Genomic DNA, 72,089 nt, shown 5'->3' on the forward strand with positions numbered 1-72,089 from the left:
AATTATGCTATTTTATAATCAGTAAAATTTAAAACAATAGATTCATTTTCGGACGGTCATCCATTGTTGATAATAATTATATACGAGTATTTTATAATATGAGTTTATAGGCTTTTCCACATTTTTGCAAATAAAAAGTAAGCAAAGAAATCGGTTGGTTGTTGAAAATAATATGCATTGCGTATGTATTATTGAAAAAATCCTCATGGATTATGGACTTGGTGAGAAAAAAACAATCTTATGATTCTCATTGAATAAATTTTACCTATAATATTTATAAAATTGTATTAAAAAATATAAAAATATATTACTAGTTAATAACTATTAAGTTTTTTTTAATTTTATTTTTAAAATGATGAAAAAAAGAAATAAGTCATTCACTGTATGACGTATAGGTTGTTTTGTAAAATGTATTTATACGGCTTAATAAAAAAAAGGCCGTTTAAACTCTAATTTAAGGGATAGGGGGCGTGAGATTTTGAAAATTACATGGGGAGCGTAAAATAAAAAAAGGTTAGGAACCACCGTATTATGTCATGGATAACTATAACTCTTGATCCACTTTAAAACTTTGATTGACCCACAATGAAAATAATTCCTATATAGAATTGGTTATCCCTGCTACTGGTTCTATATATATATATATACTGTATAGTGAACAGATTACTGGTGTAGCCAGGATTTCGTTTTATTTTATTGTGGAGGAGAAGCTGAAAAATTATAATATAGGAATTAGGTAACTTATAAGTTTGGTATAATGATGCCATACATATATAGTTTTAGATTTTTATAGCAACCATATACCTATTTATTGTTTATAATATATTATCCTAGATACTTTCATACAAAATAAAAAGTGTTCTTAAGAATTAAAAATTTTGCCTACAATTTTAGGGAAACCCTCACAGCTCCCATGACTTAACCACTGTGCAATGTGTATAGGTAAACTTTAAATAGATAGAAGTATTTGAGGATGTTATTTAAAATTGTTATAGACTATGTAAAATTATTATTTAGATGGTATAATGTGTTTTTCCTCGTTCAATGTTCATACCTATATAACCTACAGGAAATATTACGCAACGAATAATATTATGCATCATATACATATTATTCAAGCATATATATATATACAATGAATATTATAAAATTAGGTTATCGAAGTATTGTTATGTATTATACCTATGTCCGGGTATAAGCTTAATATATAATACGACGTTGCACAACTAAAAAATCTGAAATAAAACAATATTCTCTTAAAGAATGTATTATTTACGAACATTTTTTTAAATATAATTGAATATATATTTTTTTTTATCGTTAGTCGTTAACAACACGTTATATGCATGCACTTATATAATATTTTATACATAAACAATTTTTAAATGATTTTCAATCGATATAAACGAAAATAGGTTTTTTATACCTACATAATAAAATATAACAATAATTGCATTAAACAGATGTCCTCGTTATTGTGGCCTTTGGGTATACCATAGATATAATAATATAATATTATTTAATATGATTTAGTACTAATACGCATCATTACACTATTATATTATACACAATACACACATAAATAATTATGATATCAAGTAAATAAGTCGGCAGTTTTATTTATAGAGTGAGATATTTAATGCGATATTCTATAATTGAATGTTGTATAAACACTGAACATTAGGTACCTTTACTGTATAGTGTATAGGAATATATATATATATTAACTAGGTATTATTGTAAATATTTACACTGTATACCTACGTGGATCTTCTATAAGCTGGCATGTATCTATCGTATTATGTATATTTTATTTCATCACCAAAACGGCTGTGGTATAAGTACAACTATACGTTTATTACATTATAATAATATTATATAGTAGTCTATCTCTACGGATTTACGCCTTTACCACTAAATTTTCCAATATGGTATATATATATATATATATATATATATATATATAAGTACACCTAGGTATAAAAACATTATGAAAATCGATTAAACTAAAATAAATTGCTCTCTATTTCTAACCCACAATTATATTATTATATTATGTATATTGTATACGTGTCTTTGAGTTTTTATTATTTTATATTTCATGACGGGCAAATTGCAATTATATATCAATATATCAAGTACGCACTCTAATATACTACCCATACTCATAGGTGGCGTTTTTTAAACTTAACAGGGAGAGTAAAAATTAAATGTTTTAAAAATAAGAACGCAAATTTAAAAAAGGTGGTATCAATAAAATAAAATTGCATTGGATTAACCTTAGGACTCTTGCCACATCACACCCTGTTTTATAATATTCAAAGAGAAAAACAGTATTGTTTCGTCCCTCGAATACCAGGGAGGTAATTGTATCCCAGGTGCTTTCCCAGGTATTCAAATGTTGCTTAAGATCCTACCCTAATATATATATATATATAGTTAATTGTTAATATAATATATATGTGTGGGGGTTATTCGTCACAGCCAAATTCGTCTGAATACAACAATAATTTATAATAATATATGTATGTGGTATGTGTAATGTATTATGCAGATCGACTCGAAAATCTACTTAGTCAGGTTCACGGCGCTCAGCACCAGTTCCTGGTGATGCTGGTCGGCTGAGTCGGTGCTGGGCGTGGAAGACGTGTTGTTCAGCTCCTCGAACGATTTAACCATCATTTTGGTGGCCACATTCAACGAGTCCTCAAATGTCAAAGTTGACTTGAGGTTGGAAAGATTTTTATTCGAGCTCACCTCGTCTTTCGTGTACAAATGGTCGTCCTGTTCAATCAGATGTTCCATGCTGCTGTCCAAACTAGCTTCTGGAGTAGCCTTGGGCATCCTTTTCGTCTACAACAGTATAGTGAAATCAATTATTACGCATTATGCAATGTGTTACAAAGATGTTTTAAAAGTTGACACCGTTGCAATAATATAGTAATGTATTTTAGGGATATAATATATTACAAAAAAGATATTTTTCTCAAACCAAAACAATTATTCTCAAAAGGCATGATACGTACAATTAAATATTGACTTATGAGTTCAGACTTATTTGAATTATTCAATTTTTATGATAAGATGTTTTACACACAACCAACCGAATTTATTTATTGAATCACATTTTCTTATTACTATAAGAATCAAGGATTATCATAATTTTTAAAGAAAAAAAGGAAAAAAAAATGTTTGGGGAAATAGTATTGTACTCGAGACGAATGTATAATTGGAATGTAAAAATGGCACGTAAAATCGCGAAGTATTCTACATTTTTTTATCGGATATTCTTTGGTTCAAATATTATTAATTATCTTCCTATTGAATTAACATAATTTCAAAATAATATGATAGGTAAATGATAAATTATTGACTTTTGTTGCTTTAATAAATTATGCTAGGGGTATAATGGAGCTAGTGATGAATGGACAAATCTTCCACAAATAATAAAATCATCATTACATATAAAACATCAAATCGACCATGATTTTTTCCAATGACACAATTTTGTTTGTATTCTATGGTTTTTAACTAAATAATAGTTGGCACAATGGTACACAGTAAATAATTGTATGATATAATTTTACGACCCATCATTTCGAATTTCACTAATATCTATAAATAAAAAATTGAATTTTAAAATTGTGGTGATTAATTATTTTATTAATAAATTATAATTTTAAACCACAATGAATAATATTAAATTGCTAATAATATTAGCACAAAACAGTTCCAAATTCATAATTTGTTTATAACTTAAATGTTTTATTATACGATCTATAAAAATACAAAATAATTATTTACAAGTGTAACTTTGTGTAAGCGTTATTGTTGCTGTATGATATAGGCGTTGGATTGATTGTGAGTTAGGTGAATAGAACTTTAGATCTTTGGTGTGGGTTTAAGTACGTTATTTAAATTTAATCATGTTCATTTTATATTAATTATGGTCCAGAAAAAGTGTAATACCCCAACAGATTTTGAATTATCTATATACTAGTCAGTACCTATGTGAAGAGATATTATAGTATAAATCTGTGAAAGTATTCTATGTAGCTCGTTACAAATTTAAATATTTAACGTAAAATATGGAAATTTTACAATTTTATATCAACTCAATAGTTATACTAACGTGTACCTACCATTAAGAAAGAGCATACACTGATCAAATTAAATAACTATAATTTGTATATTATTTTTATCAAAGTATAATGTATACCTAATCTGTGATTTTAATCTTAAAAAAATAAGAAAAACAATATAATTTTTCGATAAAGGTAATTGTGATTACTAGTATTTTTATATTTGTTGCAAGATAATTGTTGACTAAAGTAGCTGTCGAAAAAAAAAGGTTGAGTTCCACTATACGGTATAATGACAAATCAATTGAACTTTTAAAGAACCGTTATCTGTATATATTAGACTAAATACTATGGTAATGGCACCGTTAAAAATTTGATGTACTGGATATTTTATGACTAGGGTATAACATTTATAAAATATTCTGTGTATATAATAACTCACTTTTAGTACACACTACACACCCAATTCTTTCCGTCATAAAATTGTTAGACTTATAGTCGTAAGGCATAAATAAATAATAAATTAAAATTTATATTGTATAAAATAATGATTTATTTTTATCTATAGAATATAATAGCTTATTAACGCATTTTAATATCGAAAAAACCGTCATTATATGCAGAACAAAATACGATGATTTCTTCCGGAACAAGGGAGCATCCGGGTACGAGAACCGCACCTTGTAGTCATATACTATGGGATATATCTTGAGAATTAAATATGCGCTTGTTAAAACCTATACATTATATTAAGAAAATAACCTTATCGCGTGAAATTAAAAACGGTGTAATTTTTATAATTTATTTGACTTGTGTTGACTTTGCATGAGGTCTACCACTAAATCTAGTGTGAGGTTCTGGCGGAGGATGACTAGAACTTGATTTATTTCTCTTAATATGTGATTAGTGCAACTATATTGAAGTAACAAAATATAATAAAAATTTTAAAACTTGTTAAGAATATAACATATGCGAGACCAGTTTTTGACAAGTGGATGAAAATAATTTTTTTATTCCAAGTTACTAACCCCTCTCCCCTGGAGTCTTGTAAAAACTGCTAAAACTGATGGCCTTAAAATTTTAATTTATTTATGAATATTTTTAATATTATCACACTACTGACCGCGTATAACCTAAAGAAGTAAGATTATATACATTAAATATAGGTATATTATAACTTAATTTTTTTTCTTGCTTCATCTTTACTATCAAAACTATATCTTCAAATTTCTCTTCACTATATATGCTATATTTTTCCATCTGTACTGGCTTCTTAGGCTACTGCATTCCATAACTCATTTAAGTTGTCTATCCATCTTCTTCGTGGTCTTCCTCTTTGTCTTCTCCTCGCTAACGTCCAAGTTATTATTTATTTTATTAAGCATCGCCATGCATTCCAGTTCATTACAATCTTATACCTTTAATAAATTGTACAATACCTTATTTTTTGTACACGTTTTCCAGCTGTGCATTCGTTCTTTATTTTCATTATTGTATTTCAGTATTAAATATTAAACAATGTATTTTTCTTAGCTTCTCTTCGTTAGCTTTGGATGTGGATCATGTGAAACATGCATCAGTTAGTACTGGTCTTATGTAGCTCACATAACTATTTTTTTAACATTGTTTTATTTCGTTTTTAATTTAAAAAGGTTCTCTATTGTAAAATAACATCAATTTGCTGAATTTATTTACTTTACATTAATTTCCTCGTGCATAATATTTTTCTTGTTTAGAATTACTCCAGGGTACTTAAATTCTTTCACTTGTTCAAATTCTTTATTTTTTACACTGGGATTGGAGATATCCTTTAATCTTTTTATTACTACCACATATTTATCTTCTTTGCACTTATTGCTAGATCCACATTTTTATTTGCCATCACTAATTTTTTCAGATTCATTTGAAATTCAGTTTAAGTAGTTCCAGTGATTATGATATCACTTGTGTATGCAAGTAGTAGTCCTGTGCTAGTGACCTGGTTTCCCTATTTGACATTTCTCGGGACATAATTTCCAAATACTATACGTTAAAAAGTATGGGTAACATGACATTCCCCTGTCGTATAACACTTTGATTCCATTTCCAAGATTTACTTTACTGTACAATGCACTGTTGCATAGTTTCATAATTTTGATAATTTTCATAGAGATGATAAATGTTCACCTCCCACAGTCTTTCCCTGTCTACACTATTATAAGCCTACTTATAACCCACCAACATAATATGTACATCCTTTGTGTATTCATAATTCATAGTGCTTTTCCGTTTATTGTCTGACTACAAAAAAATGGTCTGTAGTTGATTTTTTTCTAAAGCCACTTTGGAATTATCTTACGATTTATTTAGCGTATGTATCTAATATTTCTAATACTATTAATAATATAATTTTGTATCCTGTATTCAATAAAGTTAATAATTTAAGGCATATTATAATAATATATAATAATAATAAGTATTGTCATAATATAAAAGTATAATCGAACAAAAACCCACTATTTCTAAATATGCCGTCTAAGTATTGATGGATATTACCTATTAATCATTATTTTTGTTGTATGCGGTAGATAAAATAAGATTATACATGATATAATGCAAATTAGTAAATTGAAATAAATAACAATATTTTGGCCCTATCGAACAATTAAAAAACTTAAGTTAGATGAGTTTTATTTCGAAATATATGTTTAATCAATAATTCTTTACTGGACATGTTATTTTTAGATTTTTAAGATTTATGTTGACGAAACGTAATGGATTGTAAATAGTTACATATTGTAACTATAATAATAATAATAATCGAATGGTCTAATCGATTACGGTTAGAATTTCAAACCATCGCCGTGAGACTTGCATATATTATTGTACTTTAATAATTACGCGTTGTAGACTTCATGTATTATTTCATTCATCTCGTATAGCAATGATGTTCCTACATATGTAACAGTCAGTTTTTTGATACGTTTTACGACGCAAATGTTAATTTATTAACGACAAACATTGAAACACACTATACATAGACATACAAGGTTGATCTAAAGGTTAAAATTAATTTTGAGTGACAAGTTTATAATATGTAGACTGCGATTTTTATTCCGACCAGACATATTTTTGTTTTGTTTTGAAAAAAATAATTTCACTGGATACTGAACAGCTTATATTTATTGTGTATAAATAAATTTTTGTTTTAAAAATAGTTTAAGTACCTACCTACTTGTACGCCAATACGAGGATCGATCGTATTATGGTTTCGGTTGAACGAACAATACAAATAATAATGAACGTTTCTCTTTTGTATACATGTTTTTAAGTATAAAAATATAAAAAAAAATGGTGCTGTTCTTCCCACGTCTAATATAAACTTCCGCACTAAGTAAATTTCTTATTGACATTTTAGATTTTATAAAAGTCTAACACGGGCGAGGAAGTTCCAGTTAATTAGTTTTTACATGTTTCCTTCAAATAAATGTATTGAAGTAAATATAAATTTGAAAAAACACAATTAATACAGTTTCTTTTTTATATTATGTTATAGGTATATAAACAGTAACAACGTGGCGTATAGTGAAACATCTTAATTGAGGTGGGGAGGTTTTAAATTTATTTATAGGTTATATATATACAATAATGATATGTATAGGACTAAAGGACTCAGAGCCGGATAGCCAAGGTATCGCCCAAACTGAGTTTTATGATTTTTAATATTTGATTACAGCTACTGTACGGTTTAATAATTTCGTTCAATTATATATATTCTATGTGAATATTTGTTCCAATTAATCGCGATCATAAAAAAATTAAATAACGACTAAACACTCATAACTGGTCCATAATTTGAGCGGCTCACCGAAAGTTTCTCGATAGCTCGCCGAACAAATCAAAGTCTGATAGGATTGGAATTTTAACGTATTGTTTATATTTATATAACATATATATATATATATATATATATGTTAATGTTCGTTTTGTTATATAAATCCGATTTCTGTATCTGTGACTTTAATTTGAAATTATTATTTCCTCAACGCTTCCCCAGATACATTTTAAAGGATTAAAAAAAAAACCGCACTGTATGACATAAAATAGTTTATTTTTTCGGGGTGGCCGGAGAGCGTGGAGCTAAAATCCAAACGTGATATCGTTGGGCTTGGCAACGCACCCACGTACAACTTCGTACCCTCTCACCACTACGTCATGTATCACCATCTAATCCGTATGCTAGACATACCTACGTAATAGCGCGCGTACAAAACATAGTGCATATTAGAAGATAAAAAAATGAAAACGAAACGGGAGACTTACTTGTTGATAGACGATATGCGGTTGCTGATCGGCGGCCATGGACACGCGTTTCAGCGCCGGTTTCAGAACAGTCATCGGTACGGTTTCGACCGCGACACCGGTGAGCGGTTCGGCGGCGGCAACGGTGGCGTTGGCGTTACCGCCCATCGGATGATTTCGAAACGGCATGTACTTGTAGAACTCGGCCATCTTGTCGGAAGCACCGCCACCGCCCTTGTGACGGCGGCGCTTGAAGCAGAACGTCGGCGGACAGAAGCACAACATGATGCGTACAACGCAACAGCACACGCCGATGGCGATCATGCCGGGCCCGATGAACCTGAGCTGGACTGTCTTGAAACCCTTCTCACCGGTGCCCACGAACGCTATGATCAGGCCCAGCGCCACCGAGCAAAGTCCCACGTACAGCAGCGTGTTGGCCGCCGCGCCCTGCTGCAGCTCGTACAGCCGCCGGTCGGCGCCGTCACCTCCACCGAACGACAGGGCATCGTGGATCTGTTTGGAGGCATGCGGAACACAAAACAAACGGGTCACACGATTGTTTGAATATTTTTATTTACTCGTTAATATTGCGTTTAGTCCCGGACGTGAGCGATTTTGGTACGATACATTGTGATATTGACGTCTGGAGGGTTAAAATATAATGCAGTGGCGGATCCGGGGTTGATTTTTTTTTTTTTTTTTTGATGGGGAAAGGCTTCTAGAGAAAAATACGTAACCAGTCTGCCGAGTAAAAAAAAAACTAAATAAACCTAATTAAAAAAGTAAACACGTGACATTTTTTTCAAGCATCTCGGGTATAAATTCCACTACAAGAACATTTTGGTACCATATTTCACTTATGTGAATAATTCCTCTTAAAATATATTGTGAATATTACACTTATGTTAATTGCTCTAAAAGAGTTAGTAGATATGATTTAAATTGCATTCATGCCTATTTATTCATATTTTATATTTTAAAAGATTCATAATATACTCGAACACTGCAGTTATTTAATCGTAAATAAATAATAATTATCAAATGATTACACAAAAAAAAAAAAATAATAATAAATAAATACTTTTCATTATATAAAAATAGTTTTACATTATAACAATAATAAAAATAATTTTAATTAAATTATAATGATGGTAAAAAAGATTTTTTTTAAATATAAAATACGAATAAAAAAATATTAGTGTAATTAAAAATACAAATATTTTTGGAGGATAACTAGAATCGTTTCTAATTAATGCCCTCTGGGTAATGCTAAATAGTTTTAATTTTTTTAAGATAGTAAAATGTTTTTAGAAGAATCATTATAAGTGTTAATTTTTTAGGGATATTTTTACCTGTGCCCGTACTACATAGTACACTTACTACTTACTATATAGTATATACGACACGTTATTCTGTTTAGCATTATATAATATTATAATTAATATTGACGCCCGTAGGTCATAGAATATGGTCTGTGGTGTGATAGGGAGCCCCTATCCCCCTAGATCCGCCACTGGTAAAGGTTTCAAGAAATAATTTCGAAACTGTTTGCTGTTCCTTTATATCACATTTGCCACACGATAACACGAAACCATAATAAACTGATAATATTATTTTGTTTATTTTGTGTATATTTGGAAATAAATATTTAATTGACTTAATGTTTATAAATGATAATATGTCATGTTTATGTATATTATAGATACTATATAATAAGGAATAAAGATACTCTTTTTATTCCATTCGCACAATTAAAATACTGTTTTTCTAAGTAAATAAAATACAAATTTATAAAATAATTTTCAATCGCCCACAATAATCAAAGTTTGTGGTAAGAAAAAGTTCACAAAAATATATTTAAGTTCTTTTGGTCATGAGTTTTTCTTGAAATATTAATTATTATAAGTAAATGACTGTTAAACCCTTAAATAGTTTTATGGAAACACTCGAATCTTGATCCAAAACTTTCAATAGAACACTATTAGGTACATGTTTTTCCTACAAATATGTTCAAAAGTTTTTTAATTAACAAGAATGTACTTATATTGATTTATAAGGTACACCGTGTAATAAATTATACATAATATGTTCACAAAAGTCGGGTTGCAGAAGATATTAACGGTAATTGTACTTCTGTTATTAATTTTATTGATATAAAATTTAAGGATGATTTTGAACGGAGTTTAATTTATTGCACTTTTTATAGGAAATTTTTAAAATGTAGACTTTTATATTTTATGTAAAAATAAAATGCGATCACATAATTGTTTTGAAAATTATTTTTTTTTTTTAGTTGATACTTAATGGTTATTTTATTATATAATATCATTAAACTATCATTTAAAGTCTCTACGGTCATACTTTTAAAAAATAACTTAAGGTATTGATTTTGTATAAAACGCACAGTTTTAATATAATATATTGGCTTTTTAGTTTTTTCTAACGTTCAGAATATTGTGCAGTAAATTAAAAAAAAATATATTTGTTTAAAAAGGTATTGTGATTTTATGTACAAAAAAAAATGTAGGCTAATATGGTAATAAAAGTTTTTGCGGTTTTGCAGAATAAATCCCAAAAATATTTTGTTGAATCAAATATGAACTCTTTTTAAGATAAATTAAATAGACGGATGACCAAAACTTTTGAATTGGAAAAGTATATAATCGGAGATAAATTGGTAAACGTACGAGGACGACTACTTGAGATAGCGCATTTATATACAATATACATATTATATATTGTGCAATATCATAATATGTGTAGATACGAAGTCTTATGTGTCTTAAGGGAATACCTTCAGGATTTAATTCATTTGAAGAGTAAACACGTATGTAAATAATTTATAATGTACAACTGTAAGTAGTATAAATAGTATGCTACCATGAAATTTTATACGAAATCGCAACTATTTTTTTTTTAAATTTCTTTTATTACTTTTGATACAGTGTATTTATATACCAAACCTATATGTATAATAAATACACATACACGTATGCACTTGCAGGAAAATTATATGATATTACGTTAAAAAAAATACAAAGTGAAGTACATATTTAACCATTAGGTATATAGTTGTATATTATTATGGTTATACGTTTGACACTAAGCGCCCGGAATAACGCTCATATATAATATATATAAGTTATATTTGGCTGTATAATGTGTCAGATCAAACTTGTATTTTAATATATTCTCACATCACGCGTAATCACTATCTGAGAAGCTATTTTGGGAATTGTAGGGTATACTTTGGTAACCCTATTTTTTATTTGTATCTTATTTGCTTGCCATAGAATGTATTAACGCATCGATAGCCGATGCGTATAAGAGTTAAAATATATTATAAAATTCATAATATGTACATAGTGTAATGTACATAGGCAATGCATATTTTTTATTAATTATAAATTTATATTATTGGTATGAATCATATTATTTGTGTGATTAAGAAAAATTGACATTTTTAAATTATGCACTTCTATTAAAAACACTGAAATGGAGCCATTGCGGATCAGTCTTACTTTTTCTCTTAGACCCTACCAATGTGAATATACGTGAATTACATGTAAACTGTATTCAATTGGTTATTATTTTTTTCCTCTATCATCTGATATTAACCTGAAATGGTATGTTGGAGTTAAATGCAATTTATATTACACGTAGAATAAAATGCATGACACAAGTGACTTTTAAAGTTGATTTTAAGAGTTTTATAAAACTATAAAATTCTAATTCCGTTAATAATCAACAATTGAAAAAAAAAGCAAAAACAGAATTTAATTTTAAGTAATTTTTGAATGAACGTATTACTTGATTTTTAAGCAATTAAAAATATAAAAATATAAGTTATCTACAGTTATCAACTTAAAAATACTTGTCTTAAACAGCTGAGTAGTAGATATTGTCATTCAGTGATGTATGGATAAACTATGAGTGTGATATGTATATTTTAGGTCACATAATGGGTTGAAAAAAAGGTGCAATATTGACAAAAGTATTTGTAAACAAGTGGAATGCGGTGCACAAGTTCTATTTTTCTACACTTATATACTATTTAATATATACAATTTACATATACACAATACACATACGTATATATTAAAATATAAATATAGTATAATAATGCATTACACAATTGAAATATTTAACAATGCCGTTTGAGTTGTTCGTATGGGTTTTTATTAAATATTTGATTGCATTCTAATGTCATGCATATGACGATTTAACGATTAGATAATTTTTAATGAAATTTTTTCACCAGAAATACTGCAATAACCCCAATAAATTAAAATTATATACTCAACTTTAGAAGAAGTTCATTGAATATTTAATTAAAATTGCATCTTTTTTTTTTTTTTTTTTTTTTTTTTTTATTAGCTTTTAGTATGTAACTATAATAGCTCAACAATTATTAAGATTGCATCTTTATAGTAAACATTTGTTTGTATAATACATAGAGATACCTATAAGTGTATATTATACTAATACGTAATAAATGTTATAATCTATTTTCCACGTATTTCACACACATATATATATATATACACTACATAGTACATACAGTACACACACGTACAACGATACGTTTTAATTTTGTAGTTTATAGTTAAAAGTAACAAAGTTAAAAATGTTAGGTTATGAAAATATATACGTTTTATAATATTATAAATCATAATTTATAATATTAAGTGTTTTCGTCTTACAGTTTATTTAGTCAAAGTTGTCTACAAACGTTCTAAAATTACATTATGTTATGAGTTATACAACCATTCCAAATTTTTAATTTGTTGATAATTTGTAAATACTACATAGGTTATAAGTATAATAAATAAAAGTGAAATGATTTTTTTCTAATAGACTTTTATATATATAAAGTAATGCGGTATTGCGCAAGTTAATGATTATTATTTAAGTTTTCAATAATTATTATTCTGATTATCTATCGTTGATTTGTAATTTATGAATACAAAAGGATGGGAAAAAAACACAAAAAGCTTTCCTAAGTAAGCAATTTATTTTAAAACTGATGCATATTTCATTAGGCAAAATGCATATAGATATAGACTATCATTATACTGTATTAATACAATATGGTATATATATAACATGATATACCATTAAACACTTAGGTATCTATAGAATCATATTAAAACAACAACAATATATTATTATTACGAAATCTTTAGTATGCCATTAGCCGACTTAACACATACTAACATAAATATTAAAGTATTTTTCTTTCCATAATTTGATACCTATGTTAATGATTGTTATCTTAAAGCTTAATAATTACCGTTACTAAAATAGGTGTATAAATGAGTCAATACTAAATGGTATATTAAAGATGTGAACTTTTATTCAACGAAATGGAGACATTTTAATTGTTGCCTTGTATAATTCAATAATATTATTTAATAAATACTACCTAATATTTGTTACCTTGAATAAGTATGTTAGATTTATTGGCTCTTCTGATAAAAAAAAAAGTAAATGTATTAATATTATACATATTTTTTATATTAACAATCAAATTTGGATAGAACAGAACATAAAATAAATCTAATTGTATTTAACATATTTTTTTAAATGTTATTTTCGAGAATAGAAATACGTATTATACTCTTTGGATAATAAATAAATGATTAATAATATCTATGTGATTCAATACAATCACCCCCGACGAAAAGGTTATGAAAATATAGTATACTATAAAATTGATTTCATCATAAATATTCATAATAATAATTGCGTCATAATATAGCATATAATAGTTTATACATTATGATATGGTTTGGTATCATAACATAAATAAATAAATATGATATAATAATTAGATAAAATTGATTATAAATTTTTATGTAAATCATGTATCGTGAAACACAATAAAATGATAAAACAAAACAACAGAATGGTAACAACTGCTATACGCAAACCCACGATTTAGTGACGTTATTAGTCATGTTTTTATATGTCTTGAGTCGTAGGTTTAAAAAATATTCATATATGTGTGTACACAAATACACAACCTTCACAATCGATACCAAACTTGAAATGGGGAATTTATTTATTTTATAATTTATTCGTGACATCAAAGGAGTTTAGTAAAACGAAACGAAAAATACAGAATAAAATAAATGGAAATTCAATAGTTGTCGAGCGCGAAAAAAAACTTAAAACCATAATATTATTGTGGATATAACAATAGTAACGACGCAAAAGCGCGCGGTGTGTAGGTTTTTGTATATACAACAACATTTTTGTTTGTTTTCGCACTCGGATATAATGGCCATTATAATATATAACATTATATTATTGTTCTTGTACCGAACAGATATTGTTATAAAGGCTACGAAAATAGTAGTTGGGCGTTTATTTTACGATTCCGTTTTCTTTTATGGGAAGGTATATGATTTGTTACGTGCCAATATTAATAATTGCTGGAATGGTCGAGACTTTGCTTTGAAGTTGAAATTATTAACAAATAATTCTCTTATACTTTTTTATTAATTACTTAAAAATATTCCAAGTGTTTTACGCAATTAAAACTTACGTGAAAGATGTTTACACAAACTCTGTATACATTTGTTTCTGAAAAAATCCTTGTTGTAGGCTCTATTTATAGGTTCGATTAAAGGAGATAAATTATGTACATATTTTCTTATAGTTGTGACAAATTGCATAACAATATACAACTCTGGAAATCAATGCATTTTTTACTAACGCTCCGGATGTCACCATAAATTGACTTTGCAATTTAAATAATAAGTTATATATATATTATAGGATAATATACCTATGTGTTTATAAGTGTCATGTTAATGAAATTTTTCATAGAATTATTATACTTTAGTTTGGATTATATTTGTGTAGGTAATGTGTTGGCATACTGTTTGGTTTTTTATGCTCTGCAAAATTGAGATTATATAATCATAAATTGTAACATATAGAATTCGTTGTAATTATATATACCTATAATATTATTAATCGTAAACGTGTGTATTAAATGAGTTCAAAACCCTTCCTTGAAATTCATAGCCTTTAAACTAAATCTCCTTTTGGAACCCCATAACTACTGTCCAATTCACATACAACTCAAGTTTCTCGCTTTGGCAACAAGACGTGAAGCAGTGGATATATCGTTCGTTTACAACCCTATCAAAAGCCACATTAATTCTCCGTATCTATTATATCACATTCAGTTTAAAGTTTCTCTTCATCATTACACATTTCCCATAATTTCTACATTTCATCTCATTACTATTTTTTCAAAATACGCACTCCTATCTAGAGTTTTGTTCCGATATATGCAATAACTATCCTGGCTTTGATTTTTTTTCTCAGTCCCATCAAATATGATAATTATAAGCTTTGATTAAAGTTCTGACACTCAATATTTTATTTTATAGCCTATATAATTAATTTGTTTGTTATAATTAATAACCTTTTTGTTGTTTTCTTTTTCATTTATACTAGGTACATAACTCATCTAAACATAAGTATTTATTTCATTTAACCTATAGCTATATTCAATTATTATTTATTTACCTATTCAATTGTTATTCCTCCCGTTTAATTCAAATTAATAAATATTATTATCAATATTGTAGCGGGTGTTGTACTACGCTAAATTACGCGTACATAACAACGTCGACATTATTATTATTATTAGCAGCTTCTAACGCGTATTATTGACTAAAGACAGCGTTTTGCATTGAAGTTATTACGATTCCGCATTGTATTTAATATAAAATGTAAATACTTGTATAGGTTTTCTGTATCTACACGTGGCGTCATAATTATACATGTGACTATAATAGCGTGACTCGGTGGTGTAATGTCACTTTTAATGAAATTTACCAACGCATTATAGAGGTGGGTTTTAGAAAGGAGCTATCGATTTTTAGGCTGCAGTGATCGTGTACACGACATAAACTCATAAACATCGCTATACGTTCACAATACACATTTTTATAATATAATAAATAAAATATTTACGATGCAAATATTCAAAGCTTAAAGTAGTACAAAATGGCAAAGAGTACTATATGATCTTTATATTATTTTTAATGTTCTATGCGTGTAAACTTAAATAATTCTTATTACTTAAAAGTTGTAATTTTATTATATTTTTGCAATCGATATGACGTAAAATTGTCATTTTGTTCATTAGCACTTATTATCACTAAATTAGAACTCCATGTTATTGAATTTAATATGTAAATTTCTCAATCTAATCTAAAATAGTGCCCATTTATCCATAATTTAAACTGTACCTAATTATGATACAATAAAATATTTAATCATAAGTAAAAGTTTATGTTTTTGAAATAAAACAATGTATAATATAATTATGCAATATTTACCTAATAAAAATATTAATTAAATTTTCTTTAAAACGTATATGGTTTATACATTCATTTTATTTATTTACACATAATAAAATAAAATGAAACATATATCTACATATTTATTATTTTAATAAACATAATAAAAAGTATATAATTAAACACGTGGAATAATTAAATAATAAAATAAATTTAAATATATGCTGTGTATGATACCACTTTTATCAAACTATAAAATATTCAATGAAATAATTTTATAAACTAATAACGAAATTATTATGATTGAACATAAAAGCTTGAGCATACTAACACATCTTTAAAAAAAAAAAAAAAATGTTAAAGGTGACATTTTTTTTTTAATTATGGCCTTTTGGTTAATTTTATAGGAATACTGAGTAAAATGCTCCAAATCATAAATTTAATTTTTAATCTTTATGTCATTATAAAATAGTTATGTATTTAATTCACACAGCTATCATATCCATTTAGTTATTAAATTATTAATATAGATACTATTTTTATTTATAAAAATTATTTATATACTATCTCTATTTTGGTAATTTATTATTTGTTTTACAAGTTTAATATTGTATAAGAATATCGATTGTGCTTAATCTTTCGAAAAATAATTTTAAATATTGTTACAAATGTGTTAAATTGATAACACATGGAAAGATTTAAATCATACAATTTTTTGTTACGCATGATCAAGAATTATTTTACGGTTGTTGAATGACAGGCGATGTACAAAAGCTATTTCAGAGTCAACTTTTTATGTGTAATGATTTACTTAGGTTCAGATACTTCGTTTATATGCCGAATTTTGATTTTTTTCGTTCATTATTGTTCTTATGTTTGTTAAAACCATCCGGAGAGTACAATTTTATCTTGCATCATCTGTGAGGTGTAAAGTGTAATTCGTTTTTTTACAAGCCGAAGGAAATGGCACAACTCAAATTTATCGTCTGATATATGTGCTGTTTACTGCAATACAGTGATGAGAGATAGTTTGGTACTTGATTGGTGATGACAATTTAAAAACGGACGCACAGGTGTGCATAATGAAGGGACCCAAAGGGACAAATCAATCATGACCGAAGACGTGGTTCACAAAGTCGACCAATTTGTTCGATAAAACAAGCGTTTTATAATTTTAGTTTTTTCAAAAAGATTTTCTGAAATTTCTCGTAGTACTCTACACAGAATCGTATTTGAAATTTCGGGCTATCACAAATCTGTACCTGTTAGGTTTCAAAACATCTCATAGACTAAGCGGCGAGAGATAAAATTGTACTCTTCATGTTATTTCGGCAAATATAAAAATAATACAAAACAAAAACGGTTAAAATTCGGCATGTTATACATGAGACAATAATGTACTGCGAATAATGTGGCATTTAGCAACATATGAAAAAAATATCCGTATGTAGTAAGCTGTAATATATTGGATATTGATTTTGAAATAGCCCTCGTAAATTATTTCCAACATAAGTTTCATAATTTTTATTAATATTAATGTATATCATTATTCATTTCACTTCTGAACAGCAAACTTACCCCGGAAGGTATATGGAGAGTAATATATATGATCATGATAACTCACTTATGAACCCTACGAATCCTACCTAGAAGAATGGAAGATTTTAATGGACCAAGTTTTCAACGGATTGCTGTGAAATCGGGGTAACGGATTATACGGGCGGACAAAAAAAAGTAACAGAATATTTTTGTCGAACGGGACACGTCCTTTTTAGACTTTAATTTATTTATTTATTTATTTATTTTTGTTTAGCGAAAAAGCGATTTTATTTATTTATTTTACTAGTCACGTGTCAGTGTGTGTACTGTATACACGTCAAGTGTTGTATATAGATAATAATAAATAACGAGTATTACAACAGACACTTGCCTTATTTTTTTTCGTCCATTTCAAATGTGCCTCAGCCGGCAGGTGTATGAGTATGGAATCACCTGGTGCCGTGCCATCGCTGTCTGGAGACGGACCGACTGGTCCAGGCCAAGCTACCGAAGCTGCTGTCTTATTCTGAAATGTTTATAATACACCCAATGACAATAATGTCGTTATATATGTATTTTATAGTATATGCATTGACTTCGAAAACAATTCATCCGAATTTTAAACGGGAAAAATATTTAAATCGAATACAGACTCGTTTTTGACTTGTGTATATGTATATATATTTTTTTTTTTTTTTTTATATTATAGAATATTATTTAGGCAATTTTCATAAAACTATTTATCTTATCTACCCAAAATTCAATTTCGTTTTATAGTACTTTTAGTTTTAATATTTAAATTGAAATACTTTTTAGAATTTTATAATATATTTTCACTAAATAAGATGTTTTAAATTTTAAAGAATTACAAAACGTATAAAATTGTCTTTACAATAAATTTATGATATTCAAATATTAAACTATTAAAAAATAAAATATTTAAATAGTGCTAGAAAAAATCAAAGAAAACGTTTTGCTTTACATTCGTTTTTAGATGAACTTTTAATTGATTTAATTTTGATACAATTTATTTAATTTTTTTTAAATATTTAAATCAAACAAGTACTTTTTAAAAATAACTGCTAAAAATTTTTCTTAATTCTTTTAATTAGAGTAAATAAACATACTACTGTTAGGCAATAGTTATTTTGAATGACCGTTTTCTCAAACATAACAATAAGATTTTCTTAATTTTGAAGTGCTTGAAAAAAAGTTTTTTGTAAGGTTGACACGAAATGTCACGGGAGTTAAACTCAAATAAAATAAATCCAAATTCGTGTTTTTTAACAATATACGTTTTATGTGACATTCGTGATTTAAACAAAGGACTATGGTAATTTTGAGATAAGCATAATGTTGCTTCGGGTACTTCTTTATAAATTAGGTACCTTATTTTTACAACAACTACAAAAACACAGTGCAGTTTAAATATAACTCACAAAGTGAATTGGTGTCAGATTCAGTAATTTATTTCACACCGTGATTCTGACAAAATTAATGAAATTTAAAATGTTTCTCGCATTCACTATTCAATTAAACACATTACATCAATAATGATTTTTTTAATAATTTTTTACCATTATAATATGTTATATACTTGTTCAGTGGAGAGTAAATGGAAATAAAATATTAAATTTATTATTTTTTTTTTTTATAATTTACATATAAATATTTAATGTTTATTTTTTCAGAATTGCAGCAATTTAATTTAGTAGGTATATTTGATAATGTTATAATTAAATCTTAAAAAAAATATTATACCTTTTGAATACCTACTAAACAGTGATTTATCAAAAACAAACTGTAAAGAAAAAAATTTCCTTAGTCTATATTATAGAATAGAAAGTATAAATATTATATACGTATTTTGAAAGTATTTCTAAGAACTAATTGACTTATTAATAAATCATTTTAAGATAACATTAAAATGTTAAAAGTTTATAAAATATTATTTTAGTTTTAAATAATTAAGAAACTATTCATCCATCAATTTTAAATAGAAAAATAATGAAGTACAATAGCAATATGTATTATTTATTACAAATAATAAATTATGTTCTTTTATTTTCCAGAACAAACATAATAATATTATAAGAAATATGATGATTAAAATTAACTTACTTGTTGAATTCTTAAATTATGAGTTTTTTTAAATATTTACTTGATTATGAAGTTAAAATGAAAACTCATATATTGTATAGGTCTTATCCGTTCTACGCGTAGTGTCATCCAAAAACGTCTATTCGACTAGCGCTTTATTAAATTTATACAATATTTTATGATAACGTTGTAGTGCGGACGTGCGGTAGGCACACACAATTACAACTACTGTTGTGCGCTCACACCAATACATTTGAAACTTTTACAACGAAAATGACTCGAAATTAGCCACCTTCGCTTATTCAACAAAACGGATTGCAGACCGCATACCGAATTGCGTGCGTATTATTATTATTAGTATATAGTGCTTCGGCGTCATGTCTTAATCGAATTTAATTCCAGCGCTGAATGGATAGGAGAGGAGTAGTCCGACTCGGTAGACCGCACAAAGTGTATGTGTGTGGTGTGAGAGCAAGTTTAATAATAATGTTTGTCCCGGTTAATTTATCGTAAAAACCCTTAAAACGGTTCTAGCTTAGTAGTATTTTCGGTCTCTTTTCCAAAAAAATAACACACAAAGACATAAGTTCTACTATACACGGTTTTTCTTGTTTAATATGTTAGTTATAATAGTGTATATATATATATATATATTTATTTATATTGTGTGTGTGTGTTCTATGTAGTTATATGAAAGTGGTCGTTCGATTTGTGCCAGAGCGAGCGAAGAGAATTGTCAACATTTCGGAGCAATTGAATGTTTCGCTCTTCGAATTGGATTTCATATATTATAATATAATATGTTATATATAAAAAAAAAAAATAAAATGAGAAAATTATTAAATAAACAAACCAATTCCATCTTTCTAGATGATCGTGTAAATTAAGTGAGTGTGTACAGCGTTATCGCACGTCGCTTTCAGTTTTCCCGACCAGATATAATACGAATAGCCGTGACAGAAAAAAATTATTCCAAGAAACACGAACCTAGTGATAATTTTTTTAAACACATTTTCTGTCATATTTAAGACATTAATTTTCATATACGATTGTCTTTAAGCTGTTTTAAGTTTGTTTGCTTGTTGCTTTTTTTTTTTTTTTTTTGATATTAATGAATAATGATATTAAACTCACCGTACTTATTAATACACTATAAATAACATGCATGTACATAATGATTTATATAGTACCTTCATGACTATGTTTTATACATAATATTAATAGTTTAATATCTAAAAATCAACTTAAAATAATATTTAAAACGATTGTTATAATAATTGTCATTATTTAGAAAAGTAAAACCTAATAAAAAAATTAACATTATGGTAACAAGTTATTGTTCTTATTATCTTATTTAATTAATATTCGCATAAATTCGATTGTTTTTTTTTTTTCATTAACAAAAATTGGTAGTTAAATATATGGCATAGACGCATATTTAACTAAATGGTATGCAAAATATATCATACTATTTTCTATACATTTGCATGTAACAGTATAATACAGACTAAGATACAGATACAGAGCATGTTTGTGAATAAATTTATATTTATATAAATAACAAATATATCACAACACTGCACAAATAAAGTACAAATACATTTTTTAAATGTTTTAAAATAAATCTATGTTCTAATGTAGTAAATACTTAACCAATATTTTATATCAATACAATAATAATGTTTTTGTGTAAAATATTTTTTAACTTATAAATCTTTCAATTGGTATACCTACAATGGCTACAACACTCTAAATGTATATTTTTTCAGTGAATGGATTTAAATGCAAAAATTAATTTTTTCCTGAATGTTCGAAACCATTATTATTTAAGCACAAAATTCGTTACGTATGAACATCAAAAAATTTAATAATCGAATATTTATTCTTTATTTTATTTTTATATTATTGATTTTTTATCATTTTCATGCTTTGGTTAATTTTATACGGTTTTAAATGTTTTTCTTATGTTACAAGTTATGTATATAAATTAACATTCAAAACTTACCCACCCAATTAAACACCTACCGCTTCATCAATTAATGTAAAAAAATAAAACCGAAAAAAAAGACATAAATTTTATTAATGACCACTGCGTGTGTCATTGACCATTAAACTTAAAATTAATTTTTAATTTTCAATTAACAATCTTTACCTGAACAAAATATTTTAAATCTTTATACTATATTCAAAAAAAAAAAACATATTTTGTAGAAAAAAAATTGTTAGGATATTTTTTCTGGGCACGTTTAGAAAATTAAATTGATTTTTTTAGAAACTTTTAGTACTTTTTAGAGCGTTTAAGAAAATTGACTTGTTAATCAGTTCATCATATTCATTTTATTACAAATACTACAAGTATTTAAATTTGTTGTTGTTGTAGGCTTTAAGGAATGGACTAAACTACAGTAAGTATTAAAAATACATAAAACAGATTGAAAATTAAATGCTGGCGGCATAACTTTAAATTTGAGCCCGGGAGCGAAATAATAGCCCCTTCCCATTAAAAAAAAGTATTTGAAATATCCGGTATTATTATATTCGATTCATCTCATTTCTGAAATTATTTTTTACAATTTTTAAGTATTATCACAAACTGTATTAATTATATAGTTTCGAGGAAATCAACGAGTAATTAGTATACGTCATATAAAAGTATATTGTTTTTTGAATGAAACGGTCACAGAACTCACAAATTTTTCAAACGTGCACTCTCTTTTAATGCTATTTACAAAACACATATTATGAATTTCAAGTTTACAGAAAAAATTTTGAACTTCCAGTAATTATAAGTCTTACATGAAAACTGCGTTGGTATTATATTAGTATATTAAGTAATTTATTAAAATTATGGTTAAATCCAAGTTTGTTTTGAATTATCTATTAAAAAAAATTCAAAATATAATATAGGGCAACAATATTAAAAAAAAAAAAACGAATTTCGTACCTCCGCTTTTAGTGTCCGGTTGAGCATGTGAATATACCTTATAATTTCTTTTGATTGCACCACTGGGTTGATGCATGGCTGGGTAATCGGATAATTTGTCGTCGCGAAAAAAACGAACAATAGGGCCCCCATTCATCATTCCTATACGAATTTTTTTAAGTATCCAAAACATATTATTAAACACTTTTTTTTTGCAGCATTTAAAAAATGTAAATCAATACTACTATCAATACTAGTTTGTTTACTAAAAAACACTGAAGTATATTAGTAGTCAGTGTAAATTTTTTAATAGGACAAGTTAAGATACGAATTTTGATCGGTTATGAATTATAACAAACTATACTCAGTGTTTAGAGTGTGTAGGTAAGGGGGTGATACTCCTCAGTTATTGACATATTATGAAATACCTCCTTATTTTATTCATCGAAAAATGGCAAAAATTATATAAAAACATTTGAAACGAATAATTTATGAAATTGTTATATACATATTACCGATTTTTACTAGGATAGAGTTAATTATTTTATCCGTAATTGACTGACTGTATTTGCACGCAGCCTTTCACACGTACTTGAATTGTAATAAGATGAGTAGGCAAGTTAAATAAAAAACAAATTAAAATAATGATTACCTAATTTGTATTAATTATACAATATCTGTTTTAGCCATTAGTATAAATACTACAAAGCGGACGTGTCGGGCATAGGCCATAGACGCCTGCGTATTACTTTTATATTCAAGTGTTTTTGAATGCTAATAATATTGTGTTCAACTCAAAACTATAGAGCCTTTCCACATTTTTTTCCAAATTCGGCCAATGAATCTATATTAACTATTTAGTTTTTCTACAAACTGTTACAAAATATGCGAATATTTACGCATTCACGATACTATCGTCTCGATCAATACTTCCCTCTGTGAACCTTATAATACATATTTAATAGAATACTATGCACTGGGTGACAGCTGACATATAATATTATGACAGGAACAAGAACTGGCAGGTGGCCAATATTATATTGTCCTGGTATGAAATTACGACAGCAGGGTAAGCACGGTGCAGACCGATCGCCCTAAATCCGTGTAGGGCTGCACTCACGTCAAAATTATTACGTCATGCGTATACGTACCCATGTTGTAGGTGGGAACTCCGGAAACGGGGCGATGTTCTTGGTGGCCACGTGACTGGGTAATTGGAACCTATCTCTACGGATCCTCTTCACGCGGATCTTTTGCCTTTCTCGTATGTATAGTGCTGCGTGCATACCTGAGCTGGCCATCACTAGTGCTCACCACGGCCTGGGAACGCTTCCGGCCGTGACCGGTGCGTTGTCGTCGTCGTTTCCGGCGCGGTCGCCGCCGCCGCCACGGCTGCCGATTTGATGTCCATCCGTTTACCGTGCACTTGCGTCAGACCGCAGTTGTCTTTAGCGGCACACCACAGAGGAGATGGTGGTCCGACGCGGTTTGCACGCTCTTGCGGCGGAACAGGATGAGCGGCGACGGCGACCGAAACGACTCTAATACCGCCGCGACGAAAGACATCGGCACCTGTTAGTACACAGAGTGGTTTTGTTTTTCGTTTTCGGAACTCAAAAAAGTCATTACACCGACTCCAACGTTTTGCCGATAAATAACGCGCGCGCGCTAAATATGCGTATAGACGAACACCGACTGTAGGACGTCGCGTCGTTACGGCTGTCCTATAAATATATGAACGTAAGTGTGTATAATATAAATATATGGGATCAATGATGGATTCGCGGGAGTGAGAAAATCTTTTTAAATTAATATTATGCCAATCATTATAATATACAATATATCGAGAGAGTTATCCTATAAAACAAATAAATGTTGCATAGAATTTATCGAGAATAAAATATTGTGGATAAGTGAGCGGGTCGTTATTTAATATTTATGTATTATCAGTGATAATTTTTCATAAACGGTATACTAATATACGTACTCGTAATAAATGTCCTTATTTATTATTATATTAAATATAATTTCAAACTTTTAATTAAAATATACTCGCCTTATTTATATTTTACACAAACTGCTGAAGAATAATTTTTTCCGTTAAAAATGATATTAAAATTTAAATTAAATAATGCGCAAGTTCTTCGATAAACATACAGTTTTTAATAAGTATTTTGTACAAAAACTCAAAAGCATTTAGAACATTAATTTTTTTCGACCTGTATAACACGATCCACTGCATCTTTGTGGTTATCAATTATATTAATTAAATAAAAAATTTACAAAATCATTATAATGCAGAAACTTGAATTAGACTAAATTTATTTTTAAATATTTAATAACATAGACATAAATTAAGTAGATGAATCAATAAATACGCTAATTAACGAAAAATAAAAATCAATAAATTGATTTTTAATGTTTAATATATTTCCATGTACAATTATCCAACATTTAATTGTTATTACATGATGCGATATGATTTTGTCATTTTTATATAGTCAAGTATAAAAGAAGTCAAAAAATTTTTGTTCGATAAATGCCATATTTTTTCAGGAATAGCCAAATTATAATTTTATGCAATTAACTTGTTCATTGAGTGCGATAAAAAAAAAAAATCACGCTATTCAAGAATTTCTCCCTCTCAAAAGTATATACAATAATGTTTCATATTTTTATGGATACTCACACTATATTATCTTTTATCGAATACACAATCGAAGATTAATGCCGTGTAAATGTGTTAAGTCAAATTCAAGTAACTCTATTTAATTACTGATAATATAATAAATAACCAAAATCTCTTTCCCATAAAGAAAAATGTTGAAATCTGTCACTTCACTTATAATAGAATATTTTACGTTTTTTATACAATAAATATATTAAGATTACACAGCATGGTTTGGTTGAACTCCTGTAAATACCTTTAAAAGCTCCACATCTGTTAAATGAAAAGTATAATTTCAATTTCTCTCATCACTTTCTTGAAATGATTCTCAAAACGTTAAAACACCCTGTATAATAAATTGAATAGGCGAGAAGTGAAAGAGTGAGAGAGATATAGAACATCAGAGTACTGCAGGGTGAATGAAAAACAGTGAGGTAATTTAACAGCGCACTGCGAAATCAAAAGGTTAATTCGATGTCTCGGCTTAGCGTCGAATAAATGACAGCTATAATAAACAATATAATACATATATTTACAACAAACAAAAAATAATAAAGTTCACTATACATAATAGATGGATATACTATACTGCGTTGGCAGGCAAGCGATTGATCAAATTCGACCGCGTTACATTTTTTTTTGTTGCGAAAGTAATTATAACCCTTTGGTTAATTGACCGTTCGGTGCTTGTGTAATGTTATATATACATCGTATACGCAGTACGCTATCATACCGTGAGCACCCTTTTTTTTCACGGTATCCACTCAGTAAAACCACGGGACTTACAATAACGATTTAATTAATTATTTCGTCTCCGAAAACATATCAATGCACCTACTCGTACATAATATAAAGAGCATATTATTATGACATCCGCGTTATAATTTTCGATTTGACACTTTTCCAGCTCCATTCCACATAGGAAGCGTGGTTATTATTTATATATTTTGTCGTTCGCTTATAATATAATATTATAAATAACTCATAATTATAATATATTAAATAATCTACATTATACAATATCATTATAATCATATCTAAACCATGTAGTATAATATAGTAAGATAATCCCTATGGAAATCAACTACCTATGTGTTTATATTACAATCCGTTACTATACATTGAAACACATAGTTGTTTGTTTTTAACGTATTAATTATTATGTAGGGTAATATGTTGATACTTTAATATATTTATTAGCAATTCTAATAATATTAATCACTAAAGTTAGAAAAAATCGCTGATTTTACACTTATTTTGTGTTACTTTTGCAAAACAAATTGTTATATCATTAAAATATTATTTAAATTGTTTAGTATATATATAATACATAATTCTAGAAAGACCAGATTTACCCAAATCGTGCGTTATATACAGCATTATGAAGATAATTTACTATTAATATATATGATCGATTAATATATTTCCGCATTCGTCCAATCTATAAAAAATAATCTAGACATTCATAAAAACGATCATAAAATAATTAATTTAAAAAATTTAGATATTTGAATTTTTGTTTTATACATAATATTATAATCTAAACTAACAATGTATTCATTACGTATAATTAATTAAACCAGGTAAATATTATTAAATGTGAAAACGTTATACAGAAAAATAAATAAATTAAAGCTCGATGATGACATTTTTTTCTTTTAACGATAAAATAAAATAAAAACTTAAAAAAAAAGATTTCCACTAATATAACCGAAGTTTGCAATCAACTTCTCGATTTGTAGATTATATGACGTTAATATTTTCGTTATTAAACATTTAATGATATTTCATATTTTCTACTACCATGTAATTTTAAATAGGTAAAAAAAATAAGTAATTTAAAATAGGTATTTAAAAAATATTAAATCGTTCGATCATATATTAAATTTAGAACAATAATTGTCTTTAAATTATTATATTCTACTTATGTCAAAAAATAAAAACACAAAACAATATACGTATTACATATACTACAGATACACAGTGATGACAAGCGATGTGCATTAACCGCGTGTGTTATTATTTTCTTGACAATCTAGCTCAATACAGATTTTGTGGCTTTTTAATGACAGTCTTCTAAAAATGCGACAGGATTTCGACACGATAATCCAAACCACGGGTCACAGCTTACAGTTATTGGCAATGTAATATTTCATCTTTGATGAAATATAATATAATACACATATTTACCTATATTATATACTCAGACATAATGCATATTTGATGACGTGTGTATGCTCACATGTTTAAGGTCTAATAAAAAAACCGTTTATTATGTTATTGCCGATTTACATAACGTAGTTTTTTTTTATGACATCCATTATTTGACAAGATAAAAGAATATCTACAGCATGAATGAAAACAGCATTTTTATTACAATTTCAAAAACGAATCTACTGTTATATTTTTTTTTTTTAGGTCAATAGCAATCGTAATTGACTGCAGTCATATAAGTATACGATATTATATGTTATCACATCATTTTTATTTAATATTTATTTAATAAATCAAATAAGACTTTCAAAATGAATGTATTGTCCCACAGTATTCAGTAAACATAATTTGAAGGAACACAACACAATATGTGTAAAAGTATTATACTTACCTATAAGCATGGTATAAATATTATTTAAGTATACAATTTATGAAGTTTGTAAGGAAATACACCGATCATGATTTAATTTAAAATTAATAACTCTTTTTGAATAGATATGTAATGTGTTGACATATTTTTATATTGAATTTTTACGAATGTTTTCCTCGAATAAAAATTTTCGTATACATTTATTAAATGTTTAAAGACTAAACGTGATAGAGTGAAATAAATTTAAAATTAAAATATCACAAAAATATACTTTATTAAAAACCTAGTGAATTTTTTTTTTTTTTTTTTTTTTTGTTCAATGTTATATTTATGTTTTAAATAATATAGTTTATACGAGTAGGAGATCTGCACATAACAGCTAATATTATACCGTACTATATATAGTGTCACTCAATAGAGTATAATATCCACATCTTAAACGAACGTTGTTGAGATAGTATTTGCATTTACCAAGATATTATTTTATATTAAAACTATGAAAAAAAAAATATTTTTTAAAACTATAACATAATAGAACGGAAATTTGGATTTTTACGCCTCAGAGGTAGAATAAAACATAATTTTTTTAGAATTCATTTCCAAGTGCTTGGTCGAAACCTCCTCTTATTCCGCGCTACCAACCTCGTTGGATTACGAGATGAGAAAAATAAACCACATCACAGTGAAAACATAATATTTTTTGAGTTACCCGATAAACGCATTAATGTTAAATTACCTTCTTTTTATTACCTATGAAAAACTTATTGTCTCTTATTAACTCAAAACGAACGGCTATTTCTATAAAATAAAAATATGCGTCAATTAAATTAGAACCAAATTCATCAATATAATATATAATTTTAATCGATTTGGAATTTTTACATTTTTATTTTTTAATTCTTTTAATTAAAATTTTTTCCTGGATTTATCATCAAACAAAATTATCTTTAAATCAAATATTATAAATAACAAATTTTTATTTGGTATGTAGTCTTAATTTTAAATGAAGTAAACATAACAAAATATGATAATTATCATTTTATTATATAATAAAATTAAAACGAATATATTATTCAACTGTATCGATTTAAATGAGTTAAGTAAAAAGTTAACTAAAGTTGTTTAAAGTTTGAGAGATTGATGAGATACAATTTCATAAAATGACATATACTTTTCTTACGTCCTTATGTAGATACAATACACAATATAAACAAACTCGTAACGATTGTAGTTAAACAAACTAAACTATACTGTATATTATGTTCGTTCAATATATACTGGGGTGCATTTATGTGTGCAAACATGGTTTTATCGTTAAGCTTAACATTTTATACAGAATTCGATATAATTTACAAATTTAAAATCGAAGATCATCAAAAGAATATTTTAAAATGTTAATCTATCTAAAAACTCAAACTACTATAATTTATTAGAAGTATTAATGTTTGTATACTAAGAAACTTAATTCCGTTCCGATTTTTTGTCTAAATGGGATTATTATTAAATAATAAACCATTTTACGGTAATTGTTAATATTATTGTACAAAAAATGAAAAATTTAAAACTCCAATTTTGAATAAAAATATTTTAGTCTAATAAATGAAAATAAAAACAATGATATATATATATATATATAGTGTTCTGTACTCATATTGGATTTTATACTAGCATTTTAACCACCAGTTGTAATTATAATAGGTTTAATAATAAAAATATACAAAATATGACAATAAAATAAAATATATATAAGTATTTCTTCATATAAAGATGTATGGAGTAAAAAAAATCAACTCTTAGTCATAATATGACCATAAGCCTCATAAAATCACGTTATCTATATTATAGGTATAATAATATATCATGTTGCATTAATTTTAAGAAATCGTTCTATTCCCGAAATACATTTCCACTTCACGAACTTCGATAATATCGTGTAAAGCATGTTCAATCGCATAAAACGGATAGATGTTATAGCCATCAAATGAAGCGAAAAAGTATTTTTACGCATCGCGTAATTACCGGAAGAAAAATACTTTTAAATATTATAATATGAATAACGTTTCGTAAAAAGAGGGCCTATAGGTGTGTAATCGTTTTCCTCACTTTAAACATATACCTACCATTAATAATAAAATGATCGACTAATACTATAATTGTATATCTTTTTCAACAAGCATAATAATTCAAGAATTTAAAGTCATCTCATGCCATAGGGCACGTCATCATCTATATCAAACGTTTTTTAAAACACATATTCTTCTATACAGTTATACACTTATATTGCCTATACTTTGCGCCGTCTAAAAATAATAGATATAATATTATTATGTTAATAATTTTACTAATGTATTATTATTATTATTATTATTATTATTATGACGTAATAAGGGTCGATATTTATTTGTTCAACTTAATCGCCCAATACAATATTGTTAAAATGAATATTTAGTTATAAAAATTGTATGCTATGTTAAAATAATGACGGCGTTTGCACGTGTGTGCCCGATTGTCCGTATGAGAGAAAACAGTAATATTATTATAAATTATTATTAGGTATTATTTGACATATTTGAAATATATTTTCCATCAAAAACAAATAAATCGTTAATACGTGATAGGTTAATAAATTAATACACAGGATATAAACTTCAATTTTTCTTTTTTTAATACTATTTTCGGGTAGGGAGGATACAACTGATGTGAGTGATTGCGGTACAGTTTATACTGAGTTTATACAACGGCCTTTCTACTGGAAAACGAATTTTTTCTGAGTGTTCAGAAATGAAGAGAATCCATAGTCAAAAGAAACACGTCGTAAATAAGGTGAAAAATTAATACGTATCGTAGAACTTAAACCCACGATTCGGAGAGCAATGTATTAACACTGACGCGTATAATTAACCGAGCCTTATCGATATTATCAATCTCGGTATATGCACCCGTAGTGCGTTAAAGGATAAGAGTTACGAATTCAGTGTGATAAATCTGTAGTATTTAAATTAATGATTCACCTAAGTAGACAGCAATTTCAATCACATAACCTCTGCAAAGGTATTAATTATAGTATACAATAAACACCGATAATAGACATGTGCCTTAAGATTTTTTGTTTATAAATAAGAAATGTATGTGATGCTAATATTTAAATGTATTGGTATGATTTTTTTTCAATTAACAAAAAATTGTTCAGTAATGTCCACAAATCACCTGATATTGATACAAATAATTTATTATTATTTGTAACATATTATTAAATAAAATTTGTATAACAGATATTTTAGTTGTAAATTTAAAAAATGCACGTTTTATGAATTATTTAAATGAAAGTAATGTAAAATTATAAATTCCATAATGCATTACGCTACTAAATTCAATTTAATTAAATCTAAATAATTTAAAAAATTTAAAAATGGATTGAAAATGTTATGAACTTATTTAAAAGTAATACCAATAAAAATGATTGTATAAAATTATATTATAAAAATTAATTTAATTTATTTTAAAATTATTAAGTTCCTTCTTTTCATTCTATACTTGGAAATTATTGGAAAATTTATTGAATATTCTATTAAACGTTTATTGCATATTTTAATTTTAATTATAATTTAACAAAATAAAATGCATGTTCTAAATTGCGTATATAACCTACCCCTAATTATTATTAATGTTGATCATGATATTATGTATGATAGGCACTGAGCAAAAATAATTCCAAAAATTAGCATGAAAATAATTGCGAAACTTAACATAAATTTCTAACTATATTAATATTAATTCATTTAAAATTAACGGACTTCAGAATAATTTTCAGTCTTTCGGTAAAAGTAGAAAAAAATGGTGTTGAAATACACCAAAAATGTCATGGCCGGCTAATGTTGGATGATAAACCATAATAACTGTTATCTCCTCCGGGAAGCAAATTAAGGCTATATAACCAGTTCGCAAAACAGATAAAGCACCATATGATTTTCTAAATGTACCATACATGTATCTATCCCTAGGTTTTGCCGTGTCATAAATGCCTCGTTATCAAAACGTGTTCGACCACGATATAGTTGTCTTTTATGCTTTTTATGCTTATTGTACTTATTACGCGCATAAAGCATTAAACCATTACTGATTATTACTGAGAAATTCCTTAATGATTTCTCTACGCACAACATCACATTTGTAATGCAATTAAATAATACAATTTTCCCATTTTTATTTTTTCATTTCGAATACGACGTTCTGCACCGGAGTAAAACGCCTCAAATTCAGAGCCTAGGTCTCACTTGGCCACTTCTAAAGAATCGCGGTTGTGCATTAAAAACGGTAGCCATACTATATATTTATGTTTTTCTTTTTTTTGTTTCGCGATATAAATTGCGAGGGGGGTAGGTTTTTGTGGGGGTTAGGTCAGGTCGTGTTTGGATCAGTCGCTCTCTATATGTACCTCTGCTGGATCGAACGGGCCCGACAACCGGATTTGACCGAATGGTGACATTGGCGTGGACGGCGTCAGCGACGACGAGGCGCGGAGTTGGTGTTCCACGGACGCGGGCGCATACTGCTGCTGGTGCTGCTGGAACCGGCGCTGGAACTGTTGGTGGATCAGCGCATCCGCGTCCGCCGTGTTCCGGTGCTTGGGCTTGTGCCGTCTGCTGGCCAGCGACGCGCCACCGGCCGCCGCGTACATGCTTGTGTCGTCGGCGGCGTACGCTTCCCCCTACGATAGGCACGGTGATTACGGTGTCCGCGTGCGAGATCCACTGCGTGAACACCGCCGCCGACGCCGTAGTCGTCGACGTCGTCGCTGTCACCGCCACCACCTCCGTTTCTGTTTTCCGCCGCACAAACTCCCGTCACACTCCTGTGAAACAAAAATTTTAAATAAAATTTAGCAAAGGACATAAAAGAATAACTGATGGTTTAAATAAGCAAACGAACAACTCTATATATTCGTCTCGAATAGTTTAAATATGTCAATCGTTTATTGTTTAAATCAGTAATTTCTAACAAATTAGAATTTAAAATGTCTATACAAAATAATTTTGTATATTTTTTAAATTTTATGCTTTTAATTTGAACTACATATGAGAAATTTTGTATTGAATGTTGTCAACATTTTAACTCTTAATGGTTATAAAAAAATGTGACTTTAGATTTTCAATATATTTTAATTAAAAAAAAATAAGCTTAGTATTAAATTTTCAAACACTTTTTCCGAGCAAATAATTTTTTATCGAAATTTATAAAAAAAATCTAAAATTAATTAATGATTTTATATCTATAAATAATTTTAAAAAAATTAAAAATTGTATTATTCATAGAAAATGATAATATAATCATTTGGTGAAAATCTTAAGTGTTTACTGTTATTAGTTTTTTGAATTATATCAAAAAAACAAAATCAATTTTATCAAAAATTGGATTTGCGTAAAAATTCCCATTTTTCCTTTATTTTATATTAGTTTTTCCCAATTATAAAAATAGGTATTAGAAATTTTTAAGCTTGATCGCTCTAAAATAACAACTAGGATTGATTTGGTATTCAAAACCATCCCGATTTTTAAATATCGAAGCATTTTATCGATAACTTATCGTGTACTCATGCACACACATACAACAAACACATTATGATAAAATAAATACATCCATGGCTTCACTCAGCATCTAGAAGTGTTACTAAATAAATTTTATGAAAGTATTTAATAAATTAATTTCTGTTAATGATATTATTAGTTGAGTATTAGGTAATGGTTGTAGAAAAGAATAATTCGAGTCAAATTTATGACATTTAAATTTCACTGATATTATATAGGTAAAAATAAAAAAATGCACACATATATTATACATATAAATAAAAATATAATATATATTTATATGTAAAATAAAATAAAATAAACTCAAGCTATTATTATGTACAATTGGAAAAATGTAGTAATACCCTTTATCGGAACATAACATCAACTCTCTAGATGTATTACTAACGCATAATTATTTGCGTACATGATAATAATATAAAAAAACCATATCTCTAACCAATAAAAATAATAGCTTATGGCATTGAACGTGTTATTTTATTGATTTTAGTATTAAATTTAGAAGTAAATTGTTTCATACACAACAATAAAATTTAGTTGTATTTTAATTTAAAAATAAAATTGGTAAAAAAACTATCGGTAGAATTTTTCAATCATCCATAATATATATAGCAAATAATAATTGTACGTAAAAAAGTATAAACATAGTGTACTTATAATAACAGAAATTATAAATTATTATTATACGTTTGCAATAATAATTATGCGTATATTTTATTAGGTATTCATTGAACGGAGCCGTTATGTTTCACTGATAAGTCTTCGTAGGTATTTATATAAATAAAACAATATTACACAATTGTATTCCGTCGTAGTTTAACTCTATTTTGTTTCATTGACCGAACAAAAAAATTATGATATACCGTGGTAATGATTTTAAATTATTGCATTTCAGATGGTGTTTAAGTGATATTCAAACAAATTTATCGTAATTCATAGACTAAATTATGATATTGCTCCGTATATCTATGTATGTAATGTAGGTAAAATGTATGCATGGTTATTGATCATGATAAAAACGTCAAACAATTCCTTAATATTTCAAAGTTTCGAGTTTCTTAAGTATTTTACCGGCTTGTCTACAATCCAATAATAAATTATCTCAATTTTCTCGACCTATTTAATACAATAAAACCACTTAATTAAGTTACTTTACACACGAGATTTTCATTAAAAATTGACATATTATTTTTTACTAGTCACTTTTTTAATTGCCTATAGTTTGTAAAAGTATTCTATGATAATAGTTATTGTTATACAATATGTAAAATTAATTTGGTTTTATTATGAATAAAACATGTTATTATCTACGTCAAAAACATTCTATATAATCAATTAGACTTACAATAATGGGTTTTTTTTTATTATTTGAAATAATATTTTTGAAAAAAATATATGATTTCAAATATTTAATTAATTTATATAGTAAATTAATAAAATATGTATACTTCTACAACAATAATAAAATAATTATTAAGAACATCATGTTGTCGATTAGTAAATTCATTATTTTGTAACTATTTTTTACAAACTTTATAGCCATTGAGCTATATAATAAGTATTTGATAAATAATAAATACTGTTTATACTATTTATTCAGCGCAAAAAAAAAAATAATAATAATAATATACATCTGTAAAAATTAAATTAAATTGTCGCATTCAACAAACACACTTTTGCATACTGAAGAATTTTAAATCGACGTACTTCGTTAAAAAATATAATGAAATAAAATTATGGTTGAATACAATATAATACATTCAATAAATATCAAATCAATAATCTATTATGTTTGACACTAATGCGAAACTTAGTTTTATAGTTTAATGAACAGATGTTTGAATTATTATTAGAAATAGGTTCTAAGTATATTTTCACATTTTTACAAAATGTAATAATAATTGGATATTATCAAAAAGGAATTTCTCAACAAATAAAAAAATAGATCTATAATAGTTTTATTTTTAGCACCATATAAAATGTAAAAAAAAAAATTTAATTATACTTTTAAAGTTAGTTTTGATTTGTTTACATGAATTAATAATCTATATACTTAGATATGTAAAGTTTGTTATCACTTATGAGAAATATTCTAAAACGCGATGAATCGTTACTATTATTTTAAAATATCGCGATATAGATATACATTCAATTATCAATTTCGATTATTGAGTATATTCAAAAAAATCATCTCGATTCGCAATAATAATTTGTATTTATTGATTGTTTTCAATACATGTTTTATGTCTTCGAATATATATTATACATATGACCATATTACAGACGTCTGGTATATATGCGGTAGTAAAATCATGGCGCCTTTAATATACGTTTCTGTGCGTTTCGCACTAAAAACTTTCATGTCTAATTCAACAGCGTAAAATTTTCACGAATAAAAAATAGAAATTTATGTAAGTATAACAGATACGCATAATATTATTATATATACGGGCGGTGACAGCGTAATTTTTAAACAATAATATTTCACCGACTTCTATGTATATATATAGATACGTGTCGGATGCATGAGAATAGTGCAGTTAAATTTTTTATACGTCCAGAACGAACCCCATATCAGAATCACCAAATGATGGGCCACGGACGAAACTCATCTGGCTTGCGAATGTGAAATATGTTAATTATTTTTTATTTTTACTTTAATTTCATTAGATGAACGTGTAATTTACATTTTGACGGATCCAAAAAACTTTTCAATATTTAATTTCCTGACTTGAGGATCTCTAAAAATATTGGTTTATGATTTTCTACGGGTGATTTAATAGTGCGAAGTGCGAACGCAGATGTACAACAATGGTGTTCTTACCACACAAAAATACTCTACGCGATACGACCGATCGACTTAATAATGGCTAACATAATGTGTACAGACGATATATCGAGAATAATCGAGATTATTGTCCCGGAGAGTGTTTTATTAATATTTATTTTCCATAAGTATGTATTGAATATTACTCACATGGCTTACGACGTATATCGCAGAGCTGGTCGGTCAAATATATCGGCGGCAGACATCGTGCGTATTTCCTTCTTCGGACCCGCGACAATTATTATAAGTGCACGGCGGCAACATAATACTCAAATACGTATGTCGTCGCGGACACACGCTTTACTATGTACACGGTCTAAACGTTTTCCCGTCAAAAACAAGACCGGACGAAAGGACTAAGTATATATATATGTGTGTGTATGTGTGTTTATGTGTAGGTACCTCTATACACAACATGTTGGGCGCAGATAAACCGTATATGGGTTGGTTCAGGAAACGTTTCCAACGGGGCAATTGCGGTAGAGAACAAGACGATTGCAGTAATAAAATAACATTTCGTGGATTTTTGAATTTCGTTCGGCGGGGTTCGACACTACGCTTTATGTATTTTCACCTGATCCTCGCCATTATGTACAACAAAATAATATATTTATATCGAACACGTACATACATATATAGTGTAATATAGTAGGAGGTAGTAATCTCACATAGACGCGCGCGCGGACTGGCAAAACGTTAGATTTCGGAGCTTTTTGACGGGCTAAAAAAACAAAAAAACCAAATCCCAACGATTTCTCTGAAGGGGTTGAAAAATGAAAAAACGTCGTCGTAACTCTATCGTATCGTGACTCGTTACAACAAACGCCGTGACGTGCGACATTATAATCATATAGACAGTATCATAGAAATATTCAAAATATGATCAAAATATTACGCAACGCTGCAGCGTGCAACGGCGAAACGAAAACGCATTATCATAGCACTATGATAATAATAATAATAGTAATAATAATAATAATAATAATAATATTATTATTATTATATTATACTGTACGGTAATACGTACGGCCGGCGGCGACGTGAACGACCGGACATCGGAGCCCGCGTCATCGCGGGATCGCCGGTTTAAATAACACAAATCATAATAATAGTAACAATAATGTAATACGAAAATCGTACGAATCGCGCGGAAAACCGGTGGTGAACGGCGGCGGTGGCGTTCGCGGGGTATGTGTCCAACAGGTAGTTTTGAGCGCCGAGCAACAGTTAATGTCCGTGAAAACGATTTACGTGTCGATACACCAGACGGGCTTTCGAACACGACAATTTTTCCCGTACAATAATATTATCCGATCGGCAAGAGTGCGGCGAGCACGTGACTTCAATTTACTGTGCTTCGCGAGCGGCGGGCGGACTGACCGTGCCGGCGGATTTCGCGGTCGTACGTGCGCCGAGCAAGACTACACCTGAACGTGTGTAGGACACGGCGGTACTCGAGGACGAGTGCGTCCCGTAGGTTTCTACCGCTGGCGATGGGCACCGACTGCGCGTGTGGTGGATACGTCGTCGGCGTATCGCTGTTACCGCCGCCGCCGAGGTGTGGTGATCCGAGCACGCGCCTTACGTTCGGTACTTCGGTCGTGTGCACAAGGTATGTGTTCGTCCGTCCGTTCGTTCGTTCGTGCCGTTGCTCTGCCCTCCCCCCCCCCCCCCCCCCCGGATTCGTCGAGTTTTAATTTTTCTCATTTTCTACCGTCAACGACCCTCCCCATCACCGCCTCTTCACGACACGACACTACTACACGTCACCGCATCGTAACGCGGTCGCGGGGACGGCGATAGGTCTTGAGACGGAATTGAAAACACCAGAGTGCAGAATAATATAGGAATTAACCGAGAGACAGTAGATCGTTCGTACGGAGCAAACTGTACCTAACTGCACTGCGATTATTTCCGTGCGACGCCCTGCACATCAAATTGGAAACGAAATCAACGCACTTTTCTTGCGAATCGTCTGGCGCACGCACGGTTCATGTCATATGTTTAATATAAAGAATTAAAGATATACAGATACGTCCTATCGTCGTCCAATCGCCCTTCGGCCCGTTCAAGTGACAATTGATCAACAGCGCCTCGTCGAGACCAATAAGTTTTGCTATACTCGCGTAGTCGTGTGTGCGTTTGTTATGAAGTGTATGATATTCGTACTGTGAACCATCGTACGGTGGAGGCGACAGCTTTTATGTAAATCACGTGTAATTTATTCGTTCCTATCCTCATCCGGTACACGTTTCTACCGTCCGCATTCGGTTGATTTCATCATACAGACACAGTGCAAACAATGCCCAGTAATGGTATTACTACCAGTACACGTGCGTATGAAAATTATAGATATTAATTAAAATATATGTACATAGTTTATTATTAGTCGACATATATGTATATGAACTTCTAAAGTAGTGCGTTGTGTGTAAATTGTATTTATTTGTTTAATATACGAAGTCGATAATAATCGCACGAAATGTAAAATGTATAATACTTATAAAATAATATATATATATGTGTGTGTGTGTGTATAGATTATAATATTGAGCCTATTGGTTGATATTGTATTATATAAATTCGTGTGTGTTTATATTACTAAAATCATACTATGCCATTGTGCACTATATTACCTACTCGGTAGAAAACAATTAAATTAGGTAAAATTTACGATTGAGTATGATTTACCTTTTTGGTCGCATAGTATAATAAGGCATAATTTCTATCGTATACATATGACCTTCCTCTCTTTTCCCAAGTTTGAGAAAATATTTTCTCTTTTTCTCCAATAATAATTATTATATTCTTTTAATCTACAGTTTTACGTTCAAAATTTTGGTAGCATGCATCAAAATAATTATTTTTTGGAATTTTCTTATTATTTATTGGACTTTTTATGTAAACCGTGTACATATAAAAGCGGTAAATTACAATAAAAACTCAATTAAAGAATACATAAAAATGACTCAAAACCATCTGTTGTTATTATTTTATATACAAATAATATTATCACTGTCTAAAAACACTGTTACTGATATAAATTAAAAGGTTTTTTAGTTAAAACATGACCTTTTTTGTTTATAAACCTATAATTATACTTCAGAGTTTTTAAATAGTTATCATAAACATAGGAAAAAAAACCTAAGTAAATATAAACAATAAACAAATATCAAACATTAATTATTTTGATTTATACTTGCTCTAAAATATTTAATGTAAAATTATGGATGAAAATAATACCAATATCATTGATCAAAAAAAGAAAAATAGTTAATCATAATTGGGTAAAAAGAGAAAGGTCAATTTCGAGTAAAAAGATTACAGTAATAAAATAAATATTTTTTTTTTTATGATACAGATTTTCATTTTTATTTAATTTATGAAATGATTATGCTCGCCCATAATTTAATTTATTTAAAACGATCATCGTAGTTAGTCAATATAACTGCATAAAAGTTTTACACGTCTTTTTATTTTTACCTCTGGTTAGTTAGATTATAAGTCGAAACAATTACAAGCTTTTGCCATATACAGACATCGTAATTATTTTGATCGAATGTTTTATGTTTTACTAATTTTCCACTACCCGAAAAAAATAGTGTAGCATATTTATTTGTGATTTCCCAGCGTGTCAACGTTGCATGAAAATAACGATACCAAATAGTTTTATGAAAAATGTACCATCGTTAAACACCGTACGCAACTGTACGATTGGTACACAGTTTTTTCTACTCATTAAATTGGCCTCGGCGCAGGGTTGACGAATTTATTTTCACCATAGTATCATAGAAATTTTACATTCATATAATATTTTAATAAAATATATTGTATCAATGTAGATCAGGAGTTACCACATGGCGATCCCCGAACAAATTTTATCCAGCCCACAGACAAAGAATAAATAACATAATATATTATGACAACATAATTATATGTGTTATTGTTGTGAATTATTATTTTTATATTTATTGTATTTATAATTTATTTTAATTTTAATTTTTTTCAAATATTTGTAATAAATTATTATATTCTTAATGTTTTTGAATAGAAAATAATAAATAAAAAAAATAATGTTCTTATTACATCCAATTTAAAAATATTATCATTATACTCGTATGTTAAAAATTATGTAGATACTTGAAATTTTGAAAGCCCGTGAAAATTTTTTAGATTCCTAATGTGGTCCTTCAAAAATATTAATTGGTGATCTCTGGTGTAGACTATTTGGGATACACACATGTTGCTAATCAGACCCCGTACAGGAATTTTCGCTGTTCGCTCGTAATGGGAAATCGATCGATATTCAATGGGTTCCTTCGAGAAATTAATACAGAATCACAAAAACTAATAATGTATCATAACTGGTGTACAACTATGTTAACGGCTGTAGTATTGGCGCCATCAAAACCCGGGGGAAAATTCACACGCGCGTGACCGAAAGTCCAAACAACTATTTTGAACACCCACTGCATGTGTAGTTACTACAGGTATCCAAAGGTATCCAACTTATTTACAAACACGAGTAACGGATATGATTATTATTATTATATGAGTGTTTTAAGGGCGTAGTCCACAGCGGTTGTTCTATTTTTTCGTTTTTTTTTTTTATTTTACGGAAATGCCACCCCGTCATTGTCGTCGTCGTCGTCGTCGTCACGTAACTATGCGCACGTTCATCGTTTATATTAACAGCATGCACAATTCCTTTTTTTACTCTAAGTGTAAAAGGAAATTGATGAACCACAGTTCTCGTCAATAGTCCATACCAACTGAATTTAAAATAAATCATAAAACCAATGGTCCATAGTCCATAATATCGTGGACAATCGGGTGCGTAATACATAATGTATGTTAGGGTAGCGTATAAATGACGAGACTGACTCGTACACTCAGGGGAACGTGACGACAAATTAACGATATTGGATTGGGGTTTTTTTTTTATACAATTTCAAAGAAAGCCGCAGCAGTTAACGAATCGATTGTATTTCTCGCGATGGAAAACTCGTTTCCGTTTAATCCACGTACGGCGATGAGAAAAGCCTATTCACGCGACGTAAAACACGCACACACACATATATTATATATAATGTAATGTATATAAATTGCAAACACCATCGTTCTTTTTCGACGATTCTAACGGCATACGTTAAGCATCCCATTGCAAAACGTGTGATCATCGAGCGCTACAAACTATAATGCAAAATAATATATACGTGCGCTGCTAAGCTTGTCGTGAAAACGAAACCGTTTTAAAAAGGACACATCGAATTCGACTATTTGGCGTACGCTTTAGTGTATATAATGTATATAATATTGTGTGTATTGCTAATACGACGTCGACGCGTTCTAATCGAATTAATGGACGCCATATCGAACGCGCGTCGCGCCAGTCCATTAACGTCGCGGATTAAGTGATTCCATAAATTATGGGGGTGAACGATCCTGCCGCTGGGAGCTGTGTGTTGTGTGGGTTTTTCTTGTGTCACGGTAGTCCACGAGTACCGACGATGTCGTCGCCCCTGCGCGTGTATAATACATACTCATAAATTATATGGAATACCCAAAGACCCGACGTCTTTCTCACACGTTTTATCTAGATTCTCTGGCAAACCGAGCAGTATATAGGTTTAACATCGTGACGTGCTATTACGCTTGTTGATAACTATACATACGTTAACAGACTTTTTTTCTCTATTACATTCGTAGATAAGGAACTCGTGTCATCAAATAAATATTGATTCGTCATTCTCTGAGTTATTTTATTAAATTGAAATGGACAATCACGTATAATAATATGTGTACATCTTTTATATTTCCATCTACTACCTAAATATAGATTACAATTTTTAAATCCACGGACATTTTTCCAACACAAGATGACATGTTAGTGAAAATCTTCAATTATTTTAAATTTACTGTATTTAGAGTACCTAATCTAGTATGCAGTATAATATAAGAATCTTTTACTATATTATGTCCGTTCACACGAGTCCGTGTTTTTTAGAGTAGTAACGCGTATATATTATACGCATATAGATATAGATATTTCATAAACACGCATACGTCGTATCGGCCACTGTGCAACGATAATAGAATAGTAATGCTCATAGACATTCGTTTAGTGATCTCTTAGATGGAAAATATCGTCTAAATAGTATTTACATAGTAAGAGAAATTCTTTAATTTTAAACTTAAAAATTGTTTAAAATAAAAACAATTTATATGGAGAATTTAAAATATTTTTAATTTTCATAAATTATTCTTGTGTAGTTAATAATTTTATCATTTTTAATAAAGTTTTTACTATGACCCATTACCTACGATATATATAAAATTTAAATAATGATACATTATATTGTTACTATTATATTGTATTATGTTATACAACATATAATATGATAATAATACCACATTATAATCATTACAAACAACTTTTTTTACATTTCTCATACAACGAAGTTCTGTGTTAAAATTAAACATTCAAAAATTATTTTCACATGACCATCGTGAGTTTCATCAACTTTTACTAACTTCAGTTGAGCCGCCTTTGTCAATTCATTGGTTGTTTCTGACCCATACGCATTATCTGAATTTATTTCTGTTTCATTCGCCAGTGTTATTATATTCCTGTTTTACCACTCTAAATGGTATTTAGTTCCGTGTAATGCCCGCGTATAGTTTATAATCCACAATTATTTATATGAATGGATATTTATGTAGATAGGTGCACGTACAATACTATAATATACAACCTTTTATATCCTACTGCTCTGTATACACGTTTGTATAAAATTGGGTATTTTATTTTAGTATTTTATTTTTTATTTTTTATTTTTTAGGACTTTAAAAACTAATTACCAAATATACTAGCCTCTAATTCCTAAATATAGATGTGCGGTTTAAACTTAACAATATATACTATACATACACTAAACAGCAATACTACAATAGGTGACTACGGCTTATAGAGGTATATAACACATTGGCAGAAATTGGAAGAAGGTTTAGACCCCCCCTTCAAAAAAAGAACGTTTTTTATTTCCCTTAAAAACAATTGGAAAAATTATTTTAGTGATTTAGATAAAATTTACGAGTCTTATCCATAGAAAATGTGACAAATAGATTTATAACAAAAGTAATATTATTGAATATTCAAACGTTTAAATAAATATTTTGACAACAAAAAAAAAAAAAAATTCTTAATTTCCATGAACAGTTTGTGTGAACTATGATTCAACCGCCAGCCGTAGCGTACTCTAAAAACAAATTAAAATATGTTAGAAATCTGACCTTTAGTCATCATGGTAGTTACAACCAGACTTCCTATCTAAATGTTTGAACTTTTCAGTTATTCAATGTAGAAATTAATTGTATATAAACATAAATTTCTTAGGTATTTAATTTAAGTATCTCACAAATTTTTTAACACTACATAATTTCCAAATATTGATTATCTATTCAACAAATAAAAAAAAAAAAATAAACAATTTCGTAAAATATATTATCTTTCGTGGAATTTTAATAATGTTTATTCAAAAAAATCGAAAACTGCACTTCTTTTGGAAATTTAAATAGGTATCTTAAGTTTTTAATCCTTCTCTTATACTTACTACTAATAATTTCACTTTACTACTACCGTGCATTTTAATGTAACACTGTCTTGAACAATATTGCAATGCATGTAGTTTCGTAAACAAATTAACAAGTAAAAAAAGTATAAAATTCATGTGTAAAAAATAATAAGTAGAACATACAATTTCATTTAATTGGAGACAACGATAAATAAGGATAAACTCTATTTTTCCGGCTACTAAAGCTTATTGGAGTTTATAATCGGAAGAAGAAAATGCTGCAATTGCAGTTGTTATCCGTAGTCGATTTTATCGTCTAGGTACATCGTTCCATTTTAATAAAATGGTATAATGAAAATACAAAATATTATTCAGTACGAATCTACATTAACGATCGAATTAATAAGAGCATTTTTTTATTTTTTTGCTCTTATATTAAAAAATATTTACGATATTACATATTATATAGGTTAATATTAGCGTTTTATAAATATATGTTGTATTTTAATTGGAATGAAGGAGTCATACAAACTATTAACTAAGGCATACAGAATGGTAACCGTGATTTACATGCAAAAATTGTATTACACTGTTTTCCTGTTTTCGATTTATATTTTATTTAGACATATTAATTTCGCTTGTAGAACTTGCAACAGTTGAATTATCGTCGACGTACCCGTAATAGTTATTGCTTTGATGAATACAATTTTTTTGGTTAAGCACCGGTTACTGTGGAATCATAATAAATAATAAATATAACCTACTGGCTATATTGCAGCTAATACCTACATACTACACTTTATTTATATTTTTATTCTGTGTAATATTTAATAATGGTATATCTTTTTCAAAAAATATAATTCGGGGTTTCGTGAACAGGTGTTCGTTTCACACGATTCCTGTTCCGCTTCCTTACAGATAAGACATTTCGAAACTAAAACAATAATTCATGTCAAACATAAAGTTTTGATAAAAAAAAAAAAAAGACAAAGACAAAGAAATAGTCTCCAATTAAAAACTTTGAATATTCAAGAATAAATTATGAAGAATATTTAAATATTTAAACATTTTTATACAAATATACATATATCTGTATTTATATTTCTAAAAATCAATAATTTGTTTTAATCATTAAATATATCTAATATTTTGGTTACAGTGCAAAGATAAGAATCGTCGATCATTTTGATAGCATTAAAACAACTTGTTCGTGCTCCACAAACGGAAATAATAATTTATTTTTTTAACTTGATTCCTTTATAATTTTATATGTTTATTGACCGCAAATTTTTATTCTAAATAACCTCGTAAAACTCCTTGATGATGAAATATGATGGAAAAGTGACAACCGTATTATATCCTCGTTAGGGTAAAATATATTTTTTATGTACCTACTGTGTGTTATGCAAACATAATATTCTGAATACTTAGCGTTTAATATTATTTTTTTATTTTTATTATTATTATTTCACGTTAAGTTTTTTTTCTTCTATCGACTATAATAATAATAATAATGATAAAATATGACAGTAAACTTAGGAAGTTTATTTGTATGAAAGATTATATGTACATAATTTGTGGCAAACAAAACGTAAGCAGGGAGTCAAATACGATGACCATCACAACAGATTTTTATTTATATTTATTTATATAACTAAACAGATTATAGGGTTCAAGTACCCAACCATTGCTATTTAGTTATGTCGTACCATATTCTATTTTACCGATTTTTGTATTTATGTTCGCACATAAAAGTTAAAATTATAAAATTAATATAATGCTATTGATATTATAATTCATACAATTATTACATTTACATAATATTTCAATGATACAAATGTGATTAATGTTTATGTTACAACAATGATAAGTAATCTAGGTATACTACTCAAATTATTTCACTATGATTTATATGTATGACAATAATTATGTTTTTAAAATAATGTAAAAAAGATAAAAGTTATACGGCGTTATGGTTAGGCTTTTTATGTACATCACTGTTTCCTGTCATTACGTTTTCGCGGTGTAAGTAATGTGTTTATAATATTTAATTAAGTTATGATACAAATAAGTAAAAAAAATAATATATGCGACGTAAATTTAGTTAATATCATAAATAAATAATCTAACGTAACATCATTTTAGGTTCTTGAGAATTAAATATAATTACCAGTTTTACTTTTAATAGAAAAAGTGTAATTTAAATTATAGTTGTTTATAAATAAAATATGATTTAGGAAACAATTTATTTTACATTTTTACTGATTATTATCATAAATTCGGTTATAAATTGTCACAACCAACTTCATTTACATCTTTTATATATAACATATTTTTTGATTTTTCTTTTGTTCGTTCTTTAAAAATTATAAGTTATTATTATTTTTATTATATCCATTGCTGTTTATATATTTTACTACTTTGTAGGCATTAGAATTATTATTATGGTATTTTCTTTTATATTTTATTATGAATATCATAGAACTATCTTATTTTATGTTTACAATTGATGTATTTCTAATGATTTTCAATGCATATATCGAAAAAAAATAGGTTAAGTTACTATGAACAATAGACATTTAGATACATTAATTCTACGGCAAAAATTATGTATAAATAAAATAAAAAACACTTAAGTAGTGAAATTTTATTGAAAAGTACTGAATGACAAAACTATTAAAAAACCAACATTACAAATCAATAAAATATATTTTATAAAACTATACATATACACATAACGTGCATAGATTAGGTGCAAGGATATACCATTAAGTGCATATGAATATTTTTGGACAAATAAAATTCTATTACCTAGTTATGCGAGTAATTTGTACCTACATTTATTTTAGTAACAGTAAATTATGAAAATTTTTTGAATATCAAACAATTCACATCTGTTATAATACTTTTAATTTTATTATTTATTATCATTATTATTATTAACTAATTTAGCATTTTTCTTAAAGTCTGGTTTATTAATATTTAGTTTTAACTAAAATAAATATGTAAATAGTATGTTTAATAAAATCTTAAAAGAACTTCAAATATGTACATAGATAACAAATGTCTTATTGTGTTGCCGTATAGACAACGTAATCACAGAAACGCGTTGATCGCTATAACCTATAAAACTTGTGCATTATTATTTAAATAATAAATAAGAATGCATGATTCAATATTTAAAATATTTTAGTAAACCATATGTATAAATAGACTATGGCTATTATAAAACACAAAACAAAAGGAATTAAATTTTTTTAGAGAGTTTGTGTTTAATACTTTTTCAAGTGCAATTCTTGTATACAGTTCTAAACCATTATTTATTATTTGTTTTAATATTTAATGTTCAAATATATTTTGAATACAATCGACTTATTCTATATTAATAACATTAATTATTCTATACAACCCATATATTGTATATTTTGATAATAATTCAAATCAAATACGGATTATAGTAATAGGCAGTGCAATCTAGGGGCTAGTTAATAATTATTACACCGTGTACTTATAATTTATTACATTTGTATATAAACCTCTGGTAAAAGAACATTAGCTAGAAACTCAATGTTATCTATAATATGTATTGGAATATTATATTAGTAATAAAATAACGTTCAATATTTTTATATAGGCGAATTTATTCTAATATAATATGTACTGATAATAAACGGTTGTTCGCAGATATTTATACATTTTACGACTAAGAACCAACTTTTTTAGACTTCTAAAAATCATAAAATTTACGTAAAATTCAACAAGTATTCAAAAAAATGTATGTTTTCTAGCGATATTTTAAGGTTAAATAAAGATGATTTAAATAAGTAGTGATTTTCTGCATTTGTCAAATACACAGAAATAACGTAATAGTTAGATAAGTTATGCTTTCAAAGTACTATCTGATCTGGAAAAGCAATAAAAATTCGAAAACATGATTTAAATTAGTCATAGTCTACTTGAATTGACTTTTCATTTATTTTTAATTTTTTCTGCAAACATTTGAGAACAATAATACTTTACTTTTAACTTTTTTAGGATTTAAGAAGATAAAATTGAAAAAGTGAGAGAATTTTTTTTAAATATATATGATAATAAATTCAAATCTTATTTTAAAATTTTTATTACTTCACTAAATCAATCAAAACAATAAAAATATAAAACATGTACATTATTTTTGTATACAACGCATGTCAGACAAAAATAAAAATCATTGTTTTTAATCCCCTTAAATAAAATCTAAAACCAATTATCGACATTATATGTTACACTATATGCTTTCACGAATATAGAACTTTTATGCCAATAGAAAAATGGTGTTTTCTTACATACTGAGTGGACGATATTGGACCGTATACACTACACGTGATATAGAGGAAAAACCTTGAAATTAACGTTATTAATAATATGAACATATACAATAACACTCGTGTCTTAAATTACAAATAAATATTTATTGTTTGTGCACTTTATAAAACACACATTGAAAACAATAAAAATAAATTATTACGCAATATTATGATGATTGTTAAATATTGTAATTTATAAAGTGTGTTGAATATAAAAAAAAATGTCTATGAACAAAATCAAGTATAATTCATTATTTTTTATTTTATTCACTAAACATTAAGTATTATTTCATGGAAGTAAACATAAAATATAGGTAATGTAAAATGTGTTAAGCAATAACCGAAAATATTAATAGTCTGAATAACTTACATGGAAAATTGTCATAAAAATTATAAAAAATTTTGAAGTGACGGCGAAGAGCTTAAAAATTTTTTGACAGCATGACTACATCAGCTAGTAAGGTTTTTTATTGTAATTTACTCTCACCGTTTATATATATATCTAACATTCTTATTCGTGAAATTCTGAAACAGAATTAATTGACTTTTTAAAAACAGTATTTGTCTGTTATTGAGATAACCTTTGATTGAAAATAATTAATATGTCTTGCAATCGAACGGATCGAATTTGGTAATCAACAACTACCATTGGCGAACACTATTCCCAAGGGATATTTTTTATTATCATTATTATTAATATAACTATATCGGTGGACAACAGTGTTCCGATTTTGCGTGTTGCACGATATTCGTAGACTTAGGTTTTATAATTTGTTTTTATATATATAGCAATATTGCATACAGAGTAATTCATCGAACTCGCTTACCATCCATTTAAAATTTAATTGTTTTAATTTTTATTTCTAGAATTTTTTAAAATACTAAAAACCATATTTTCAAATAATAATTTATTTATTTTTAGTATTAAAGGAGGGTTCTATGGTAATCATGGACTATTATCCTTAATTCGTAAGTATTAATAACTCAGAAATAATTCTTTTAATATTAAAATGAAATAACCTATAGTCAAACTTAAGTAAGAAACATTATCCATATTCTACGTTAGTTTTTTCATGAAATTTAAACTTTTAAACAGTTATATTTAACATACTCATATTATGAAATGAATATACTTTATGAAGCACTCTGTAGTCTGTATATAATCGTCTACGCGTCAGCAAATAGCTTGATTTGAAAATAGCGATTTTGATTGGACGATGAGGATGAGTATATGAACGAAAAGAAGCGGGTTCCCGAAAAACATCACGTAAATCCCTCGGGAACGCTAAAAACTGTTTTCATTTATATATAGGTTAAATTTTATGCGTACACAGTACACACACCACTACGTGTGGACACGAAAGCGTATGGATATTCTATAGTTAATTTTAGTACTGTGCGATGTCAACACGTTTTCAAAAACAAAAAAAAAAAGTGGTAAAGATGTTAGATATTTTTACAGATAGGGTGCTGTGGAAAAGAGACGATACAAAATAATATCATAAATTCGTCGCTTTTATGTAAGCAAACTGGGACAACGATGATGGTCTTTAAAGTACCGGTACGTGAGCAACGAATATTGCCAAGTATTAGTGGTTTTTCATTTTTTTTTTCTAACGATTTATTAAGGTCGTCTGTTAAAATAATATACCCTAGATTATACAGTATAGTAAGTTAAAAATAATTAACGTTTTTCTTGAACAAATAAAACATTTTACTTGCATATCCCCATATATTCAAAATATACATTTAAATCAATAAATATTTTTATTTATAATATTAAATTATTATTTGTAAACTATTTATTATAATATATAATTTTTAATTACACATTAGACTCCAAACAAGCTGTAATAGTGTATTGGTTATACAATAAAAGTTAAGGTATTGCTTTTTAAATATTTTATTGTTAATTCTTTTGAATAACTAATAAACAGTACAATTAAAATACAAATACACTTATATAGTAAGCAGTAAAGATAAACCATAAGATAAGTTAAATGCTTGGAATTTAAACATGAAAAGTATTAAAATAATTATGATGTAATAGAATTTTATTCTAATAATTATCTAGGGAAAGTTTTCACCAACTATACGTAAAATCTATTTAATATTGATGAATTGAAAATTTAACACAAAAGGTACTTTAAAGTAATAATAAAATTATTTTAATTATAATTATCTGAAAGATCACAAACTAAAATTTACGAAACAACTGCTTTTAATGACAAAATAAATTTTGATTACAACTTTTGTAATTCAGAAAATGTATAGAAATAAATTGTAGTAAACCTTTTTTAAACTAAATTAGATATGTTGAAATTGTAATCTCTTTAATATTACAAATATAATTTTGATAATGTATGTTGTTATTTTACGTACTTTGTAAAATTATCCTTTTAAAATAAATTATCTAAAAATGTAACATTAAAATAATGTCAGATCAATAATTACATCAGTTATTTGTGTAAAATAATTAACTTATTTTTAGAATCTTTTTTACAAGCGTTTGAATTATTTTTGATTTTCTTTACTTAAATATTAAGGTATGATTAATCGAGCTATGGTTACAATTTTGTTCTACATTTATTACAATGTTAACAAATTTATATAAATCTACTCATCACATTGGTACAACTTTTGTATCTCTGACTTTTTAAATTTATATTTATATATGAGAAATATTTCATGAACTACTACAGTTAATACATATTTAAATAACAATAAAATATTCATATAATATACCAACCAAATTTATACCTGTCCTACAGTAAATAAAGGAATAAGTACTTTATCTGTGATATGACAATTTTATCGATTCATTTCCTATACGATAGTGTCTTACAATTTACAGAATTATCAAATTTTTCATAAAAATACTCTACATACTTGAAATTCAAAACCAATAGAATTATTTAAAAGATTAATGAAAAAATATGAGAAAAAAAATCATTATACTTTATTTAAGTATTAAAATATGCTTATAAAATATATCATGGAGGTTATGGTATGTAAATAAAATTACAGAAACAATCATATTAAACAATGAATTTTTAATAATAATTCGAAGATAACGTCTCAATGAATCGATAGGACGATTGAACGTAATATTTTTTATAAAAAATAAACTACGTACCAAGACAAAATAAAGACGAATTTAGACAGAAAAGAATTCGTCATGGAATCCGGGTCTGTAATTAAAAATTCCTTTAGTTTTCTAAAATTTAATCAATTAAATAGCGTATTTAATAAAATTTAAAAATATATTAAAGATTTACTATGCCATTAAATATTATAAATATATTTAATATTGTTCAAGAGTCTGAAAAAAAAGATTAATGAACTGTGTCAAACCTATTAAGTAAATACATTTGAATTACAAACAATCAGGTTAATATTTCTTCAATTTATGGGGTTTTTATAAACTACATAAAAATGTTTTATTTTTTTTTCCTTAGTAAAACCCAGTTTCAAGTTGATCAAAGTACAGCGTATAATGTGTATATTATAAGCATAATATATTGTAATTCCTATTACAAAAAAATAAATAGATATCTATCAGTTTGGATTTAGTATTGAGTTATATATTTATATTATAATCAACTAAAACATATTTTTTTCCAATGTATTTCCCTAATTTTTTAGCAAATTATTCAAATCTATCTCATTTTATATAGGTTAAACTATTCATAACTTATTCATTTTACTAATAAAATTTTCTCCACCCAAGAACTTTATATTCTTGCGCATTGTTAATTGTTATTATTTAATAAAACATTTTGTAAACAACGTTTAAACATTATTTTTCCTAGTTTTATATATATAACATATTTTATCCTCAATCATTTAAAAATAAAAGAATCTTTTTTTAAATATTACTTCACATATGCGTTATTAAAGTATTTCCGAAAAATAGACATTTTATTTCATATCTTTATTAATGTGACTTTTTCCGTAAATCTTGGAATCAGACACCAATAACGCCAATAACGTCAATAACATAAAACAAGTATATCAAGTTATATTCTTCGAATTTCTTCAAAAGATTATTGATTTTGGCTGTTTATTTTAGACAATATTTAAACAATATTGTAAATTATTTAAAAATATATTATCATCATATAGTTTTTATTACATGTTTATATATTATTATATATTATCCAGAAGACCTATTATCAATGGGAAACAATAACTATATAAGTTTAATATGTATGCTTATATTTAAGTAATAAAAAGTAGTTTTATTAAATTACATCATGAATTTCATTTAAAAAATTCTTTTGTTAAATTAATAACAAATTGAATAAAAAGTTAAACTTCTGCACATGTTAGAAAATAAGTGGTAAATAAAATATATTGCGTAATAGCTAAAAACTTGAGTAAGTATATTAACTTAGAATGATAACTATTTCATTCTTAAAACAATTAACTATGCAAATTTAAAAGTTGCTCAAGCAATATGTTTTTATTTTTCGAAAAAATATTATTTTTTAAACAAAATTATAAACTATAAAAATAATAAAAAATTCCAATTAGATTTGAAAGTTCCACAGTCATAGCTTTATTACTATGGAATAAAACGTATGGCCAAAAAATTGTATGCTTAATATATTTATAAAAATAAATAGAATAAAACATTTAATAATACGATGAATAATGGTTATAATATTTATTAAAATTCTATAATAATGTAACATGGACATTTTTGAGCACTCTGCCCCCCATGAAAAAACTTTGTTTTTTTTTTTTTATTATTACACGTATTTAGAGATAATATAAATATTAACTAGAATATTTTTATGCTAAATAATGTTATATAGTCACAATTTAGAAGACCTTGTAGATTTATATGTTTATCACATAATCAAAATAAACCTTTTATAATTAAAATACCGTAGAATCATATTATTTACTTTGATCTATGAGTAATAAAATCTTAATATGGCATATTACCTATCTTATTTTTTTCAAAACATAATTAATTGATTAAGATATAATTATATAATTATTATTGTATTAACGTTATTGGACATTGGTATATTGTAAAACAAAATTATACTACATCATTATCTAAAAACAATAGTATAATACTTATGTATTTTTATTGTTTCAAATTTCAATTGTTATAATTCGTATTAGCTATAACTCAATGTAAGTATTATACTCTTATACAAAAATAAAATCAATTTTAAAGACTAAGATTATATAGTATTAGTCTTATTACGAGTAGTTTAATCAGATGCTTAAAAATGTTTTCTCATAGGTAATTAATCTGAACTAAAACTAAAATGAAGGAATGAGATGTCAAAAAAAAAAAATCAAATGTTTTAATTACACCTAATAAACTTTATCTAATTTGATAAAATTATTCAACTTATTTCATTAATTTTTTATGTTATTAAATTTGTGCATAAAAGAACAATATCAAGTACGTGATTTATAATATAAAATGTCTCTTCTTCAATTAAAATTAAGTTTGATTACATTATGTCATATTCTCTGAGTATTTAATCAATTTCATTTTTTATTTTTGCAATGAAAAAAGTGTTATAAAAAAATTTCTTCCAAACAATTAAAACATAATCATAAATATTTCATATGATTCTAAAAATCACAATTTTGTTGAAATAATAGAAGCATATAATATTTGTATGTCTCAGTAGGTACCTTTATTATATATTTTATTGTGTTTGTTTTTCTTATTATTTCGAAAACTTTTTATTATACTTATCGACTTTTAAGCCCTCGATTACTATGCACTAATTTTTAAGTTTTAAATTACTTATTTCATTGCTTAAATTTTGTGCATAATAATGTAAATATTTTAGAGTTACCCAAAATTTTGAAAAATATATTGTCATTAATTTTATTTAAAAATATTGCATGATGTAAATTATATGTGTTATACCTATTCAATATTGATCCAAATCCACCCATCGATATATCCGATATTAATATTTGTTTTGAAAGTTTACTTTACTTAAAAAGTATAATCTATACATTCTATGCATACGTTTATAAATTAATTCAATAGCTAGAAAAAAACATACTACAGCTATTGTAGCTATCGTGTTTGTAGGTCTATTATAAATTGAGTACTTTCAAACAAAATGCCAATTAAAACTTTTAACTATCATTTTCGCATACATTCATTAATTTGATTTTATAATTTTATAGCATAATCAAATAATATTAAAACATAATTTTTCAAATGTAATTTTATTATTGTATTTTAATTTAATATCATAATTAAAACAACTCAGCGCTACAGGTGTACTAACTACTGCATATCAAAAGCGAGTAAAACTTAACAAGTGCCGAGCACATAGTCTTCTCAGTCTATATACTGTCACTTTTTTTATATTGTTGATTTTTAGTTTCACAAAAATCATTCAAAAATCAAACTATTGTGACATAATATAGTTTTTACCGGAAGAAAATATTACGTAATAGCAACGCACTCTAGCGACGTATTTGTTAGCAAAATTATCCAACTCGCCGAACAACCCAAGTTGAAAACAATATAAACACACTATTATAGAGATAAAGAAAATCGACGATCAGTGATGATATCAAATTATCATTTTACCCAGGTACGCATCAACGAATTCAAAATATAATATTTTATTCTTCCGGATCACACCAACAACAAATACTTGTATATTTAGGTATTATAACAATGATTAGTGAAAATGTAATTATTATTTTTAAATTACTATAATTTGATGCAAATGCGTGTGAATAAAAATATTATATTTACATAGATTTGTAACCCCTAACACATGAAATAGATGTATATATTTAATTCAGTAGATATTGGTAAGAGTAGATAAGTACAAATTATATAAATCATGTATTGTTTGAATTTAATGACTTTAATACATGACCCGATTTAACCTACTGACCCAATAATGAGCAAGATAGTTCTAATGCAATCGCATTAAAATAGTCAATAATATATTATGTTTTAATCAATTTGTAAACGAATACTTGATGTATTATATACTATGAAAAATTATACATTTTACGTATGGGTTATAATAATATAAATAGTCGACCGTGTACGCGGAAGTTTCGGATTTCGTGTACACACATGAAGGGCGAGATGAAAATACCCATCCCGAAGGTCAACATTAACGAATGACCTACTACTATTATACTATAATACTACTACTACTACTGATATATGGTTAGGTTATTTTTTAATCACAAATTTATCGTCGTCTAAGACTCCGTATGCCTCAGCATACTCTAAATCTACCAAAACAACAGCTACGGTACTCTAAGCTTTTTGTTAGTAGGTCATTCGACTCACCTTCCATTGACAAAGTTCAGTTCACAAGTGTATGTGTGTGTGTATAATAAAATAAATTATGTTAATAGACACGAGGTTCGTAAAATGATTAGGTTACTCGAACGGCTCGTTGTCACACGTGAATAAAGTGATAACAGATAAAATAAAAATAAAAAACGAAACAATAATAAGTTTTCAACGTAAATGTAAGCAATGAATCGTGGTGTAAATACAAAACGTTAAAATTTCCAAAGGATCGCGCAATTTAATGTAAAACAGAAATATTATCGTACAGAATAACGTACGGCGATAGATCAATACAATGAATAAAATTAATACTATATATTACGTATACAATATCCGTTAACGAAAAAATTATCAAAACATAATAAATCCTAATCCTTTTACTCGCGTTTTACTACGATAATCGTAAACGATTTTTACTCCTTCTCTATGGAGTCGTCTCGATGTTTTTTTTTTGCGTGTAGTGGTTCATAATTCGACGCATTCCTGCGCAATATCCCTAGCTGAGATTTCCCCCCACCAGTCGCCCGACCAAACCTCCTAAGGGGGTTTTTGTCGGCGCGCACGTGCGGTAGCCTCCCTTGCGCATAGAAGGCGCCAGTGTACATGTGTATGTACGTATGTAGGTGTGTGCGTGTGTAAAACACGATTTAAAATATTATACGTACAAAATACAAATACGACGAGAGCAAATGGTGCGCACACAACGCCCCCGACGTTCGCGGTACATTATATCCACTTGGACGACGATGGTGTGAGTCAATTAGATCTTAATTTTCTTTTCCGTCGACTAGTTGATTTTTTTTCTTTTTTTTTCTTTGTCTTGGTCCGCCCCCGCCATAAGTTCTCATTCGGATTCAATTACGGACAAAGCAGTAATGGTTGTAGTACATATTATGGTGCAATTCGTTTTCTGTCCCCTGAACATGCGCTTTAACTCCTGCACGCCACCGACGACTATATACCGAAAAACACGTCGATATTGATGCTTACATATCATGTGTGTATACCCACAGTACGGGGGAGAAGTATCCTACAGCAAGGGGGGTCGTGACAGCTGAGTGCACCGATATACAGTGTGGCCGGACACAGGATTGGTGATCGCGAGTGCGATATGAAACACATATAGATTATACTTTTTATATCCGAGAACCGCCTAAATGTTTTGAAAATGTTCACGTACATCTTGGTCTAATAACTTTTATTTTTTTTTTTCTATCAAACAAAGTATTTGTTATCTTATACGTATAGATCATTTGATAGGTACCTACCTAACTATATAATTATAAAAATGTAAACGTTTGATGCACACAAAATTATGATCAAATATGTACAATAAAATATTCTAATAGTTATAGCTTAATTTTTTTTTAATAAATCAATTGCTGTTGTTTTAGCTTAATGAAGATTTCAGTACCGGTCTCCATGATGCGCAATGGTAACTTAAAGTCTTCAATCATTTTTTCTACGTTTTGATTTATTTCTAGATTCTTTTTTTTTCGTGTATATAAGCGGAAAAATATATTATTTGAACAGGGATAATGACACACAAATGACTAAAAACTGTAGACTTTGTTTGGACAACACCGATGTTTAATTCCAATTTTTTATAATTTAAAACGAGATTTATTTTACGTACAACAGATTACGAAATTCTGATATAGATGATTTACTATTTAGTACATTTCGAGATATTTTGCATTCCACAATGTTTGCGTTAATCATAAAGCATAGTACGCGTACTAAAACGACGGCTTTATAATATATACTATAAACAACATAATTATTTCAGTTAAATAATTTCAAGTTCACGTATACCTACAAGTTTACTTAAAATAATCCGATAGTTACGCGATAATCATTTTATGTGTTTATTAATGTAATCTGCAATAAAACGAGATAAGTATACAAAATTTCTATACTTTTGAGTTATCTGCGGCGTATATACTGTATAATAATAATAATAATAATAATACTTTATATACATTTACAGATTAGTTATACATAATTTTATTTAGATCAATGTTCGGTTGACATCCTACCGAAAATTACTATACGTATATACCTATTGCATAAGCGATAACATTCTATATCAGTTAATGTGATATCAGTTAATTTAAAAGTTATCCTTTCATCTTTATATTTTAAGATCACACTACTACCCACACTTTACTCACATTTAACAAAAAAACAACATTTTTTGCATACAGTTTAACGAATCGTTCGTGCAAAAATTTATAAATAAAAGTTACTCTTTTTTTAAAAAGTTTTCATACATTTCCTGAAGCATTAATAAAAAACTTACAATAGTTTATTTTATATGGAGTAATAAATCAATGACAGAAAAATCAAATGCACTAATACGATACATAAATGACATAATAAATATAGCCATTTAGGTATACATTACATTTAAATTATTAAAAAATAAAAATGTATAATTATTAAAAACTTTGATGTTGAATTTTTAATGTTTTAAACTCACAAAATTTTAAATATTCAAATATTTAATATAACTTTTTTTTATCATAACGTCTATCATTTGCTATCATCAATACATCCTAAATTTAAAATATTTATGAGAAAATACTACAAATTAATACATTTGAAATTAATGTTTTTTATTTTGAACAGAACGATGATTATATTATTGATTTACAATGTGTTTTTTTATATATGTGTCTGTACATACGATGATTTGCGTCGTCGAAAAATATTTAATAAAATACTTCAATCTTCAACTTTGAAGTAGGTTTCTGATAGAAAATGTTATCTAGTTTGAACTTTAAAGAGGTCAATATAAATAATTCTCAGTGTTTACATAACAAAAAAAACAAGATGAACGAAAATTTGTACGCAAAACCAGTTTTTGGAAAAATGCATTTTATTATTTATTGTAAATCAAAAACTACAAAAAAGACTTCCAAATACCAAAACAAAAATACAAAACTTCGTAAACATTTTACCTAAAATTTTCCATAGTTCACATTGCTTAACTCAACAGGTTCAATGTACTAGAACTTGCATGTACAACCACCTCAAAACTGATTAGAACGGGATCGTCCCTTTCACCTTCTTAGTTAACTTTGCTGCAGTATATGTCTGCTCACATAAAAAGTAGATGTCATTCTTTTATTATATTATTAAACAAGTCAAAATAACTATTTATTATTATTTTTATTTTTGTATAATTACTATATTTGTATTTATGGTGCAATTTTTTTGATGTAAATTTGAAATTCAAATTTTTACAAAATTCGTCAAAATTACAAATATGTAATAACTACAAGTATTTCGTAAAAAAAATTATAAAATTCTTAATTTGTATTGCTAAGTTTCAAAAATGTAATTTATTAGTTCATAATTAGCCTATACTAGAATTAAAATAGCTAAAAAATATACAATCACATTTTTTTTATGCAATTAAAGTTAAAATTTGGATAAAATAACAAATTTAACGATGTAAATAATTTTGTTATAATCCAAAGTTACCCTAGCTTCTGTGATAACATAATGAAACTGTACAATGTGGATAGTTATAAAATTTATATTTTTAATCATTTTTATAGTAATTTTTCATACAAATTACTAAATGTTTCACATTTGGTGATTTATAAAAACTACGCGTGTATAAACTGATAAACTGTATTCACACGAATTGATTTTTAAGTCAAATTCAACATCACGTGTATTATATTCAATTAATAAGGAAAAATTCAATAAATGACAATAACAATACATATATCTATTGATATAATGAAGTCGTCCAGAAAGTAAATTTACATTTTTTAAAAATCAAAAAGTTTATACATTTACATTTTTATTAAATTTAACAAAGCAGTACATTTTTGCCTATCTTTGTGTATGTGTATTAGATGGCGTAGAAAAGTCTATTTATCAAAATTTATATTGATAATGGATGAATAATATACAATAATATTAAATATGTATTTCAGTATTTGTTTAGAGCACCAATATTCTGAAGAAATTAGATTCATTTTTTATAGCACCTTACACCTTATAATGGATATAACTTTAAAAAAATATTGATAGATTTAGATTTAAATTTAAACCTATTAATATATATGCACTTTCCTTGTTAAGAAAATTTTTTCAATGTATAAATAGTTTTGGCTGAGTTCTAGCAAGTTAAACTAATTTGTACCTGTGCTTAAAGATACCTCCAAATCTCAATGTTTTATACTACAGCTTTATCGCCAACTTGTATTCTTTACTTAGAACTCAAATTTCAAAGGCTTTTAACATTTTTTTCTTATAATTCACTTTTTAAAACCTATATTTTATATATTAACCATGAACATATTTTCTGGCTTTTGTAAATAAATAAATTACACCTTTTTATGACAATGCTTATAAGTTTAATGTACTTATTCAATTTTTTTAAAACAATATCTTGTCAATAATACTAAATACTTAGCATTTTCTTAGAATAAGATGAGTTTCAACATTTCTTTTTAATTTAGATATTTAAATATAAAATCAATACAATGATTCACACATTTTTTCGATTATTTTACACTATTCTAGAATAAATGTATAAAACAGTACGTCATTATAACATTATGTACTTATATATGACTCATTCAAATGACATGCAAATTTAATCAGCAATCCAAGTTTAACCTGCTGCTAGATATATGAGCAATAAAAATATTAATTAATCTTGAATGTAAATAAAAGTGAAGTAAAATTAGGTGATTTTATTAGCAGAATAAAGTTTATTGTTGTAACTTGTGATAATTTCACTACTTTTAGGTAACTTTTATTAAAAATATTTTAATATCTTATATCTAAGTACCCAACATTTAAAAATGAAATATCAAAGTTTAATAATCAAAATTATAAACGTAAAATCTATATTCATTACTCCTTACAATCTGAAGAAGGTTAAATTAATTAAATTAGTAAAAAAAAATAATTAACTGCCCCACAATAGTGCAATATTTTACCATTAATTACGACTTAATATTTTAATTAACTGATCAAAATAATTTTAGTATTCAATTTATTACCTTGAAATGACGTACCTACTCTGATTTTCGTATTGATTAAATAAAAAAAAACTATAATTGACGGCAATGAACTACAATCAATTGACCGACAAAAGACTATAATATATCTATATATAATACAGTATTATACAACGTAACCATTTTTCTAATCATCTATACTGTTAAAGAACTATAAACGAAATAATACTAAAAAATCAATAAAAGATAAAATAAGATTATTGTCTTTTTTTAACATGAAACATAATGTTCAATGCTACTGTGAAAATTTTATTAAAAAACAATCATAACTTTAAATTATTAAAATAAACACAAATTACAAAGTTATTTTTAGTTTAATGTTGTGTAACACATTTTCAAAGTTAATAAAACATATAAATCAATTTTTATAATAACTTAAATCAAAATAAAACATAAAAATTGAATGTATACCTACGATTACACGATATACATATGGCATATCTGTCTTGTTATATTTTTTCGATTGAAAATTATTTTAGTATTTTTAATTCGTGCTTTTCATATTCATTAAATTGTTATTAAAAACAAGTATAAATTGTTTCTTGTTAATACTCATAGGTATACTTTCTAAATTGATGTTTGATAATTGAAATATATATTTTTTAATTGTATTTCTTGAAGTATTAAATTGTAGTAAAATACTCAACTGTATAAAAATTATAAAATGAAGATGATTATTTACCAAATGTATCAATACATATATTATACAGACATATAGCCAAGACATATTCTAGTTCCTGCTCTCTACAAAAACGTGGGAATGCCATTTAAAATTTTAATAATAATGCATACCAAATTCAAATGAAAAATTCGAAAGCAGTAGACACATTTCACTTATAATTTGGACTAAAGTCCCCAAAGCTTACCATATTTGGCTTATAAACAAGTTCTAAGAAGTACGATAATCTATTATAGCGTCCACCTACCATTATTATCACCTGCTTGTATTATGGTAATGTAATATACATTTTATAATTAAAAACGATATATGTAAATGTGATTTATTTTGTCTTATTTTAAGCTTTCTATAATTTTATGATATCTTTGATTAAAAAAGGTTTTCAAAATCCTTATCTGTATACTACTAACGTATATATTTAAAATACATAAGAAAAATCGAGTTATTTGTTTTAAACGAAAGAGACAAATGGATCAGGATATTCACTTGTAAGAATATAGTTTATTTTTATTATTATTTCCTTAATTCAACAGTAATAAAATTTTTACCAGAACATGTGGTAAATAACTTATAAATAAATAACAACGGAACATAGAATAGTAAGATTGATTTGTGGTTTAAATATCTTAAAATTAATAAAAATATTTTTTAATGAAAATATGATAAAGGACGCAAAAAAAAAAAAATAAATAAAAATAAACAGATTATCTTAAAACCAATAAATTGATCGTTCAAAATCTGAAATCAATTTTATGCGCTGTTGAAATTTGTTTGCTACTATGCGGATGCAAGTCTCATCGACAGGAATAAAAAAAAAAAAAAAACGATTGTCGTTGAAATAACAATAAAAATAAAATACATGAACAATGAACATTCTTACAGATAAATTATGGTTGTGTATACAATTTACTATTCAGTCAATGGAAATATCACAGGAGTAAATCTATTTTATAGTTTGTACGAATTTCATGATAATCTTAATCTGTTATTTATTCCGTACCATATCCTAAAGAAATTTTATTTCCCCGCGAGTACACTCATTAGTTATTACATAATAACGATTTAAAAATGCGCGAAAAGCCAAAAAATTGCAAATACAATATCGTACATTATGTCAATAACGCAAACTGATCATTATAAAGACAATAGAATCGGTTTGAAAGCATGAATAGAAAAATACCTTTTGAACAGTAGTAGTAGTCCCCGCCATAACCTAAATAAAACCATACGTATAATGTGTTTGCACTTTTTAGAGGCATACCTAACGATATGACAAGGACTATAATATATAACGACTGCGATACAATATATTTCGATGACGCCTAAAACCAGTACTGACGGCGGCAGTGATGCATATATGTAGGTATATATATTTATATATATAAATATTTAGCTGAATTACATAAGTGCATTACACGTTTGTTGCACATATAGGTACCTGCGATCAATGGTGAATATGATATGAATAATGTTACCTACCTTTGAATTTTGAGATATTAATACATTATAAAATTACGACAGAGATCTAAATCAAACAATGAAAACCATAAACGTATACTTCACCGGTTCGTCAGTTATATTTAAAAACGAAAACAGAAACTGTTAGTCATAATGAGTACGTGGTTATTAATTAATTAAGTTAATTTTAACATTTAATTACTACAAAAAAATAAAATATAGTCAGGTATTTTTTATTATTTACCAAGTTATAAAAACCGTATGTGTTAATTAGTAAAATTTATACCATGAATCATGCATACCTATTATTTTATTTTTGTGACCTCCGAATATTGTGACCCCTTGTGGTGTAATTGTGACATATATTTAAACCGTTATAAACCATCCTTAGTCAGTCACAACATCTATTTAAAAAACAACCACTCTGGCCTGATACATTGTCACGGATTCTATTTGGTCAATCATTTCTCAGTTGACACTTGTCAATTTTCACCACAACAGCAACTGTACTCGGGAACTATGCGAATGACACCATTAATATCTTACGGCTATCGTATGTAAAGGTCTGTACATTAAATTCATAACGAGATTTAACCACAGCAAAGATACAGAAAGTAAACAGTGGAGCTAATTATCCAGGGACCCCAACCGATTCAACGCAATAGAAGCCAGAAGCCTTTGCTTATGGTTAATTTAAATCGAGGGTGACGGTATACACGGCGTAGATATACACCGTAATTCAAGCTTGGTTGAAAAAATGGAAAACACGGTGATGCCAATTAAAACATTTCATCGTTTGTAATAATATTGTAAAGCTCATGTTGGTAAATTGTACTTATCACTTAAATATATTATCATTATAAGTTAAATTGTTAAAATACAATTTTTTACGTATTATTAATATATAGTAGATTTAATTCAATCAATACTATAAAGATTAAAGTTGTTCTTTAACACATTTTTAGGTTAGCCTAGTTACTGAGATAATATTATGCATGGATGACTAAGTAATACGGATAACTATAAAAACTACAACAAACCACCCTAATGCCCTACTATATATCCATGTACACACTAAATATATAAATACCAAATCGTTCCTATACTGATTCTAAATCCTTTGCCGTCTATTTATAAACTGTAATTTCGTATGCGCAATGTAAATTATGATTAAAAAAGTGTGCATAATTACAAGGTAAATGTGTAACTATAGTTGTAAACATAAATTATAAATAAAATTAAAACTATTGCAGAAGATTGTAAAATTAAATATTATTTCCATAAATTAAAACATATTACTATAGACATACGTCATAATATTTATTATACGTAAGGGAAGTCGGGACAGAACCATACTGCTAATTTCTAAACATTGCAGAATTTACAAAATTTTAAGAATTTGACTTTGGATTGCGTAATTATATTATAAATATTGTTAACTTCAAAAACATTTAAGCATTTTTAAAAAATTGTAACATGGGCTTACAAAAAATCCAAGTTTTAAAGTTCTTAAAAATTCGGTTTTGTCTCATAGGTGGGAAAGACCGTATTAGTCTTGGGGCAAGACCGTATGATGGTTAATGACCGTTTAATGATCTAAAATAGTATAAATATAATCGGTTATACACAATAACCTTAATAAAAAATTTTAATAACACAAATTATTGTTAATAAATTCATCTTTTATAAAATAATTATCTCGTCCATTTACCTATTATAGTATTATATACAAGTATCATGAGCGTTTTCACGCAGAGGGGGGGTGAGAGTATAAAGTAGAGAATTTTGGGCGCATGTAAACTCCACCGATTGCGACTTTTTTAGACCTTTTTTCATGTAAACTCCACCGGTACGTTTTTTTTTACCTGAAAAAAAAAAATGTAAACTCCACCGGTACGTTTTTTTTACCTGAAAAAAAAATGTAAACTCCACTGGTATGTTTTTTTTTAAAATTGTAATCCAAATCCAATCTGATTAATTAAGTTTACATAATTTATGTGGGTGCAGATTTATTATATTTTTATTAAATATATAATTATTAATAATAATTAACAATAATTAAAAAAAAAAAAATCATAAAAATCAAATATCAATAATAGAAAATTGAAAAATATATAATTATTAATAATAATTAACAATAATTTAAAAAAAAAAAATCATAAAAATCTAATAAAAATTTATTATTTATATATATTATATTTAGATACTTATATCTTTTTTTACACAATATTAAAATAAATGATATAATAATAATTAATAGTGATCACTAGTTCGATGTTAAAATAATGTTAATTAAAATAAATGAATAAAAAATAATTAATCAAAGAAAATTTAGGTTTTAAAAAAATTTGTTTGGTTTTAAAATTAGGTTTTAAAATTTGGTTTGATAATGTTTAGATGCAGCTTTGACGAATTGTATACTGGTAATATTGTTTGCCTTAAATGACGAAAAAATACGTATCGGTGGAGTTTACATTTTTTTTTCAGGTAAAAAAAAATGTATCGGTGGAATTTACATGTTATAAATCCAACCCTAAAATCAACTACCTGTAAATCGGTGGAGTTTACAATCGCCCAGAATTTTAGGTACTGTTAGAGTGATACTCATGATTAACTGAAGTGTTAATAAATATTTATTGTTTTGACTCATTATCGTTGTAGATACCGAGCATAATGCTTGATATAAATTTTACATTAACTATAGGCTCACGCATGACATATCATGACATACGCTTTTGCCCCACAGTAAGTGGCTATTTAAAGTTCAAATCAACAGTAATTAAGTAAAAAGTATAATCAATATTCCTCTAGATATACTTAATTATATAACTAAATAATTTGTAGGTACTTACTTTTTTTCCGTAATTTGACACAATTTTCTTTTAAATCAAACAAAATTAAGTATAAATTTTTTGAATTATATAAATGAAAAAAAAAAATAATTATTATTATACATATTCTATGAATTATGCTAATAGGAATTTGAACGAAATTTATTACAAATGAAGTTTTCGATAACAATAAACGGTCATTCGGTCATGGATAAATAAACATCGATCATTTTTTTTTTCTATCTCGACTCAATGTTCTGAAAACCCTTATCATACGGTTTTGCCTCTCGTACGGAACTACCCCGCGCTTTACCCTACCTACAAAACTAAAGTATTCAGCATGTGTAATGTATTGCGCTGCAAAGAATAATATAATCGACAAAAACAAATATATGATATATTGAACATATACGTGTATACAGCTGCGCAAAACAGTAAGTATGAGTATATAGGTCTTAAGTATTTAATCCAACACATAATAATATATTTTTAATGTCGTATTACACCGTACCAAACTTTCGCTCGCGTATTATAATAATTATACATTTACACCGTTAGCGCATCAACAGGCTAGGCGTACTGCTGGACATCAATCTAATCTAACCCAAAACGACTGATATTCGCAAATCAACTAGTGAAGTGCACCGATGGAAAAGATTTTATAACTGAAGAGAGAGTCACCAAACGCGTTTTACACGGTTATCACCTCCTAACTATTGTAGAGCGGTGGTACACATATTATAGTTTATATATTATTTATTTATTTTATTCGTGTAAACTAAATATAAATGTATAATATATATATATGCATACACTTAAGTTTATTACGCGCTCATTACTGCACAGTGTACGCCTTAACAAACAATGGAGGATCGGTCAAAAGGCGTTGTCTCTTTTTTCGAAATTGCATTTTCCACTAGGTATGTACGATTTTGACAATCATAATTACCTCTAGAACCGTACGAATTTGTGTTTGACGTCGATCAAATAAAATGTATAGACGAATGAGTACTCAGCGCCTTTTAGGCGTATAAAATCCGTAAAAAATGTTACATACAAACATGTGTTTATTTTCTAATAAATATATTCTACTTAAATATTTAAACCACATAATAATAAATGTGATATACAATGACAACACCTAAACTACGTTTTTGAAAAAGTAATATTTTAAATTTGGTGGCACAATAATCAACTAATCATTCAAAATACGATTTTAAATTCTGAATGGAACAACGATGAATTCATTGGTTTTTACAATGATAAATGTAGTTTATTTCGATGTACATTATCACTAGGTAAAGAATTTTAAGGCTATGTCATTTTTCTATGGTGCTTTAAAACGTATTAAGTAGAAAAATGTGCTATACTTTATAAATGCTATTGATTATATTATATTAATAAATTTTTTTATCTTACATTTATTGGCATTTTTTTAGCCAATTTTACAAGGTATTTTCCACGTTTTTAAAGAATTTTTTTTAGTAAATTTTAAATGTTATATCAATTTTACTTTTGTGATAAAAATTAAAAACCAACATATTAGTATAATTTTATTTTATAAGGTGGTCAAATAATGTTTAACATAATAATATATAGTAGATATACAATATACTCTAACTACGATTTCATATTATCTACAAAATATATTAAAAAGGTGATAAAAATACCTCAATTTTAGTGTAATTAGATTTTAAAACTACTTTCTAAAAAAAATTATTAAGTTAAAAATTAATACAATTTTCAATTTTAATGACTAACTCATCATAGAGATTTTAAGATGACAAGTTTACAAAATTAGATACCAAAACAATTTTAATCATTTTGTTTTAATTTAAATTATTCTAATATTAAATCGAAGGGATTTGAAACTTTTGGACATAATGTTTATAGTTTATGTATTATTATTTCCATATACCATGCAATTTTCATAATAATTAGATTAATAACATGTTAAGCTTATACCACACCTTGTTTACGCTGTATGCTAAAGTACAGCAATATTGGAAAACATAATTATTAATAACAATACTATATTATAGTTAAATATTATAATATAATATACAAGTTACAAATATACAATGTTTTTTTTTTTTTTTTTTGGAAAAAAATCAATTTAATATAGCGTAATGTATTGATATCTAGTAAAACTAATAAAAAAACAAATATTTAATTTTACCTAATACAAATAAATTATTCAATATCCTCAAGAAGCTGACGATGTACTGTTCCATTAAAATTTATCTAAATTCATATAATGTAAAAAAAAAAAAAATAATAATAATCCACAAAAATTTAGAAACTTTTTAAGATTGATGTTTACTTTTAAAAGAATCACTCTATCTATACGCCATCTAGACGCTAAGTAAATTTTTCGACTGTATACATTTTCATCATTCCCGCCACATAAATCCTGGTTGAACAAACTATGCTTTGTAGTATATGTTATATAAATTATATACGATATGCACAGGTATGTATGTCTATTTTCGTACACAATATTAATATGAATATTGAATTTATCTACAGCGGGCTTAACGATATATACACTATACAGGTTGATACGCATGAGTTACATAATAAAATAATTTGTAAACCAACCGAGTGGCAATACAGAAATACGGTCACTAACTGCGATAAGTATCGTTCATAATATAATACGACGAACCCATGTCTTTAATAATACAGTCACCGTTAGAGAGTCTGCAATAAGCTCTCTGCTGCAGTCACCGCGATAATGTTAATTAATTTATCACAATCAGTTGTCCCGTCGACCATATAATATAATACGAAATCATTATGTCATAGTGTACGAGTACACGCTTTGTACCCGAAATACCTACCTATACCGACGGAAAAAATAACGCACGACGTTTGAAAACGAAACGTACCTATAAAACATAATAATAACAGGTATGTGAGTCAAGGCTACGCGTTAAAAAAATTAAAAAACATATTTCGGCTGCACGGACGAAAATATATTCATCCAATTTACGCAGAGTGTGCGTGCAAATAGTGTTTGTGTGAAGTGTATGCACGCGAGACGAGTAGACGACACCATATATTATTATACAGAATATGACATGCCGATATGAGGTTAACACGTGTAATATTTAGGTGAACTACGCCATGGCCGCGCAATATATAGGTACCCGTGTTACAGCATAACTATCGATGTGTATGTAGTATACATAATAATATAATATACATATACCTAGTACATTTTATAACTATATTGGCTGTGTATTACATTCGTTTAACGATAGTGTGTTACAAATAATATTATGCGCACATTACACGTAAAAAATAACGCTACAGAATATAAATTAAATACGACAGTTGTTGTAGCGAAGACGGAGATTTTGCGAAGATGGAGTTGTGTTATTATAAGTGTTTGGACAGCCGACCAGGAGCGATATGTGTGGTGTGTATGTGAGGGGCAAAGAGGGTTTCAAGCAACGCTCCCCCTTATTGATAACATTAAAGCATTAAATTATTTTAAACCGTTCGGCATCAAAAACTTGAAACGTAAAATACACAATATAGTACAAAATATTGATCATAATCTACTCGATTGGCCATTAAATCATGTATTTTACATAAGATTAGATACACATAATATTATACTTATCACATTATTAATATATTTGATAATATTTATCGTTAATTGAAATTTAATAATAATTATTTATTATCAACTTCAAAACTCCGTGAGATGTATTTACTCTGCTAATCAACACTTAAAATGCGTACGAAACTAAATATTAGCTACGTCTTATTTGAAATTTGATTTTTATACATTTAAATACTTTAAAAAATATTCAGCTTTGATAACACTTCTTCATAAATAATAATAAAAACAACAATTTTTTTTATATATTTTCAAAGTGTTAAATATATTTTGAAATAATGTATATTACATAAAAAAAATACTAAACAATAAAATTATATTGTAGGTATTAAAAATACAAAAATGAATAATATAATTTAACGTATCAATACCTACCTATGTAACATATAAAATTAAGTAATATTTATAAATTATATGTATATTGTACCTATAAAGTATGAAATTGTTTTAAAATAAATTATTACAGTAATTAATAACGAAAAAATAATTGGTATGTACCTATTTGATTTTCATTTACTATAAGTTGTCCCCCTCCTCCAGCAATGGGTACATCGGTATGTACAATGTACAGTGTACATGTACAAGAACAACATTTAATTTAATAATATATGTAATAATAATTTTATTTCTCATTTTTCTCAATGCTGTTTATATAAATTATACACACATATATATATTTAAAACAATTTTAACGTTAAAAATGTGCATGGTTTTTGTTTTCATTATTAAAAATCAAAAGTGATTAAACTTTTAATAATTACACCTGACTTATCGTGACATATATATTGTAATATATGTTTAGCGATGTTCCGTCTATCCCATATATACCTATATAGATACAGTGTTTAACGTTTATTAGCGCTAATAAGTATATATTACGTATTACAGAGAAGCCACGATTGATTTTAAGTGATATAGTACATATAATTCAGTTCCTAAGAACTTTAATAATACCTGTAAGCGTAAAAATTTTGTTTTCACGGTTTTTTAAAATTATTTTCTTAGAAATCCGAGATACCTAATGTACAATGAGTTACATATTTTTAATATACTCGTATAATTGTGGTCAAGAAAAAGTTGGTGTGTCTCGTAACTCGATAACTCGGTTGAAAATACAAAAACATTATACTTACCACAAGAAATTCTAATGAAGAAATAGTATCTAACCACTGACCAACATTCCATACCTATCACGTCACATTATACAAAAACGCAAAATTGTCGGTGTTGCAGTTTCGCCGAATATAACTTACAACTTATAAGAATCAAAAAGTATTGTAACTTTGCGATCTAATGTACAAAAATTAATTTAAATTAATACAATATAATAATTTATGCATTTTTTCAGTAATACCCAGAGTTAATAATAATTGATAAACTTATTTAATAAAAAATAACATGCTAAGATTAATTAAAAAATGCACACAAAAAAGTACTAAAATGACTTATGAATATCAAAAAATGGCTTTAAAAAATTACCCTAAAAATACCAAAAATTATCATAACATTTTTAAAAATTCCGTTTTTTAATAATAAATCATCAAAAAATTATCTTTTTTAAATTTTATTCATCTGAATTTAAACAATGCTAAAATTTTTATGCATTAAATATGTTTTTTACAGACTAAAGGGCCCAAATTTAATTTAAAACGGAGATAAAAAATAATGTCAGTAATACAAAATAATTACAAAAAAGAATCATTATTTTTAGAATAATAATTAAAGGATTGAGCTGTACAATACGTTAGTTTTTCAAATATTTAGTTTTGTCAAAACAATAAAAACGAAAAATGTAAAAAATGCAAATATATATACAAAAATACATCAAAATTAGTAAAAAACGATAGTTTAATCAAAAATTATCGAAAAATGCAAAAAACGCAAAATAATAATGGTTTTGATAAATTTTGCATAACATAAGTCACATTTCTGTAAAGACAAACCTCATATAAATGCATTAGAAAAAAAAATGTAAATGTAGCAAGTTCCGAGACTTAATTATTATGAATAATAAATTTTATAGTTGTATAATATACATAAAAGTTTGAAGTTCCTCTGAACAATTTTATAAATGATAACAAAATGACCGTTATTTATCGTTTGTATTAGTAATGTCGTCCAAAATTGAACTTAAGATGTTTATAAAAATAATTGTCTTTATAAAGTTTTTAAATTTTATGGTTTCGGTATAAACTATTTATAAGAACTTTCATATTCAATTTTCAAAACTTAGGTTTTAAAAGAAAAATTGTTTAAATTATTTTTAGTTATTTCTAACTACAATA

General features: G+C 27.0%; 1 protein-coding gene across 4 annotated transcripts; it reads right to left on the bottom strand.

Moving 5' to 3' along the window:
- Window positions 1-2,065: 2,065 nt before the first annotated feature.
- LOC112603302 lies at window positions 2,066-56,623 on the bottom strand. 4 transcript variants are annotated; one of them, XM_025351813.1, is made up of 5 exons: window positions 56,152-56,623; window positions 32,940-33,356; window positions 18,621-18,755; window positions 8,385-8,879; window positions 2,066-2,853 (listed from the first exon to the last, which is right to left on the bottom strand). In XM_025351813.1, exons 2-5 carry the CDS (start codon window positions 33,180-33,182, stop codon window positions 2,569-2,571), a joined length of 1,158 nt encoding a protein of 385 aa, XP_025207598.1. In that variant the 5' UTR covers window positions 33,183-33,356; window positions 56,152-56,623; the 3' UTR covers window positions 2,066-2,568. The 4 variants fall into 4 exon arrangements, with proteins under 4 accessions (XP_025207598.1, XP_025207614.1, XP_025207606.1 ...); XM_025351829.1 differs by lacking the exons at window positions 32,940-33,356; window positions 56,152-56,623 and adding exons at window positions 24,404-24,824; window positions 37,944-38,403; XM_025351821.1 differs by lacking the exon at window positions 56,152-56,623 and adding an exon at window positions 37,067-37,532.
- Window positions 56,624-72,089: the final 15,466 nt, after the last annotated feature.

The sequence above is a fragment of the Melanaphis sacchari genome, unplaced genomic scaffold, assembly GCF_002803265.2.
Source record: "Melanaphis sacchari strain LSU unplaced genomic scaffold, SCAv2.0 Contig0_pilon_pilon, whole genome shotgun sequence".
In the NCBI taxonomy this organism is placed as follows: domain Eukaryota; kingdom Metazoa; phylum Arthropoda; class Insecta; order Hemiptera; family Aphididae; genus Melanaphis; species Melanaphis sacchari.

What these genes read in the sequence shown, in the direction of transcription:
- LOC112603302 (XM_025351813.1), bottom strand. Translation starts at nt 33,182, where the DNA reads ATGTACGCGGCGGCCGGTGGCGCGTCGCTGGCCAGCAGACGGCACAAG. An exon ending in GCCCGTTCGATCCAGCAGAG is followed by an intron (nt 18,756 to 32,939) that starts GTACATATAGAG and finishes TAAACATTTCAG; the next exon opens with AATAAGACAGCAGCTTCGGT. An exon ending in CGCATATCGTCTATCAACAA is followed by an intron (nt 2,854 to 8,384) that starts GTAAGTCTCCCG and finishes ATACTGTTGTAG; the next exon opens with ACGAAAAGGATGCCCAAGGC.